Source organism: Thermobia domestica, chromosome 5 (genome assembly GCF_964235325.1).
Source record: "Thermobia domestica chromosome 5, izTheDome1.hap1.1, whole genome shotgun sequence".
NCBI lineage: Eukaryota > Metazoa > Arthropoda > Insecta > Zygentoma > Lepismatidae > Thermobia > Thermobia domestica.
In genome coordinates, this window is record NC_137458.1 from 26,979,525 (window position 1) to 27,051,613 (window position 72,089).

The 72,089-nt window shown below is 35.0% G+C and overlaps 1 protein-coding gene across 4 annotated transcripts; it reads right to left on the reverse strand.

Moving 5' to 3' along the window:
* Window positions 1-30,344: 30,344 nt before the first annotated feature.
* LOC145685807 (uncharacterized) lies at window positions 30,345-54,588 on the reverse strand. 4 transcript variants are annotated; one of them, XM_081758365.1, is made up of 3 exons: window positions 54,392-54,588; window positions 45,113-45,662; window positions 30,345-33,329 (listed from the first exon to the last, which is right to left on the reverse strand). In XM_081758365.1, exons 2-3 carry the CDS (start codon window positions 45,586-45,588, stop codon window positions 33,191-33,193), a joined length of 615 nt encoding a protein of 204 aa, XP_081614491.1. In that variant the 5' UTR covers window positions 45,589-45,662; window positions 54,392-54,588; the 3' UTR covers window positions 30,345-33,190. The 4 variants fall into 4 exon arrangements, with proteins under 4 accessions (XP_081614491.1, XP_081614492.1, XP_081614490.1 ...); XM_081758366.1 differs by having other exon boundaries at window positions 54,285-54,397; XM_081758364.1 differs by lacking the exon at window positions 54,392-54,588 and adding an exon at window positions 54,204-54,342.
* Window positions 54,589-72,089: the final 17,501 nt, after the last annotated feature.

Sequence of the window (72,089 nt, forward strand, 5' to 3'; positions counted from 1 at the left end):
TAATAATAATAGCTTTTCTTCTTTGGAGTAATGAGCAGTTGCTAGTTGGGAGTAGTTCCCCTTTAGTAACGCCTATGCTCTTCCTGCTGGTCTAAAAACTTAGAGCTCGCTCCTTTGATGGAGGTGGTCCCGCGACGATTTTCGGTGGAAGAGGTTGAAGGCATTACGATGGTTTAGATCCTATCTTAGACTGTTGATCTACATCTCCTGTAGCCTGAGTGCTACACCAGAAGGATGTCAGTGTAGCTCGGTGAACACTTCTATCGAACAAACAAGCAAATAATAATAATAATAATAACAATAATAATAAAGAAGAAGAAGAAATGAAATGAAATCTTTCAGTTTTATCTCTCACGGTTATGCTGGCTAATGGGGCGTTTACACTTAGTCGATTTAGTCGCACGACTAAATCGACTCGCTGCATTTGCCACTAAATCGAAGCAACTAGGCCGAATCAGATTGATGGATGTGTTCAATTATTTCAACCAAAGAAAATAGAACGTCTTTTAATTCAGTTGCCAGTCGATTAGTCGCCTTCTATCAACAAGCGATTAAGTTGAAGTCCCGTTTACACGGTCGATTAAGTTGAAAGTGACGTCAATTCAACTGAATCGAACGCAAATCGACTAAGTGTAAACGCCCCATTAAGGAGACCATCATGATGGTGAGAAATGCATGAAATGGTGGAATGAAGAAAGTGGGGGAAAACGGGACAACCCCGAGAAAACCCACGTACACGGTGTTTGTCCACCACAAAGTTCACTTGGCGTGAGCGGAGATCGAACCAGGGACCCCATACACCAGAAGTGAACGCTCTGCAACTGAACCACCGCGGCCTCTTATAAGAGAAAGAGTACAGATGAAGTGTAAGATCAAATTTTCATGCTACATCAATCATTTCCATGTTGAACAAATATAGTTTTGTTGAGAAAGTGTACAAATATATGTAGAGTTAGGATCTTTTGAGGGGGGTCCAGACCCGTTGGACCCCGTTGGTGTGTCACTGTGTGCGACTTATAAAGAACGCTGAAATAGGCGATTAGCAACAAAGGAGCCCAGTCTACAAGAGCCTTGGCAACGTAACGTAAATAACGAAATAAGTAATTATAACTACGTCGACTATCAGAAAATACTGTAAAACACAAAATTTGCACTGAGTTGACGCAAACCGCTACGGAACGAAGCTCAAGATGTCCGACACAGTTCCCAAAACTCCCAAAATCCGTTGTCATTGTCGTATAACTTTATGTTACCTTCGCCCACGCCCAAAAGTGAATGCTCTGTCACTGAGCCACGCGGTCCTTTGTCGTTGAACAGGATCGTGTGAAAATACATCATGGAGAACGCATAAATGCTATTGGTATTTTGTTCAAGAGTTCAAGTTAAAATATTCTTCATATCTAGCCGCGAAATACAAACAGTGTATTTGCTCCATAAGTGGTGAATGAAAACACTATATGGTATTGGTTTGTAAACTTTCGTGCCAGTGAAAATATTGAAAAATAAACCCCGCGTCTACCGACCAACAGCACGTTCTGATGGGCTCTTTAGGATGACTGTGAAAGCAGATTTTCGGAAAAGTATTCCTAAAATTGTAAACGAATTTGATACAGATCATGACACTATTGTTCGAGGTTCCACACAATCAGCAAGTAGATAAAGTTGGATTAATGGCTACATGAGTTGACATCGGCTAATATCGCCGTTAAAAGGTATGCCATTCTTTGTGTGTATGGAGTAACCGAGAAGTACTGCATTAGATTGTAAAAAAATAGATCTGAAATTGTAAACAATCAGGACTTTAGACAACAATCGAAAACGGTCAGGACAGCAGTTGGATCGTGATCACTTCAGGAACATATTTTCCAATACCACCACCCACCCGCAGAAGGTGCTGATATCATAATGTTTTATGGTAGAGGTGATCCATCATGTCTTTCTGTGTCGAGGAGAAATTATCACTGCGGATCGTTCAACGGCAAGAAAGTGGAAAGAAACGGGAGAATTCACGCACGCGAGGCTTGTTCACTACAAAAGCCCACTTGGAGCGAGCTTGGATTGAACTGAAGATCACACGAACCAGGGGTGAATGCTCCATCATTGAGCCACCACAGCCCCCTGTCATTGAACAGAATCGTGAAGGTGCACCACGGAAGGCGCATCGGCTAATAGATATGGAGGATCTTATACCTTTTACCACTGATATCTCAGTCCTCATAAGATAACGTAAATTTTACTTCATAAATATGTAATGAAGTATGGTACTCAAGAACTAAAAATGCTCCAAATGTACACAGAAAAGCAATAGAAGTTGGATGATTGTTTCAATTTTACGCTTAATTTTAGATCAAGAGTAACGAACATTTTTTGGTAACATTGATGGTTGTCGGCTTCAATTTGATCGTTGCGAACAGATGTGCTGCTCATAAGCAATCTCTCTCCCCCTTTTAAGACCTTTTCCAATTCATTCTGGTTCTGCCTCCAGCACTTTGTAGAGAATATTTTCAATGATCTTACCTCGAACCACTATGTCATTTCTAAAAGAATTGAAAATAATTTAAAATACTGCTGCTAGCCCAACATTATCTAAAAAAGTATAAAATAAACGTAATTCGTGCTCTACTTCCACTAAACACCAACTGGTATTTCTACAAGTATTACAAATCTTTATTGAGATTCTAAATTCTGCGGAACCAAATATTAGTTCTTGCCCTTCCAGGGAAACTTCCCAAATTACGGCGCTGTCATCTTTATAGCTATATACTGTTGGTAGCCATACACTCAGCAATTATATACAGCCTGTGGAAGAAAAATACACAGCAGGGGTGCCCATCCCCCCCAAAGCTGATGGCGCACTCCCCCCCAAAACTAATAATCTCTTCCCTCCTCAAAACTCAAGTCCTCTAAAAACAATTGCCCAGTGTAGCAGTATTTTTTTAGTACTACTTCTATTGTTATTTTTGTTGTTGTTTTTATTTCCTGTAGTAGTATTATAGAATGTTTGTAGTAGTAGTAGGGGCAGTAGTAATTATAAAAATGGCATTACTTTTATTAGAACGGGTACGGGGGTTCACCCCGGCAAATTTTTGAAAATTAGCTTCTCAAAATCGTGTTTTAATGATATTCCGACAGTAAAATTGCTAGTTCGAAAGTAGAGTAAAATCCCCCCCAAAATTTTTCTCAATGGCGCAGCTTGCGCCATACATCTTCCCTGTGTGCGGCCCTGTACACAAGTATGCAATGTACTTCATTATAGCATAGGAGACAAACTTTCTAATAAACACGAGTCGTAAAACACCTTTCTTCAAAGCAAAAATGACACCTATACTGAGACGAACAATACTGTCTCGAGATGCGGCTGAGACTCGATGTGTCGAGACGAGACAGAGATAAATTTATAATTCGAGACGATACCAACCCAGTCCAGCCCAAGAATACTATTGCAAGGAGTGAGTGTTCTGTATAAATCGATGTAGTTTAGTAACCTTAGAAAATAATGTAGAATTTCATTTTTCTAGAAACAACGGGCATAAAGTAAAATCTCGGAGATACCCTAGTATAATAATAGTGGATATAAATTGGCTCCGTATCTGTCAAGATTCTACTATACTGTAAATAGAGTAACAGAAATTTTACTTTTTACATTTTTGCTACATTCGGTGTAAAATTCATAAAACTGAAACCTAGATAATATAAAATATTTACATGATTTTCCTCGGTTAGAGATGCAAGGGCTCGGAAAAAAACCGGCTTTTTTGAAAAAAAAACTCGGTTTTTTCTGCTTCGCTTTTTTGCTTGGGACATTTTGGGCTTTTTTGAAAATTCTGCTTTAAATTGATAAACCAGATTTTGTTTCGTTTCTCTACAACACAAAAAGTCATTTAATTAGTGGTTGATGCCGATAATAATATAAAACCTCGAAAATAAACCATGAATTTCGAAAAGATATTTCAAACAGTTTTACTTCTCAACATATTTACATTATGAATTCCAAAGGATTAACCAATGTATATAATAAGATTTTTTTTAACCACTTACATACAAAAGTAAGCAGGGTTGGCAAGAGCCATGGTTGTTTTTGAAAATGCCAAAAACCCGTTTTTTTTTGGGGGGGGGAGTTTAAACTAGGCTTTTTTTGTTTAAACCAGGTTTTTTGGGGTTTAGATATTTTGCTTTATGTATTTATATTACATATTGACAGAAATAAGTTTGTTTCGCCTTGGTGTTATTATGCAACAACGGGGTTATGCTGGAAGAGGTCACATAAACTTAAAGAAGTCCGGTCAGTAAATTTCTTAAATTGAGAAACTCCCGCCCTAGCCATCGGGAAAATCCCGTCATTACTCTAAATGTAAAACAATAACGAAAAAAATCCTGTTATTGCTTTGCATGTAAAATTTAAAGGTCAACGTATCATAATCAGTACGCTAAAACTGAAGTATTAAATTACAAATTTAGTGCGTACATATCATTGAAAGTACAATCCAAGCTAATGTTGGAAGCTACGTAGACAATCGATAAATTTTGTCAATTTATATCAGTATATTTAAGCAACCTTGGCTTCTTTATAAAACAACAGGCATTCAGGCATGCAGAAATATAAAATTGTTTCGTTTCGTATGTTCAGGCTTACATCCTTACGTAATACCGAGGTTATCAAGGAGAAGACTTTCTCTTAAAGTGACATCCGAACCGCTACTTTGTTTACGCATGAAAGAAGGGTTGTGGTTCAACCGAGAATTGAACATGGGACACCTTGATTAAAAGGTGAAAAGGAAATAAAACGAATGCAGATGGTTTGATGTATGAAAACGTCACCATGAAGTTCACACGATTCGCATTTTTCGTACCTTTTATTTTTTTTCGGTTTAAACCAGTTGTTTATTTAGAAAAAAAGAAGAAAAACAGCTGGTGTAAACCAGCCAATCCTAAAAGTAAATACTTCTTTAAAAAATACTCAAATAAGTAGCAAAATTCTATGTAGTATTTTTACTTCAAAATATTCCATACCCTCTTTTTGGAACAAAATAAAATTAAAATAAAACATAAGAAAAATACTTAGATTTATATGATACACTTAAAGGCTGCACACCTAGAGCTTTTGGTTTTGTATATTCTTGAAATTCTACAGTTGTATATAAGCATCATCACTGTTTGTTTAGTCCTCAAGTTTTCTGTATTTTTAACAAGAGGGATTGAACATGAAGGGTGTGAGATAAGAACATGGTAACCCATAATTTTACTATTTTAAAAAATTAGAAATTTTCTGCTGCACAATCCATTTTGAAAGTCGGAAAGCTGATTTTTCACATAAGTCTATACATGAGGGATTAAACGAAGCGGTACGCGTTGCTGCCTATCTGATGCTGCGTAACTCAGCAATTGAAAATTTGTTAGTTACCATGTTCTTGGCTCACACCCTTCATATCATTATGGAACTCTCCCCACCCCACCAACACACACAAAAAAAAAGGACTACGGAATATATTTAAGTTAAGATAAATACAACTGCACAACAAACATGATTGACTGGAGCTTTTGCGCTTCTATCGAGAAGTCCGGAATTCAACTCAGCATTCGACCATTCTGACAAAACTTTTCTTCATTCCATCTATGAAGTAGAAATAGTGCGTGTACTGTGAGTTGGCTGACTTCATTTCTTATTGTTTTTAAATCGTTATTATTACTAATTACCAGCAGTGACGGTTTTGCGAGGGTTAGGGGGGGCGGTCTTTCGGACTGAAGCCTGTTCCCCAAAATTACGGAATGTCTAAAACAAACGAAATATCTATTAGTTATGCCTTTACTCATAAACTTTAAGCTGCCGTCAAATAAAAATTAAGAATGTTTAGAAAAACTAAACATTAGTAAGAAAAAAAAAACAAAATACTTTTCTAAATCCGCCACTGATTCTCAGTATAAAATGATCTTCAAGGTTGTATCCGGAAGATTATCGCTAAATACATAAACGAAACGAAATACAGTATTATTATGCCTGTACTCATAAACTTCAAGCTCCTTCCAAATAAAATTAGGAGATTTTAGAAAATGAAACAATCAGAGAAACCCGTTCCAAAGTACGTTTCTAAATCCGCTACTGATTATTTGTATAAATTAGTATTCAAGGTTGTATCCGGAAAATTATTGCTGAATCGTTGCACAGCTACAGTATAACAGAAATGTGGAAGTACGGTTAGACGGATATATTGAAAAACGTACGCTTTGACGGATATATAGAAAAACGTAAGTTTAACTTCTGCGTTAGAAGCTAGAGTACCAAGCTCTTAGAAATGAAACAGACGACAAACTGAAATGATATCGAGAAGAAAAAATATCGATAACTCAAAAGTTAAAATAAAGTTAAATAGCCTCTAAAATTGCCCTCAAATATTACTACATTCTTCATGTTAGCTTTAACTCGTAAAACATGTGCTCCATCCATCTTGATGATGAATTTTAGAGCGAAATATGGCATTTAGGTAATGGAATTCTTATCTAAGTATAGAATATACTATAAGAAAGCTATTTAGATAGAAAAATCATGAAAATGAAAAAAGCCAAAATTTCCAAAATTCTCGTTTTTTTCCCAAAAAAGCCGGCTTTTTATGTGAAAAAACCATCGATTAAAAAAAAGCCGGCTTTTTTGCATCTCTATCCCCGGTGAATTCTGAACTTCTGGGGTATTTTCCATCAGCCTAACCTCTGAATTCATTCCTGTTCAGCTGTTGTACGAAGTTGCAAGTTAATGGTTTATATTGATATGACGTATTCGACAATCTCTGCTTAATAATTCGAAGGGGACAATGCCACTTACCAAAATGTTTAGAGGTATATCTCCTTTCACGGGTTTCCGCAGGAAAGGTAAAAGCTTTCATATTTTATGGCTAGTATATATACTCTGTTGCATGTCTATAAATATGTTGTTTTAGGAATAATTTGATAACGAAATCGCCCGGTATCTCTTATAATGTTTTCATGTGTATAATCGGCAGAGACATGTATGTGGCAAATTTCATGTCAAAAGAGCAGTAAATAATAACGATAAAACGAAAATAAAACTTTCTTCTCCATTTAGCAAGATTTTGTTTTATTCATTCTAATTTTCGTATTTATAATTCTTTTCCTATGAAATTTACCACAAATATACATTTCCCGATTATACACATAGTATCAGTATTAAAACTATCCTGAAAAATCTTTATTAAATTATATTCTTACAAGAAGACAGTTATAGATATGCGACAATCATTTTGGACGTGAGTGTACGTATATACAAGTTCAAATGAGTTGGACGTTTTTTACCTTTTCTCGCACTGGCATTGAAAGACAAACTTCATATTTTCTTATTTTTTCGTTGTAATGTACGTATAAAAGAAGCTACAACTGAATTAATCATATTGATCTATTTTCGGATTTAGCTGCAAGATATTTCGAGAGGGGCCATTAGCTCTTTATATCAGTTTTCACAGAAAAGGAAAATGAACGTCCCTTATTCATTGTTGCGATGTTTGCACTAAGTTTCAAGTAAATTGGATGTGGTTTTCTATATTATTTAAAACTGGCTCCAAAAACTTCCGGAAGGGCTTTTGCCCCCTTAATCTGATTTTTGAGAGAAAGGAGAAAAGCGCACTCCCTTATTTTGTGTATATTATTTGCATGATACAAATTTTCGCTGACAAGTGAGATCATGCACGTATGTGTATACTTTTAATCTTTTCTGGTGCTCATGTTTTGCATTGATGAACATTTTCTTTTGGCCCAATAACAAAATGATTGGAGGGACTTTTCTCCCCTCAGACGAGAGTTACCACAGAACACATAATATTATATATATATATAGTTTATGTGTTTGTCTGTGTGCCGCCTGAGGTCTCAAAGGGGAAGGCGTTTACCGAGACATGTAAAAAATAGTAGAAAATAACAAAGTGTCAAATTCATATTTTTCGCGGCCGCTGAGATGAATGGTGATACTCGCAAAGGCATTTGCTTCCAAATACAGCCCCCATCGGCTGGAGGCCAGAGGCGGTTTTTTAAAATTAGGACCAAGGGGTATCAGGAGGGGTTTAAGGGATATGTAAAAGTAGTAGAAAATGATCGATATTTTTCTTTCGTTGTTCAGTTTGTATACATAGGTATTTTATCTGATCCATGCGAACTATGGATATTTCAGCTAGTAATTTATGTATTAACCTGGTGAGAGTGAGAAAAGTTTACTCGGTTTAAATCGAAGTGGTGGAAATGATCGTGAAGAATTAAGGAAAATATGACATATTACACTAAAATTGAACAGTTGTAACGGAAATTACCGAAAAAAGATTTTTTAAATCGAGAGGAAGAGAGTAATCCATACTACATGAAAGAGTTAAATTCAACGCTCGTTCTTGAGTAATTTTAATCCCAAGCCATGGGGATGACGAAAAAGAGTCAAAGAAAATGTACAGCATATTGTATCAAAACCGAATGAATTGTAGAAAATTTATGGTTAAACTCTAAAAGAAATGCAGGGGGCTAGGAGGGTAAAACCACGAACTTATTTCCTACTGATGTTAACTCACTGCATAGGAAATAATCGGGAAGCCTACAATGTCATAAAGAAAATATACACCAAATTTTGTCATAAAAATTTTATATTGAAATATTGTTTTTCATGTATATGTGTAAACTTTAAACATGAGATTGATTTTACCAACTCCCGCTTCCCTTTTATGCTTGATGAATTGCAACCCCAAAGAACAGCATTATTCCTGCAAGTAAAAGGAAGGCGCATAGTACGTAACCGGACTCCCCTAGTTTACCGTAAGCTTTTCCATTGCCTCCAGATACTGAGTCAACACCGAAAAATACTTTCGCTCCGACTGGGAATTAAAACCAGGACCTACATGGGGATCCACCGGATTCAGATTCCTCCCCACAAAACTTCGTAACTCGACGAACATTTGTAAACTTGTTTAACATAAGTGTACTTGTTTAACATCGAAATGATTGATATAGACTAAAAATTTTATGTAATATCTCTAGCTCTACCATTTTAATAGGAGGCACTATTTAACAATTACTTATCGTCTTTTCGGGTGTTAAATAATACAGGTTTAATACTACATGTACAATACAATACCCCGGTACATCAACTATTTATTGATTTTAGAAAGGCGTACGACTCGGTTAGGAGAGAAACATTATCCCTTTGGGGATCCTATGGTGCAATTTTGTACCATACGCGTCTTTCATTGTACATTGCGTTATTTCTCTTCTATTTGAGCTTTTTCGTCCGTTTTTTTTTTTGTTTTCCAAGTCCAGAGGCCTTGTAGAAGACATTACGTATGGTTTCAGACCGTCCTGCGTCCAGACATAGGAGGTGATGACGTCATAAGTCAAAAATTTCTTTTCTCATTTTCTAAGCCTATGTTTAATATTTTTTGGCGGGCTTATTTTTCTACGTAGAAGATTGAAATTTTGCACAAACATTCAGTCTACCTAGTAGTATTTACCAGATTTTTTGTTCCGATGTCAGTTCTAAAACAGGGGGGGGGACCAGAGGGGCAAAGGGTAAAAAAAAGGGATTTTTTACCCCCAAAATCCCGTTTTTCGTCATTTTCCCGCCTTACATACATGATGGGGACACGCGAGTCATACCGTCTGAAAGGCAGTTCCATTCTGAAGAGAACGACGGTCGAATTATTATTCTAGGGTAATTAGGGCCGTCTCAGTGAATTTTTATCCAAATATACTTCTGTATAGGGTAAAAGTGGGGCATGATAGGGAAATTTTTTCTGGCGGGCCTATTTTTGCACTATAAGATTGCAATTTTGCACAAACATTCAGTCCACCGAGTAGTATTTACCAGAAGTTTCTTTCCGATTTCTGCGTAAAAACAGGGGGGTCCAGAAGGGCAAAAGTTGAAAAAAGGGATTTTTAGACCCAAAAAATACTTTTTTCGGGATTTTCCTCCTTTACATACATGATAGAGACACGTGAGTCATACCGTATGAAAGGCAATTCTGTTCTGAAGAGAATGATGGGCGAAACATGACCCTAGGGTAATTAGGGATGTCTCAGGAAATTTTTCCCTGAGATCATGGTGTTTTGGGGTTGTTTTGGGCATGGTGGGAATTCCTGATAAAATTTCTCCCGCCCTTACTATTCAAGATAGAAACTTGAAATTTGGTACACCCATTTAGTTTACCAAGTACTATTCATCAGAATTTTTGGAGGTCTCTACGTTCACACAGGGGGGGCAGGGGGCCCAAAGTTGGACAAAAAATTTCCCCATCAAAATTTTCCCTTTGACATCAATTTTCCCTCTCCTGGTATATGGCATGGGCATGGAAGTGATACCATTTCAAAGCCTGCTCTATTCTGAAGAGAATGAGGTATGAACCATGATCCTAGGATAAATAGTGACGATACAGTACCTGCTTGACTGAAAGTCTAAAAAATAGCCCAAAAAGCCAGGATCCGGAAAGGGTTATACAACGTAGGAAAATTTTTGTCCACGAGCTTTCACGTCGAAAATGGCCTGAAACAAGGAGATGCGTTGTCGACATTATTATTTAACTTCGTTTTGGAATACGCTATAAGGAAAATTAAAGATAGCAACCAGGGCCTAGAGTTGAACGGTATTCACCAGGTTATAGCATATGCTAATGATGTAAATTTAATAGGTGATGATAGAAGAACAATAGAAAGAAATGCAGAGATCTTATTAAACGCTTGCAGGGACATGGGTTTAGAAGTAAATGCAGATAAAACTAAATACATGGAAGTGCGTCGGGACCGGCATACAGCAAATTATGGATGCATTAAAAAATTAAATAATAATTTTATAAAGTGGATAGTTTCAAATATCTAGGATCAATATTAACAGAGGAAAATCATATTCACGAAGAAATTAAATGCCGACTAAAAGCAGGGAATTCGTGCTACTATTCGGTTCAAAATCTCTTGTCGTCGCGAATTTCGTCGAGGAATTTGAAGCTTAAAATATACAAAACGGTAATTATGCCTGTTGTTTTGTATGGCTGCGAAACATGGCCACTTACTCTGAGGGAAGAGCGTAGACTGAAAGTATTTGAGAACAAGATCCTGAGACGAATATTCGGACCCAAGAGGAACGGGAATGGGGAATGGCGGAAACTTCATAACGAGGAACTACATAATTTATATGGTTTACCCAACATTGTCAGGGTCGTGAAGTCTAGGAGGCTTAGGTGGGCGGGTCATGCAGCTAAAATGGAAAAAAGTAGAAACGCTTTCAAAGTCTTGACTGGAAGACCAATCGGAAAACGACCATTAGGAAGACCTAGGCGCAGATGGGAGGACAATATTAAGATGGATCTCGCAGAGATAGGAATACAAAGTAGAAACTGGATGCAGTTCGCTAAGGATAGAAGTGAGTGGAGAGCTTTTGTGAACGCGGCATTGAACCTCCGGGTTCCATAGGCCATAGAGTTAGTTAGTTAATACTACATGTACGTATTAGACCCGCAAAAATCTTCGGATCCCTCCAAACAAAACAATTCTTGGTGCGTGCTGGCGTACTCTAAACATTCAATTATTTGCGTGATAATATTTCAAATGCAGCCTCTAAGCCCAAGTTACAACAGAATATTTTAACATCAATAATGGAAAGAAGAAAATAAGGCAGGATTTATGCTTGAAGATAACATCTCTACATTAACCTTATCGAACTGCGAAAAAACTGGTGAAACTGGTCAAGGTAGCAGGCCACAAACTTTGCACCCAGAATCTCCCTTTTGCGAAGGAAGAACGCTAACCACTACCCTACGCTCGCTGGACATAATAATAAAAATAATAATAATCAGCAAACAACGGTGAAATATTACAAAAATAATGCATACTGATAGCCAATGACGTGGCCATACATCACGCAATTTCCAAGCTATTTTGTGGGCTTTGTTTTAATAATAATATGATTTTCACAGGCTTGCGCCCACCAATCGCTGAACAGTTCTTACATCAACTAATCCTACTCTTGTTGTGGACAGCAAAGAGCGCTATGGAAACATAGCAAGATGAAGAATCAAAGACATTGTCTATTTTCTCTCCCCCTTGCTACTTTTGTCTCACTCTGTGCTTCCCCCCGACACTACTAACCCTTCCACCTGCCTTTTTTCTTGTATGTGACTGATTTTCTCCTATGATATTCACTTTTCACCTTGTCTCTACTTTAGATTTGCAATAACAACATATGAAAGTGAAATTTCGTTCTGCTTTACCACCTAAAGAACGAAATTCAGTGTCACCTTCTGAAGAACAATACAATTGATACCATGTCCGAGGAGCTTTCCTAAGATCTGGTAAGATCTGTATCTGATGAACACAATACCTTTACCAAACCTGTCTGTTCATCTATGTTATTCGTGTGGCAAATAGTATTTGTAACAAAGTAGCTTCTGCTTTGCTCATATTCGTTCCATTAGATACCCGCAGAGGAAAGAATCTCATTCTGCTGGTACCAGTTGTCGATTTTCTCCCACCAAGCGTGACAAGAAATATCCGAAACAGATTTGTTCTTTCAATTAGTTACGGTACAATAATGTTACATGCTCGAATAACATTACGGCGTCGTAACGAGAATTGGTGTTATATCCTGTACCTACCTACATTAAATAACCAATAATTTTGTTACAGAGAGCTTTTTCCGTTACGTTACAGTTACGTTAAGTTATCCCTCCCTGCCAGGTTCTTTTATAGCGAGGAGAACTAGTAATTCCAGGGGGCGGTATACATGTCTCACAAAAGACCACAGAAAGAAAATGGTAAAAAGTAATATTTGCTGAGAAACTAAAAGAATTTTTAAAAAAAATTGATTTCGAGTCCTTGAAGTAAAATAAACGAATCCAGCATAGGAGAGCCAGAAAATCCCTACATTTCAGACGCTTTACGAGAAACTTCCCACAATCCCTTAGAACGTCAAAAATCCCTACGCCATGGGATTAATCCCTCAACATGGCAACAGACTCATCTCTAATTCAAGTAGCGCGCAGGGAATGCTGGTACTTTTGATAAACAAATGACGGTTGTTGTAGCGATGCTAATTTGCAACCACACATAGCATTTTCGCCGATCCCAAGAGGTTCACCCAAAACTTGGCTGAAGTAGCATTCTTTTTGGCCACGTATTGATGACGTCACCTATTATTATTACTACTGCTACTACTACTACTACTTTTGCTATACTTTGGGTCATACTTAGAGAGACATACTCTTTTCCCAAGAATTCTGAAAACCCTGTCCACCCCTCTAAACTTTCCGCTAACTAGTCTGCAGGACACGTGGTAGAGATTTATGACCCCTTCTGGCTAAAAATCAATGTTGCCTCGATGAATTTTCCTTCTTTCATTTCTCATAGTTGAAATATATTTGTTAACTGAAAATCGGAAGGAAAGCTTTCTCCTTATTTTGTCGGACTTTAACTACGCAAGTGGATCGGAGGTACCCAACACTGAGAGCAGTGACAGCTTACACGCTGGCGAGGACTAACCGAGATTTGTGGGGGTGAAAAGAAGTATTGGTTGGGGAAAGAGCCCTTTAAGGCTGTCTCGATGTATATGGAAATTAAAGAAGTTTAATGGAAATTTTAAAAAAATCGTTAAATCACTTTGGATCTGTATAGTACAAGGGCAAACTTATTTTAATGAAAGAAGTTTAATGAAAATTTTAAAATATAATTGTTAAATCACTTTCTGAATATTATTTTTAATATTATTTTAACAAAAGAAGTGTTATAAAAGACTTTAAAAATAATAAAAAGACTTTCCTAAGGTAGGAGGCAGTGATTGAACCCACGCCAAAAAAGATTTTCCTTACTAGCATGTTGCACTAACTCACTCTTCCACGAGGGCCGACAACAGCTGGCGTTTACTTTGTGCTATATGTATGTCATGAATCGGGATGTCATATCTGTACCGGCCAATCAGATCAGCTGGTATCTGAACTCTTGGGATCCGCGAAAGTACCCACGCATAGATGTCTATATTATGTCACACAGGATAACATAATTTTCAGATTTTTAACAAAATATATTTGTTTGATGTTGCTACAATTAGTACAATGATTGCTAATATGTTACTACGATCTTCTCGTGATACAATTTATGACGTACACTTGAGGATACCGCAGGGACGTCTTAGATATGTACCATTTGTTGTCTTGGAAAAAAAAACATTAAGATTTTGTAACGATCCCGTTACCATGTGTTGGGAAAGAAGAATAAAAAAAGTGTAGAAAAGAAATGATGTTAATAATTCTATATATTTTCTCTAATTTGTAAAAATAATAAGGTTCTGTAGCATTCCTTGTTGTTGCGTATGCTTGGATGGCCATAACGAACAAAAAATGTAAATAATGGAGTATTTATTGACACACAATCATAGTCATACGTCTTGCAAAAACCAGAAAAATAAACACACTGCTGAACAAGACTGCACTTATTTAATATAAAAACACATTTACACGTGACGTTTCGATCTTCTAGCCAAGATCCTCATCAGAGTGTACGTCTGATGAGAATCTTGGCTAGAAAATCGAAACGTCACGTGCAAATGAGTTTTTATATTAAATAAGTGGTCTTGTTCAGCAGTGTGTTTATTTTTTGGAGTATTTATTGTTTAAGAATTTGTAGTTGTTATTTTAATCCACTACTTGGTTAATGAGTTTGATATGTTAACAGACAATAAAGCCTAGTCATGGATACTTAATAATAGTAAGAGACTCCTAAAGTACGGTCCTTTCGTGAAAACTGTTTGTCAGTTTAATTTCAAAATAGGACATATAAAATCAACGGAGAATATAGCCGCAGATTTCTTGACGCGAATCTTTGATCCTTTTGAATTCAGTATATTGGATGGCCCAGTAGGGTTAGCAGCGTTTAGAAGGAATATGAATATAATGCATCTCTGGAACTTACCTTTAATTAAGGATCCCATCGATAAATTACAACGAGAAGATCCAGATTTGGATAATATCATCAGAAGAATTGAGAATGGTGATGTTCAAGGGTATCCTCTTAATAAAAATATTCTACTAAAAAGAACTAATTCGGCTATTAATCCATATAAAATTGTAATCCCGAAAGATCTGAGGAAGGTGCTTATTGAGTATTACCATGAAGACGCGCTGATTGGAGGTTATGCTGGTGTGTCAAAGACATTAGCTAAACTGATGAAGAAGTTTACCTGGGAAGAATTGAAAGATGTGGAGAATTTCGTTAGTACATGTGATATATGCCAGAAAGTTAAGGAGTCAAACCAGAAGAAAATGGGATATTTAATTTCGGATTTCAGCAAAAGAGTCAATTCTCATTGGATGTTTGACATTGTAGGTGCTTTGCCGAATTCAAATGGATTTAAATTTACACTCATCGGAGTTAATAATGCCAGCTGATTTGTGTTTTCGGAACGTTTGAGAAGCATAAGTTCCATTGTTGTAACCAACAAAATGATGGAAATATTCAATCGATTGGGTTTTCCAGAGACCCTGTCCACTGACAACGTTTCAATTTTCGTTTCCGAACACTTTAAGAAATTCCTGTTTGGTTTGGGTACCAAGTACATAAGGCTGAGTCCTTATCATCCTGGTGGAAATGCGGCAGAAAGATTTGTAAAGACCTTGAAGGCATCCCTTAGAGCTTACATCCCGACGAAACAACATCTGTGGTCAACTCTTTTGCCAGAACTCCAATTCACCTTAAACATAAGCGAGCATTCAGGATTAAAGATGTCACACATCGAAGTTTACTTTGGGCGTCCATATAATACACTGTTAGGAAACTTACGGAGCATCAATAATTCTGATTTTGGTGGAAAATCATCTGCTGACATGTGGATAGAAGCTATTAATAATATGGAAAGAAGTTGGGTCACAAGACGTAAGTTGATATTGCGAAAGAGAAATCCCGTCAATTTAGACATAGGAGAAAGGGTCCTGTTAAAGGCACACGTTAAATCATCACTTAAAACAAAGTTGAAAAATCTCTAAGTGACAAGTGGTTTGATTCCATTTGTGATTAGGAAATTTTTAACTCCGAATACCGTTTTCGTTTCTGATGAGAATGACAGGCCAGATTCATATCGCCCTTCGCATGTCTCAGAATTGAAGGTTTATAGAACTGGGAGAGTTTAAAATAATCGGAACCTAGCTAGCCTGGTCTTGAAAACTAGTTAATTTCTATATGTTCACGTAGTTCCTTCATAAATATTTTAATTAAATTAGTTGTGACACTCATTGGATATTTGTCCCTTATGATATTAATATTGAACTTTGCTAAATGATTAATTGTTCATTATGGCCATAACGAAAAAAATGTAAATAATGGAGTATTTATTGTTTAAGAATTTGTAGTTGGTATTTCAATTCAGTATTTTATTATTGATTGTTTTCGTGTTAATATAAATTTCATTTATTATATTTGTATATTCCGTAGCTATCCAGTGCTAGATTTAGCGAAAGATTTCTTGGTGGAGAATTTTTCTTTTTTCAACGATTGCCAGCCTGTAACAATCCCGTTACCATGTGTTAGGAAAGAAGAATAAAAAACAAAAAAGAGTAGAAAAGAAATTATGTTAATAATGCTATATATTTTCTCTAATTTGTAAAAATAATAAGGTTTTGTAGCTTTCCTTGGTTGTTGCTTCTTTTTTTAAAAAAGAAAGAAATTTACTCTGACTGTAGAGTGGGAGAGTCAGAGAAATGTATTCCTTTGCTGGTTGTTTAGCTCAAGGTCGCTTGCGCGATTGGGGACGTGCCTTGCCGCGATCGTAGCGCCGTTAGACTTCAAGGGAACTCGCAGCCTTCACGGCCGCGAACTGACCCTTGAGTTTGAATGGAAGGCGGATGTATCTCCTGGCTTCGAGCAGACCGATGAAATATTGTGGATGTCGGATAATGAGCCGCGTGTCTTGTTTCTTTTGCTTGGTTTTGTAGTATCGGCGACCTCGTGTGTTAAGTTATAGTTGGAAGGTATTGAATAACAAGAATAAAGGTGCAAGCTGTGCGTGTTTTTGTGACAATTTTTTCTAAAAAGAAATATAGTGATACGAGTGTTGCAGAAATGGAAGATTGGTCTTTGACCATATGGGAGAGTACAATCTAAGTAAGATTGAAACTAGGATTTTGCTCAATGGCTTTCCCCAGTATCACGAAGAAAATTGGAAATATAAGTTAATCTGTGGTTGCTAAATTTTCTATTGTCTTTGTGCATGCCTGGCAAGTTGATTGTCATATACCATAGACCAGGGTCATTTGATAGTGGCATTCTGTGGCTAATATATCTGTATAGTTGGCCTAAGTCTTGGTCGATCGATCGCTGTCTCATTTCGGTGACAAGGCGATTGTATTTTTGGAGAGTGATCAAATGGTGGAATGTCCATGTGGGACATTCAAGTGGAAGTAGTGGTTGATTTCCCGCCGAATATAGCTAGCCCTATTCTTGGACATTATCTTTCAAATTAACTTGAAATCAGTGTTGTAACACTCGTTATACCCAGAACTCGATATGCATGGTATTATTTATAATTTGCATTGTCTTTCTGCTTTAATTAGTGTTGATAAAGATTGATTTTAATCCAGACCGGTTTTGAACTCTTTGAGATTTAGACATTTTATCAGTTATTGTAGGCGAACGCTGTGGTGAAGCACGGCATTCAGAATTTGTTGAAATAATTGATTTCCTTGTTAATTAATTATTTATTATTGCTGACAACCTTTATCATTAGGATCTCTTCTTATTTGAGATCCCCCCAAATTTTTTCCTTGTCGGATATTGGGTTTTTGACAATATTTGATTACCTTAATTCGGAGATTTGAAACCAATTAAAGGAAAATTTTCTCTTCTCTCCAATCGAGTAATTGAAGTTGACAAAATTCATATTAATTATTATTCAATGAATTTGTATTTTGTCTTGATACGTAATTGTTACTGGATAGGGTTATTAATCTGATGAGAGTTGGACTAATTTTTACAATAATTTAGTGAATCATGTCAAATAATCCTGCCTACCTGTAGACTACGTAGGAAAAAAGAAATTTTTTGCTGGATTTTTCAATATCATATTGTTTTTTTTTTATTATAATAAATTATATTTACTCGAGTTGTTGTTGTTCTTATTTATTGACTAAATATATTTATACGTATTTATATCTTATGATTGGTATCAAATATTTAATTATTTTTGTTTATGCTGAATTATCTATCTGTCAGCTGCCGATTGTCGAGAGGTTGCGTCTGTCTTCGTAGATCCCTCTGTGGTTGGACTTAGGGTGGTGTGACACGTCAACATTTCTTCAGTTTTTGGTATCCATGAATGTTGCCCTTTTAACATCAGCTCATGTTCCGACAGCGGATGGGAACGCTACAATTTCTCAGGGACGCTCAAGGATCTGTCCCATTGAGATGTAAATGGGCTATGGTGGGACATTCCCAGAAAGTCGCATCTATTAGGGTTTGCAGCTGTCGGCGGCTGGCCAACTTCTTTACTACTATTGTGCCGCCATTCTCCCTAGTCGAAAAATGCCCTCATATCGACCGCCTTTGACTCACTTTTGAGTTTCATATAAATGTCATTCGACTCACTTTCGATGTCAATCGATGTGTGTGTGTGTGTGTGTGTATTTCGAAAGAAAACATTAAAAAATCTCCAAAATATTATCTAAGGACAGTTTTCGAAGTAAAACAAGCAGAGGCGTATGTTTTATCATGATTTTGACTCGACATACCGGCTATCTAATTGTTGAAACTTTCGATTGACGTGGAAAGTTGAAATTTGGCATGATTGTAGCTTTCTGGGACTAACCGACAGAAAAATTGCCAAACAATAATATTTTTAATTTTTAGGGTGTCTAAAAAGGGGATGAAGAATTTCCCCGTGTTATTTAAATGGACTTTTTCTTTTGACTTGCACTTGGAATTGGAATAAAAACTTAAAATTCGGTATGTTTTTTTTTCGTTTTCGTTAGCATTATATAACTAAATCACCAAAAATAAAATTTTCCAACTTTGGAGTGGTTTAAGAGGGATCTGAAAAATCTTTCCCATGTTATTTATATGGAATATCTTTTACATCCCAAAATTATTGGGCAGTTCTTGCAGGGCTACAATGATTAAATTTGATATGATTGTAGCTTTTCAGAGAGAAAAATTGGAAAAAGTGAATATTTTTAATTTTTAGGGGTCTAAAGGGGAGATGAAAAATAGCCCCATGTTATTTAACACGTTAGCCGCCAAGTCATATTTCGGAGTATTATGCACCCCACTATTTGTGCATGAGAATTATGCACATGGCGGCCAGTGCTTCTTTTTGGACCTATAATCTCATATTTTAGGTAGGCCTACTTGGAATTGCAATACAAACTTGAAATGCTGTATACTTGCATGTTTTCGTAAGCGTTGCCTAAGTAAATCACTAAAAATAAAAATGTCCAATTTTAGAGTCGGCTTATGGGAAACTGAAAAATATTTCCCAAGTTATGTATACGGGACGTTTTCTACACCGCAAAATGTTTAGGCACTTCCAGAAGGATTAGAATGATGGAATTTGGCATGATTGTAGCCTTCCGAGACTAACCGACATGAAAATAGCTAAAAGTGAATATTTTTATTTTTAAAAAGATTTAAAAGAGGATGAAAAATTTCCATGTTATTTAAATGGTCGTTTTCTTCGGATACAAAATCTTATCTTTTCGATAATTGAAATAGAAAAAGAAACTTGAAGTTGGCAAGAATTCCGGGTTTAAGAGGTGCGAGGCCACAGGCCGAGCGGGAGTGTGGGAGCGAAGCCCCCCGCTGGGCACATCAAGGGACTATGAAAATCAAATGCACGAAATTCACTGTTGGTGTAAAGGCTGATACATAAGAGGTGCGAGACCGCAGGCCAAGCAAAAGTGGGGTTTGGGGGTGGATCCCCCGGCTGGACAAAGGCTAGTCAAACTATATATCTAGATGAACTTCTTTGAAGACATCTCATTTTATAAACAAAAGATAGAAAAAATAACAAAAATGTTGGTGTTATCAACTTAGGAATTATTTCTACATAAATAAAATCTCTTTACGTGCAAAGCTGTTTGCCAATTACTGTGTATAAAAATGGATTTATTAAAGATATTTAGCATCTACTCTCCAATGACGGTATGTGTTGATCTCTGAAATACCAGAGGCGGTATGCCATCACTGAAAAACCAGAGGCGGTATGTCATACCACCGCATACCGTCTCACTTCGACCGCTATCTAAGAATATGCAATAATTTAAATTAGTAAAGTGTTTCAGAAACATTTCTGGTAAAAATCATTTTAGGTATTATGTACATTTTTGTAACTGAAGATGATATTATGAGAATATTGTAAAAATATTACTTTAATATATCAGAAAATATTAGCTAAAAGCAAAAACTATATTTCATAAACACGATGGTCAACAATTTATATTCATTTTTAATATCTGTTTTATTTTTTTATTCTACATTCTAAATATTCTGGAAATAATATTCTGGAAATAATTCTAAAATATTGTATGAAAATACTTCATTTAAGTTAGCATAGAAGGTAACAAAAACATTTCCATACAAAATGAATAGCAGTTTTTAAAATATTTCTTATATTACGAACGATTTATTTTTAAAATATTCGAAACATTTTAAAAATTATTTTTCATATGTTTTCTCGTAACAATAGAAAAGATTGCAAATAATATGTTGGAAAACATTTGCAAAATATATGGAATATATTTCCTATTCTGTCTTTTTTTATCATGTACGTAAGACATTTTTAGTATTACTTCGAAAACATTTTCTCTCTCAACATTGGAAACATATTACATTACATTTAACACAATAGGCATTATGCAGAGGCGTTTTGACGTATGGTTAGCGTCATACTAAAGACCTGACTACTGCAGGAATCATATGTTAGTCAAACTCTTTAGTATGGCACTAATCATGCGTCAGAACGTCTCTGCGTAATGCCCAATATTTCTAGCACAAATTGTGAAAATTTTCATTACATTATTTTTCTGCTAACGTTCTAAAAATGTACTTCCTGTACTTAATAAAATGTTTTCCAAACATTTTTTAAAAAAGCATTTCCGGTAAACAGTTGGAATACTTCTCAGATATAACAAGGAATATGTTTTCTCCAGTAACGGAAGAGTATATTCTGAAAATAATGTAAAAATGTTTCCATAATATATCTCAAAATGTTGTTCACTAAAAACACAAAATATTTTCCAAAACAGAACAGAAAACTTTTTCTATTCATTTTTAACATGTTTTCTTTTTCCTGTTTTAAAGTTTTATATTCAAAATTGGATAAAATAATCTGGAAATAATACTAAAATATTGTACGAAATTATTTCTTTTCAGTTATAAGAGAACATTACTAAAATACTCTCGTAAAAAGTAAGTAAACTTTTTAAAAAAATTGTGAAAAATGTTTCTTATATTACGAAAAAATTTATTTTTAAAATATTCTTTTTTAAAATATATATTGAATATGTTTTCTCGTAAAAACAGAAAATATTGCAAATATCGTATTGGAAAACATTTTTTGAATATTTCGTTCATTGTTTTCCATATCATATATGAAGAACCTTTTTGTATCATTTCGAAAACATTTTCCTTCTCAACAGTGAAAACATATTACATTACATCCAATATAATATTTCTAAAATATTTTGTTAATATTTTCCTGAATTTACTTTCCGGCAAGCATTCTCAAATTGTACTTTGGGTAATTTCTAAAATGTTTTCCAAATATTTTTTGGAAAATATTTTCGAGAAATATTCGGAATACAATGAGCAAACAAGCATGGAAATCTCCAGAGAAGGAAAACATTTTAGAAAACAAAAAAAAACTTTCTTTTCGTTGAGGAAATATTCCTTGCTCTGTGGGTCTGCGTAGTCAAATTACAATCTTTCAGAACCTGCAAACATTATCCACAGATGCAGCTTATTTAATATTTAATATTAGAGATCAAAAAGAGTTCCACCAAGGATCGCAAACTATTTCGTTTCGTGGCAACCTAGATATCAAGTAGATTCTTTTTTTATTAAATTAGATATTTCTGCAGAGTCCTTGGTCAGTGTATCAAGAATCAAGTTAACATACGCGTCCTTGGCAAATGCGAAAAAAATTTATCACTACACGAAAGTCAGAACGTAGATCTACCAAGTATGTGGTATCAGTTGGTTTGGTTTAAATTTTAAAAATAAGGGAACAGTAGTTATAATAAACAACTTCTTGTGTCCAGAATATTAATTACGAATTTATAATTGTATAACGAAATAATTCAAGGAGTCTATTGACACGTAACAAGAAGCACAAGTGAATAGTGGCACAAAGTCTGATTTGAACTGAACTAGTTCAGCAGCAATGATTGTGGGACAGAAACGTGGAGAAAAATGAACTCTCTGGAAGTTCAACTGTTCGGCATTAAGTTCGAGTAATTAAAAACGAACAAGAATCTGTGTGCGAATTCAATATTTTCCTCATGTAGGATGAATTCACATATATACGCCCAGTCATCACATCTATTTATGCCATCACAAACCACCTCTTCGCGTGATATACACGTGATCCTACAGCTCATAACGTATAGTTCTACTGACTTTGACAGCTAAACATACACCTATATATTACGACACGTGTACAACGCGTGAATAAATGGTTTATGTGCCGCGATACTTTTTCAATTAATAATGAAACCGGAAGTGGTATTAGAGTTGAGTTGAATATGAAATGAAATGAAATTTTTGAGTTTTACATCCCATTGTTATGCCGGTTAGGCTAAAGGAGAAGGTGATGATGAGAGATGAATGAAATGGTGGAATGAAGAAAGCGGGAGGAAACGGGAGAACCCCGAGAAAACACACAAAACGGCGTTTGTCCACCACAAAGTTAACTTGGCAGAGTCAGGGATAGAACCCAAGCGGCAGAGGTGAACGCTCTACCACTGAGCCACCGCGGCCACTAGAGTTGAGTTGATTTTGAGTTTAACGTCCTTTTCAGCAGCGAGATTATATGAGACGAGACCTACGGATTAATATGGAATCCGAACCACATGAGCTCCTTCCGGAAATCGAACTCGGGTCTCCCACGCCAAAGCCGCGTACGCTAACCGCTTAGCCACGAAAGAGCTTAAATGGTAGTAGATTTCTACCACTTCGGTTGTAGTAGCAAGATTAGAGTGAAGACGGGATAAATACTCTTGGGACGTTTCACTGCTCACAGAAAATATCTTCTTGTTATCTGACTGCTTTTACTCTATAGTGATGACTGTTAAGACCGGAAGTGGACTATTTTCTCAAACAGGAAACCGCTTTTTGCTCTCTACTACTGGTTTTAATTCCATAGCGAACAACGTTAAATCCGAAAATGGTTTATATCCAGTGGTGCTATTCTGATTTCTAACAACCAATTCTCTCTCTCTCTCTGAATATATATATATGAGAGAAAGATAGTTGTCGGAGAGTTAACAAATATAATGATCTTATGAATCAAACTACACAAGAGAGACAAAGGTGGATAGATTTTTACTAGATACCACAAATGACTAGTAGCGACTACAGAGTATCGTAATACAAGGTGGTGTGTCGAAATTAAGTAGCAATGTGAATATCTTCTAAACAAGTTGCCCAAGATAAATTGTTTCAAAAAGTATTGGAAAGATCTTAATCCAGCAATGGATCAACCATTGTCGATAATGATGTTTCAAATATAAATAACCGTCACTATTTCACTCATATGATTCGAGTTCCCATTCTTGATATGGGAGCATTATTCTTGATATCTCATGTGTGCGTGTGCGTTAATGTTTGGGTATAGCAAACGATTCTGCGACATGAAAATATTTTGCAATCGGTTCTAGAGAACTGGCTGAAAAGCCCCACTGTTTATATCTGAAACCGCAGGTTTGAATAGGGTTAAGATTGAAGATATTTTCCATTGTTAGAACACTACGTCGATTTTTAACCTATAACTATGGAGGTAAATTCTTTAACCTTTAAACTTCGGAGGTAATTTATTTGACCTTTAAACTATATTTAAAGCGTTTTCGTAAGAGTTTACAAAGAAGTCCATTTCTTTACTCCTATTTATCGAAGACACATGAAACAAAGTGTTACAAACGTTATTGTAGTACCATTTCGAAATCGAAATATCCGTAGTTAAGACAAGCAACAGGGTATTTCGGAAACGAAATATCCCGTAGTTCATAGGTTAAATAAAAAGCTTATAGCTGTCTCTTACCAGGTTTGGCCTATGTAGAGCAATACTGAAACCGAAAGTTGTAATTGACTCTTACTGCTTCGGCTTTAGTACAAAATAAAGAATATAGATGATATGTTCTCTTGGGATGTTTAACCGATACAGAAAACCACTTCTCCATACGCATGTCACCGTGTTCTCTCTATAGCGATCAACGTAAAACATAGTAATTGTTCATTTTTATAACCGGTTTGATTATTGCCTAGGTAATCGAACTAGATTCCAAACTGAGGGTGCGGTGGCTCAGTGGTAGAGCGTTCACCTCCGTTGCTTGGAGTCCTTGGTTCGATCTCAGCTCGCACCTTGGGGACTTTGTGGTAGACAAACACCGTGATCGTGAGTTTTCCTGGTGTTCTCCCGTTTTCTTCATTCCACAATTTCATCCATCTGTCATCATCACCGTCTCCTTTAGCCTAACCGGCATAAACGTGGGAAATAAAACTTAAAGATTTCATTACATTTTCAGTTTCATTCTTTTCGATTCCAAACTTTTAACTCACTATTTACTGAATAAACTTTGTGGTGTTTATCAAGTAATCCTTAAGATGTTTATGGCTTGCGGAATGACGAACTGTGTAGGTATATAACGGAGTTTTAACAACCCAATCTCAAATAGATTTTTTCCTCATTGTAACACTTTAGCCTACAAATTAAAATTGTTCCTTGTTTCTTTTCTCCTCAAGATTCTAAAACATTGTAGTAGGGGAAACGTTACTGTGCCAGGGATGAAAAGTTTCGTCTTCGAACACACATTTTTGTGAGTGTGAAATCCATTTCCCCCGTCAGTGCGAACACTGGGAAGAATAAATGCTTTAACTTATTTTAGTAGCATCTATGTAACTTAAAAAAAGAAAAGTTGCTCAGATTATTCGTTTCTTTGTTTCTGAAACCCTTGGATACAAGCGGTAATTCGTTAGCGGCTTTCTAATGTATGACTTCTGCTGAAGGAAAAAAGAAGGAAGTTAACCTAGAGCCAAAAACTGTAAACTAAGAAGAGCAGAAAAGTTTGTTAAAGCAAATAAATGAAAGCCCCCCGTGGGACTCGAACCAGGTTCAAAGATATGAATTCCAATAGAAACAAGCAACGCACATGAATGTCGAAACACACTGTAGCAGCGGCGCATATCTGTCTTCAACATTAATGGGGCGGGTAAGACCGTTTCCATAATGTTTTTTAAGCGATGTTCAAAATATTGAATTTGAAACACAATGCTATGGAAGATCAGATATCTTCAACATTGGGAGGCGGGCAGATTTGGGGCTTATTCTGGGGGGCATAACAATTTTATCTCACTTTTCTTTGTGGCAATCGAACACAAATCATCGCATTTCTCCCCAGAAAACAAATTTAAAATCGGATTGTTCTGGCACATCTTACAAAGAACTTGTCTTCTTCATACCGCCAGAGAAGGAAAGCGAGGAACAGGAAGAACACAAGTGATCGATGATTTGAAAAATAGAAGAAAGTATGGGAGTTAAAAGAGGAAGCTGAAATCGAGGAACATGGAAAAAACATTTTCTGGTCCAAACTGAAAATTAAGAAGGAAAGAAATAAAAGAAAAACCTCACTAATCCCAGGACCTGCAAAAAAGCAGAATAGTTAATAATAATAATAATACTGTAGTGCTTATCAAAAGGGGTTGTAACATTTTAAGATTAACCAATTAATTATTCAAGTTGATTTCCACATAAAATATAACCGGAAAATGGAACCCTATGATCCCGTTATGTAACTCACCGTATACAAAAACTACAGTCCACATTAACCTTTTTATCATAAGTAAAGTCTCTTCGCACTTTAACTATTATAGTACCATTACCGACTGGAAGGTAGTGTAGGATCAAGTACATCTTTCGGAAAGACGACTTGTCTTCCTTTTTCTTTTTATTTTAACATGCTAGACTAATAACATGTTACACAAAATTGGTTCCTGGCGTCCTAATGCCGGACTGCTTGAATATATCTGTCTCAAGCTTTCTTGAATGTGCGAGGAGGGAAAGACAGAGAGAGAATGAATCTCAAATGTTGCTAGTTTAACCTACAATTCGCTACCATGGGACGTTAAATAACCGGAAAGTGTTGTTGGTTTTAGACCTGGCTATGATTTGCTCAAATCACAGCCGGGTTAACACTATGTCGGAAAACCTAACTGTCATTAGCCATTGCAACATAAGCCAGAATTTAAAAACTGTATTTTTAAAACACCGAAAAAGAACGGATATGTTAATATTTCTCTTTCGGCGTGATTGAGCTTGAAGACTGTTGAACACTACGGTGCCTGCACAGAAATCTCCTCTGCTCTCTCTAAGCGCGTGCCAAAGTGGCCTCTGTTGAAAAACAGAAGCTGAAGGCCATGCGTAGGTCGCCAAGTGCTAAACAATAACGTGCATGACTTTGAATTTTGTCGCCAGTCACTTCGAAACCTGATGTCGAACAGATCAGAAGTAATGGGCAGTCACTGCCAGCTGAGCACATTTTGCAAAAATGAATTTGTAAGTTAGAACTTAGCAGTTGGAGGGTTGAATGATAAACTGTTGAGCGTACCGATGATTAGAAAGAAGCAAGCAGTAACCCGTAAACAATTGTCATGCCCTACGGTAGTATGAACTTCTTTCCCGTCTACGTTTTACTTTTATAAACTTAGTCTGACGATAGAGACTTTTCAAGTAACTTACGTTTTTGCTTCCTGATAGAGATCTTGTATTCTAGTAGCTCATACGTATAGTCAGTTAAGTTGGAGTTGATTTCACAGAAAGTTAGAACCTATCGCTTGTATCTCACACCATGTAAGCCTCTTGAAATTTCCATGTAATTTTCCATTTTTCTTCATTGTTATAAAATTAATTGCTAGAAGTTGTTTCTTTGCTTCAACCAATATAGAACCTCAAGCTACTCACCAGCTTAACTCAAGTTATAAGAACTTGGTTCCATAAATACCTGATACAAATCTTGGTGTATTCTCTCAGCTGAGATTCAAGGTCCCTTAAAGAGACTTGCCCTCTTATATTTCCGAACTAGTGTGCAGATGGCGCCTGATGTCTTAGGTTAAAATGTAACTTTCGTATCTCCGAAGTTGGTTCCTAGTTGGAAGAGATGAAGAAGCTAAAACGTAAGATCCGTAGGGTAACTGTCCCAGAAATTGACAGTGTACCAATAATTGACACTGTCGTCTTTTTCTCGCCATAGCAAGATTGCGGCGCTAGGTACGTGCAAATGCTGTCATCTTTTAATCCTTTGTAGTGTTGTCAATCCTACACTACTGCTAATATTTGCCGCTCGGTAATAGTACTTCAAAGGTAGCAGAACATCGATGGACAGTGAGAAGTGAATTGTTTTTTCAGACTTCTAGTAACGGTTTTCTTAAGGTAGGTTTTTTTTTGTATCCGGTGCATATCAAGTAGATCATAATAAAAACTGACAAGTTAAAGATGTTTTTAGGTAATCTAAGGACTAATAGATAAGACTAAACAAATAAATATAGGTTTTTGAAAATAAAACCAAGTTTACAGTGGGTGCCAATTATTGGTCACAGGTTATCTGCAAAAAACAGTGATTGACATCCCTTGTGAATTATTAGTGATTTGCCTGAGCTCAATAAACATCAGTAGAAGTTTGTATACAGTGTATTTCCTTGCAGTTAAGTTGACTGATAAAGTTAAAACCAAAATTTCTTATAAAATCCCAGTAGTTGACAGGGGGTGTCAATTACTAGGCTACTACTGTAGAAGAATTGTACAAACAATTTACCAAGGCACATGTGAATTGTTAGTGTTATTTTGTTATAATTCGAAAGGTCCTCGGTTGACACCTTTGTGATTAACGTAGAACCAACCTTGCTTTTTATTGTTTTTTTTCTTAAAGTGGTAAATACCTCTTGGTACAGGACTAAGTACTCCTACGCCTTTTTCTTTGAGTGTTAAGTGTGAATTTTAAGCAAGTGCCTTCACTTAATCTGCAGTACTCTTACTTGGCACGTTGCCACGGGTAGAGTAGCTTACAGTAGCCAATTAGTTGAAAAAAAGATATCTTTTTGCATACTGTGAGTTCTTTACACTGATTAACCTAAAAAATGTTTCTACTTTGTAAATCCATCAAACGTACTTCCCATGTAAATCGAAACCTTTCTTCGAGTACTCAAGATGCAATGTCGAGGGCAATCGAAACAGTGAGAGTAGAATGTCATGTTCAAGTGCAAGCTAATAGTTCTGAAGTTCCAGAAAAACCTTAATAATACAAGTGTTTAGGAAGGAGTCCAAAGGGTAGGAAGATGAGGCAACAAACAGTATTTACTGAGACCGAAGAATACCGTATTGTTGATTGAGTACTCTCGGTTGCAAAGCGTGGTTTCCTATTAATGACAGATGATGTTCTAGTTACAGCTCAGAAAATTTTCTTGAACTCTAACCGTCAAAATCCATTCACCGAAACCTGGCTGTCATTGGCATGAATCATTCATGGGCGTCACCCCGAATTAGCTGATTGAAAACCTGAGCAGCTCACAAGCCAGCTTGCGAATGTTTCCTAACAGCGAATTCGTAACTGGTTTAATGAAATACAATCATAAACAGAACACAAAATGCTTATTGAAGTTCTTCATGGTTCCTGTTGTGTTTTTAACTGCGACGAGACCGCATTCCAGTTGAATCCAATAATTAATAATAAAGTGATTGGACAACGATGAGAAAAAAACATTTATAACATAATTTAAGGTTCAGATAAAGAATCCATCACCGTATCTTTGACTGTGTGTGCCATGGTACTCCTGCCATTTATTGTGTTCCCGTATGCTCGCATTCCTGGTGAGGTTGTGCAAAATGTGACTGACTGGTGAATAAAAAAAGCTTCGTAGGGATGAATAACTGGAGAACCCTTTTATGAATATATAACCAATGTTCCTCTATTGATCCACAAACCCTGCGACGTGTGTAGCTGGACTTGCAAAATAGACGCCAATTGTATATCCAGCGCAATGGAGGTCATATTGAGCATAAGCTGTAATGTCGACTCTGACGAGTGTCCCAAATTTTAAGTCATAACTCCTACACAAACAAAAACATCTTGAAATGGATGGGACAGTTGTATTCCCCAGAAAATGAGTGTAAAATGATATGCTACATAACCCCCTTTCTATTTCGAAACACTAATCTATGTCCAAGATGGCCGGCGCTGTCGGCACAGCCCCTATATGTATTGGTCCCATCTATAGACACCCTATGCCAAACGACATTGTGATTCCTTATAGAGTGTATCTAGACTTTGGCTCACCCTGTATTTTACCCATGGCTTCTTAGTCATAAAGTGAATTTACCACTGAACATTCTTTTACTTTACTATGAATATTTGTGTAATATCAGTATTAACATCCTATGAATACAAAAATACTGTAAAAGCTCCATTTGAGAAAGAAATAAACATATGTTAATGTAAGTAAATACTTATAAATCAGCTTGGAAAGTTAGTAGAAAATTATATAGTCCATTGGAATGATATTAAGATACGTCAATTACTGAGTCACGATGTGTCTATTACTGGTGATTATCTCATATCATAGTGTCAATTTCTGGGACAATGATCAATCTTATGTATACATATTTAAAAAATAATACCATAATTATCAGTGTATATTTTTATGATGGTGTGTATGAAGGAAGAATGCCTTCGTAACCATACGAGAGAACAGTACATCAAGCTTATTTAAAGGGTGAAAAAACATATAATTTGTCAAATACTTGTCTTATACTGTCAATTATTGGGAGTTACCCTATAGGAGAGTTTACTAGAATATGCTGTTCTAAGCGGAACAGTACGGTCACTCATAACACGGCTTCATACTGACTGGTTTCTATCACACGTTGAAGTGAGACAGGACGTCACACAAACACATCAACACACTCACGTTTAAAAGGAAACACACATACACAATGCACATAGCAGACGCGGGTAGGGTTAGCCGTCCACACAAATAACTCAGATAATACACACACACACACACACACACATTCGAGTCAAACGCCTCACGTCTACTTATGCCGGAAGCTAAAGAACTGGCATAGAATTAGGATTGCAATGTAAGCAGAATACTTTTATTTCTACTGCATTGAAAAGGAGACGTGAATCATGTAGGGATTCAGTAGGTACGAAACTGTTATGCATCTTCAAACTTCTCTCACTTCTTACTTGTTACATTGCTTGTTCTAACCAGTTGTAAACGACTATATTTAAAAAATGATAATGTTATAATATTGGTATGGGACTATAAAAGCATCGAAGATTAAAAGCGTTGTTTCTACTTAAGCTTGCATTACTATGAGTGCACCACGCTAAATACGTTGAATTAATTTCTTACCTTTTACTATAAATGCATATTTTCGAGAAATATCTCTTCCCTTCAATTATTAGAAGAGATCCTTCCATTTCTATGTTTCCGCCCAAAATTTACAGGACTGAGTATGAACTTGCGTAAAATCGTATGTTATAAATCAAGAAATAAATAGTTGCCGGGGTTACGAACTACTAACGAGCAACCAGCATTTCGGTCAATAAATTTTAACACATTTTCCTAGTAATTGAATTAAAGATTTTTCTGTACAAAGTATAAGCCTTGCACATATTATATATATATAAAGTGCTTATTTAAAATTACATTATCCAATGGTAGGTTCGATTTTGTCTATTGTGAGATAGCATGTGCATGTCAATATGCATGCTACCAACGTTGGCCTTCGAATAAAATTCTTTGTATTCTTTTAGTACAAGGTTTTTAATTTTTCCTGTACGACGTGTCCTGGTAAATGAGTTTTTCAATGAATCATCCGGCAATATTGGAAATTGTAAGGTTTTACACCAGTATGTGTGAACATGCCTTGCCAAATTAGATTTTCTACTTAATCCTTTTTTACACTCTTGGCATATGTAGCATTTTTCCGATATGTGTGAACATGTGTTTTGCCAAATCTGATTCTTCAATAAGTGTCTCACCACAGTAATAACACTTCTGAGCTTTCTTACCTCTATGTGTGAGCATGTCTTGCCAATCCTGATTTCCCAATAAATCCCCTTCCACACTCTTAGCACTATTGAATACTTTCACCTTTATGAGACAACATATGACTCTGTAAATCTATTAATTAAATCCACTTTCTCACTCTTGACACTTGAAAGGCTTTTCACCTTTGTGAAAACATTTCTCGTTCCAAATCAGACTTTTAATAAATTCATTTCCACACTCTTGGTAGGTGTGAAATTTTTACCAGTATGTGTGAACATGTTTTGATAATCTTGATTCCCTAATTTGTCCCTTCCAATACTCTTCGCAGTTGTGGGATTTTTCACCTGTATGTGAACCCATATCTCGTCTCAAATCCTAATTTTAATAAATTCCTTTTCACACTCTTGATATCTGTGAGATTCTTCACCTGTATGGAACATGTGTTTTGCTAATCCTGATTTCCCAATAAATTCCTTTCCACACTCTTGCCATTCTCAAATTTCTCATCTGTATGTGAGAACATGTGTCTTGTCAAATATGAATTTCTAATAAATCCCTTTGCACCTTCATATTACCTGTGAGGCTTTACATCCGTATGCGTGAACATGTGTCTTGCCAAATCTGATTTGCGAAGAAATCCCTTTGAACACACATGGCACTTGTTAGATTTTTCACCTGTATGTGTGAGCATGTGTTTTGCCAATCCTGATTTGATAATAACACCTGTACCGCACTGCTGGCATTTGTGAGGTTTTACATCTGCATGTGTGAATATGTGATTTGCCAAATCTGATTTTCCAATGAATCCTTTTCCACACTCAGAACATTTGTGAGGTTTTTCATCTCTGTGTGTGAACATGTGTCTTGCCAAATCTGGCTTGCGAATAAATCCCTTTCCACACTCATGGCATTTGTGAGGTTCTTCACCTTTGTGTGTGAGCCTGTGTTTTTCCAATCCTGATTTCTTACTAATAGCTTGACCGCACTCTTGGCATTTGTAAGGTTTTACACCTGAATGTGAGAACATATGCCTTGCTAGATCTGATTTATTAACAAATCCGTGTCCACACTCCGGGCATTTGTGAGGTTTTCCATTTGTATGTGTGAACATGTGATTTGCCAAATATGATTTCTCATTGAATCCCTTACCACACTCTAGGCATCTCTGACGCTTTTCACCTGTATGTGTGAACATGTGTTTTGCCAAACATGATTTCCCACTGAATCCGTTACCACACTCTAGGCATCTTTGAGGTTTTTCACCTGTACGTGTGAACATGTGTCTTGCCAAATCTGGTTTTACAATAAATCCCTTACCACACTCTTGGCACTTGTGAGGCTTTTCATCTAAATGTGTAAGCATATGTCTTGTTAACAGTGGTTTATCAATAAATCCCTTTCCACACGCTCGACACGTGTGAGGTTTTCTATCTGTATGTATTAAAATGTGTCTTGTCAAATATGAACTGCGTGAAAATCCTTTTTCGCAGAAACGGCACTTGTGAGGCTTCTCACCTGTATGTGTGAGCATGTGCATTGCCAGTTCTGATTTAGTAACAAATCCTTTTCCACACTCAGAGTACCTATGAGGTTTTTCGCCTGTATGTCTGAACATGTGTCTTGCCAATTCTGGCTTGCTAATAAATACTTTTCCACACACATGGCACTGGTGAGATTTTTCACCTGTATGTTTGAACATGTGGTTTGCCAAACCTGATTTTCTAATGAATACTGCACCACATTCTACGCACTTGTGAGGTTCTTCACCTGAATGTGTGAACATGTGACTTGCCAAATATGATTTCTCAATGAATACCTTATCACACTCATGGCACTTGTGTGGTTTTTCACCTGTATGTGTGAACATGTGTCTTGCCAAATCTGACTTTTTAATGAATCCCTTACCACACTCTAGGCAGCTATGAGGTTAATAACCTGTATGTGTGAACATTTGTCTTACCAAATCTCTTTTATCAGTAAATCCGTTTCCACATTCTCTGCACGTATGAGGTTTCGTAGCTGAATGGGAATTTTTTTGCTTTCTTTTAATAAATCCATTTTCTCTTCTGGAAAGAACGTTAAATAATTAAAAAAAAATCGAACAAGAATTGGAAGTACATAAAATGAAACTCTAGGAAAATGCGACCGCTTGTATAAAAAATACACTAATAAATAGATACTTATTTGTACTATTTAAAATATGAGGGGTTCCCAGGCAATCGGACATTATATTTCGTGAGAAAATGAAGTTTCATAGTATTGAACTATTGCATGACTATTAGTACTACATGTCAAGGAACATTTGTTGTAGTAATGAACGAACACGATATTATTGGTGAATATGGAGGCAGGAAGTCAATCAATATGTTTACGATATATATTGTTAATATATATCAGAAAATTTAGTAAATGCGAAACTTGCTACAATTACAAATACCAGATACTGTTACAATAACGAGTAGGAAAAAGAGGAAGGATAAACCAAATTTTAAGGATTTTGCACAAAATGTGAATTGAAGCACTATAACAATAACTGGTGCTCTTTTTAATATCCTCGGATTGCTTTGATATATTAAATTTTAATCAAAATTACGATCTTCATGTCCATTAATATATATCTACGTGATAAATTTGATACATACCTAGATGCTTTTTTCACATAAAACCTTTCAAGAAACGTCGACCTTTCAATTTCTGGTACCTTTTAACCTATTCATAAGAAACGTGATTGTAATTGTAGAATTTCACGCTAGGATAAAGTATAAACTGTGCCCCGGTCCTCTCAATGCGGTTACTAGTATTAGAAGCTTTCAGCTCATAGGTTATAAAACTGCAACGTCCTTATCTTGCAACCCAGAAAGACAAGTGTGCTATTCTTCTAAATTCCAAGTAACACGTAGATTTATAATTTGTAATAGCCTCATGTAATGACTTTGGACGAAACAAATAGTATATTTGATTTGCAACGCTCATATTGCAAGGTGTGTCAAATAACGTCTCCTGGGTATTATTTGAATTGCGAAAAACTTCAGTGTTTATTGTTGTTACTTTAAAAGCTAAAAGAGCAGGTCCAGATAAATAGTCGACTCTACATTAAAAAAAAAAATGAAAGAAACGTGTTATACATTACATTATAAAAAGTATCTCTTCTTACATACAGAGAACTTGGTGCACATGATTATCAATCAAAATAAATGAGTCGCGCACAAGTGTTAAGGAAAATATTGCCGCCCCCCCCCAAAAAAAAAGAGAAAAAGATTTCTGTGTTACTTCTTAGTTCGTATATTTCCCATCTACCTTCTCTTATTAGCTCAGGAAAGGAGAAAACCGTTTGAAATTAAATTTTATACAGAAGTTGCCACTGTCTCCGTCTCGAATGAAGATTCTATATGTAAATGAACGTATGTAAATATAGTCTAAACTAGGGATTTTTACGAGTGGCTTATGTCAGGATGATGAAATCTGCTATATTAAATCTTTAATAGAAACCAATGAGCTAGTATTCTACGTTTTAAGCGCTGACAGGACTATTTGTGTGGTTTTCAATTATATATACGACATTGCCAATTTGGAGTATGATATAAAATTATTATATTACGTACATACATCTATCGCACATCATCTAATACAGTTCACTGGCCACAGTTTTGTCAGCACAGAGGAAATTTTAGGAAAACTAGGTCTCCAAGTGGATGTCATCAAATATTATTAAGATGCGAACCCATACATCTTAAAAACAATATATATTCTTCTTTTGAAATTTTAATATTTGCAACGCCTTACACTGCAGAGGTTCTTGTGGCATAACACTTCAGAAATTTCTTCAAGCAAACGAAGTATTATCAAAATTTATCTTCTAAATTACGCAATTTTCCAGTTCCTAACGTATCGCTTTACTTATACTTGAGAAAACCATGTTTAGTAATCACACTTTCTTTCTGCATTACTCACAGACATATTACGTATTCCATTCAGGAGTTATTAGACAAAAATCTTGACGGGTCAACACATTGTCAACTCTCTTCACTAATTATATTTACGTAATTTTAAGGGGTTCGTACATTTTATGACTTATTTAAATAATTGCTTGAGGCACTGAAGCATATATGACACTATATACCTAATGTTGTGATGAATACAAACAGTAATAAGGACGAAAATAGAAAAAGAATTGATATTTAAAATAATGTTTTAAAAAATATATTCTTTTCTCGTCTTTATCATATAACAATATGGACAGACATAAAAATTTAAATCACCCTCGTATTTCCCAACGTCAATTTTTAGAAGTAAAACGCAACCAGCTAACATTTGGACAAGAAAGAAGCGCAGGAATTTAATCACCCAAAAGGTGCCTCACTTTCCAGACAGTCCTCCGTCCTCCCGTCAGACCAAATTAGGTGAGGAATTCCGCAACTCTCATGCTGAACGCCCACGCAGTATAGACTCATTCAGTGACAACAGATTTTACGTGATAATGCAAAATTTACCTATAATCATTGATTTCACATTTTGTTGGGATTATCAGTGTCTTCAATATGATTTTAATTAACTTATGGATCATCCATTATGTATTATGAGTAAAACAATGAAGCAAAACTTAATGTTCTATGTGGACTATATTTCAGTTTGGTAGTGTATTCTTACGCTGCTCAACTGGCAACTGTGTGACGCATTAAGAGGGCATCAGAGTGTGTTTATATCCTTCTTGTGAGTTCGGCGTATACAGCATACCCTCTCAACAAAACAATCGAAGTGCATAGGATTTTAGTGTTTAAAATATAAAACAAATTTTATCCATCAGTAAATGATGTTAAACAGCAAGGAAATGTGAGGGAAACAATACGATATTCCTTATCGTTCTACGCATCCTAATGGAAGTGAAATATCCAGAGTGAACTTTTATCTTCGTGCGAATCACCGCATCCGCCGATGGCGAATATCGTGCGCGTCAACGATATCGTTTCATAAGATAAATGGGCCAGTGTAATTAAAAGTGAAAATTTACATAATAATTTAAAGGTGTTCTTGTGTTGATGCTTATTTTTAAATGTTTTATTTTCATGAAAGCTAAATTCAAAATATAAATGTTATGCTAAATATTTCCTTTTCTTTTCTAATATTCGTTGAAAGTAATATTTAATAGCATTAAAGTGTGGGATTTTACATTTTTTCTTTCTTAGTGAATGAAGGATAGTAAATTCTAAATATGTGTGCAGCTTAAAGTAAGACGTCACGAGGTAATGTATTTTTGGGGCAGTAAAGTGCAAATGTTTACACTCGTCTCCAGCTACTCGTCCGGTGTTAATTATGCATGTCTGTTCCACCTTGTATTCTCTTACTGGTAATAAGTAGTTTACATTTAGGTTGACGCAAATGTGGCGATGGGTACAAGACATATGCCTCTGGTATTCATAACACCCGAATCCTAAGACCGTGATAGTGGAGTTATTTGTTTTGTTACCAGTTCCTTACTGGATCTCATTAATTTTTTTTGCAATTGAATGATGCTATAAAGAAGATTTCTAAATAGATCCAAGGTTGGGATCCCCATAATGTCATAGGTGGTCTCGTAAACTGGAACAGGTAAAATTTGAACCTCACCATCCCATCGTAAAAATGGCATCCCGAACAGAAATGGATGAGAATTGAACCCCGTCGGGTCATAGTCAATGCATTCTAAAAAAAACAGTACACATTTCATTCATATCATCTCACCTAAGGTCTCCATTTCTTCGCAAAAATGCGTCCTGAAAGTGGTCAATTTTCACTCCCGTAAAAAGATCGAGAACCTGTACAAGTCCGGAACCGGGGATAACGTGCATAGCTTACCCTGGTTGTTTTTACTGAACAATTTGTAAAATTGAAAAGTTGAAGTAATGCTTTGGTTTTCAAGACACTCTGTGATCACACTAGTATTTATTGTGATCACGTTTTGGAAAGTATGAATGAAGACCGAAAAGAATTTAATATCTGCAACAGACCTGACCTTCATTTGAAGTTTTGATAATAATTAATAGTATTCTATTAAACTTTAGCGACAAATGTTAAACCCAGAAGATAATAGAATATACCCTTCATTAAACTTCAGTACACGTTCGGTAATATACGAAAACAATTCGCTTTGTGATTCACCTAAACGGAACGCATATAGAGCCAGAAATAAAACCTTTTCACTGGATGTCATCTTGGATTAAACCAACACAACCTGGGTTCATATCACTCACTTCCATCTCGTTGTATACTGTCATATCGTTTTTCGACTTACATAACCGGCTGTATAGCATTTTCTTTAACAGGAATCCTACGTAACCGCTGTACATTACTGATTGAAGCGACATGACCTACCTATCTTAGGCATTTTGATTTCATTGTTCGTGTAATAATATATGAATTCTTTCTATCAAGTATACTTGGAGTGACGTAAATTTTCTTTCAATTCAGCTCACACTACTGTGATTCACTTCACTCGCCCGAAGTTTTGTTCCCAAAATTCGTAAGTATTATTTTCTCCAAGTTAATAACTAATAAATATAATATGATAGTCTGGATTTATTACAATATTTTGTAATTTAACATAATTCAAGGCGAGATAGATAGAAAAATCATCATTTTCACAATGGTAGTGTTCCATGTGAATTGTTTGCATTTGAGAAGATATCTTGTGATCTTAACGAAGAGTTTCTCTTTCATACCCGATGGCAACGATTATTGAAAGATCTTACATGAGAAAATACAACTGTAGGTGCCTGAGAGGCCTATTTCAATATATACATTTATTGCCATGATTACAGCAAGAAATATCACTGACATAAATTATTAGAAACCATCCGTCACATGGTATGTAAGCCGAATAGTAGTTTCACAAAAATCCTTCAGTACTACTCAATTACAGTGTGGTTCGAAGCCCACAACAATAGTAGAGTTCAGTACCTTGTTGATGTATAAGCAAAAGTAGTCAATTACATGATAAAACACAAATGGCTTAGTGCTCTAATGGAGGATATATATATATATAAAGCAGAAATTAGTACGAAATTTCTAACAACTAAGTATAATAAAAATTCGGGTATCCAGCAGTACGCGGACAACCGAGATTAAGAAAGAATAAACAATGTCTTATTGATTAAATAGGAAGCTTTAATCAATTAAGTGGTGACTTGGATTCCAACTGCAAAAAGTTATATCATAAGATATATGACTAGATTTTTGTAATTAGAGCCAAGAATTGTTACTAATTGCTGCAGTAACGAATAATGTAAGATAATCGGAGGCATATCTAAGTAAGAGGCGAACATCTCACTAAATTTGACTAAAATTTATCTGAAATATATAGACCAGCCTGCAGATGAAATGTTCTATTGTCTGTAATGATACAATACCAATAATAAGAGAGAAATAGGAAGATGTGTGAAAATACACAAGGAATAAAGATAACCTACGAGAATTTGTCTGTACGTACCATATAGGATTTGTTTTTCGTTAAGAACTAAGTGTAACGAACAGTGCTATTCAAGAACAGAGGAAAGAACGGTAAACTCTCACATGTGCATCTTTGAAAATTAATTATTCTAAATATAAGCATTAACATATAAGAATATAAGAGAAATCTACTTCATTAAAATTTGTACGTATATGTTTCGTTTCAGTGTACAGTTGGCATAAAATGAACAGCACCACAATTGGTATGTATGATGTTTAAATTACTTTTTTAGTGTACGCCAGATGCTGAAATAAACTTATTCTTAAACACATATAATTATTAAATTCATCCATAACAAATCACGCCAAACATGTTCACTACTCATGCATGGACATTATTAGATAATTATAGGTATTTGAACTTGTGATACTAAACAAATTTTACTAGTGTATTAATAGAGTTGTTACAACGAAGTGAAACGAATATTAAAATATAGAAATTCTTACCAGATATATACACTACTACTTAAAAAAATGATCGTGGTATCGAAATAGAAGCAAACAGAAAATTACAACTTGTAACATTCTTTTCACACAATCATTTCTTTTTTGTACGAATCTTATCCAAAGGAAACCAAGAGGTCATATAGTACTATAGATTAACTGACTGTTATTTCTCTCAGGGAGGTGTGATGTTTGTATTTTTGCCTAATGTCGGAAAAGGTATATTTGAAAATGTGATTCAAGTCACTGCGGAACGAATTCAGATGGTGTGAAAAAGTATTACCACTGAATGAATTGACTTGTCGAAAAGATACACATACTTACGACTACAATAACACACACAAGCACTGCTTAGCATAGACGAAAATTATACCTGAATGCTGATCGTAAAACTGAACGAAAGACGTAAACCACAAGCCATTGGTTTCAAATCTCTAAAGCATATCACTTTATTATATTATTGATTCATTTGAATAAGAGTTATATTGAACACGTTAATTATCATTTGCCTTTCGAGCCCCCACTTACACTACGTACGCGGCATTGGCTTGGAAGACCGCGCTTTAATTTCCAGCGGAAGGTTATGTGGTTCGGATACCAGGTTAGACTATAGATCAACGTCTCTTATAGCCTCTTCATATTATAGAAATAACAGTACTTCAGCTGCTTTTGTTCTCGAATACTTTACATTTATATGCAGACGAGTACACCCAACAGATGATCAAACACGTTTCATTAAAATTATCGCATTGTTTGTCCGTATATTAAGCACGAATATCTGCAAAGCACTTCTGACCTCCTCGAAAACGGATTAGAAATTCTTTAAAAGTGAAAATGCGTCCTTTAGTAATAATTTAAAATTATGTAGATTTCCGTTTTATGTGAAGGATGTTCTGAGATTACTACATGTAAAAGCCTGCAATTCACGTAGAGAATCACAAATGAAACAGCAATGGAAGATAAATTCATCACAAATTGAATTTTTGCCAATATTCCAACATACATCCACACTTTATTGTTGACAGTATGCCAATTACTGATGAACTATTATGCAGCATGTGACCAACCGTTTATAATACAGTGTATGTACTCTATTATGAGTAATCACTTACCTTATGGTGAACCTTAAACGTGAATAATGTCACGCCTTGATAAGCAGTAGGTAATGACGCGTTTGTTACTAATCTCATATGACTGAAGTAAAGATTATGTCTATGAATGACTACTTCTTATGCATTTAATATGAACAATACAAACATATGTAATGACCTTATCTTTATGTTCTTTACTGGCTGTTATAACTACCGAATTTTCATACAAGTGTTGAAATATTTGTTTTACTTACATTTCTGCACTTGTTCATTGTAATATCACATAGATGACTGAAAAACTGAGTACATACTCAAGACTGTAGAGCAATATTAGTAAATTCAGAATCCGCAGATATATACGTGACTATCATATTCTAACTTCAGGATAACTAGGTATATATATATATATATATATATATATATATATATATATATATATATATATATGGATAGATAGACAGATAGATCGGGTACTCTAAAAATGTCGCCAACGGACAACACAGCAACATTTTCCAGGACAAATAAAAAAAAATATGTTGGTCTCTGATGACGCGATTTCCACTATGTGGCTACATCGCATTGCACATAAAGGAACACACAGTTAATCTAACATTTCATCTAATAACTACATCGATTCTTTCCAGATAGCAGCTAAAGCCGATAGACGTTGGTATCAGCACAATCTATTAGCGTCGGTACACAAATAAGCACAATTCACTTGCAAACAGAAGAGCAAATACCAAGTTAAGCCAAATTGTTTCTACAAAAATACCTATATTCGTGCTAAATCGCTTTAATTTTATTGTTTGAAATGAATCGATAATAATCAATTGTTTAAAAAGAGAATGACTCAGATCTAAATACTTGGTAAATTCAAATAAGTTCTGCTTCATTGTTTAGATGTTTTTATAATACATCACCGTAATCTAATGAGATCTCAAACTATACTTTTATAAATAAGCTTTTAATATTCTTTCTAAAAAAAAGCACAATTAAATGGTATAGATAATTGAAATTAATACATTAATTATACAATTAGATCCTAGGAGGAAAAACAAAAAGTGCAACACAGTGGGATTTGAACCAGGTAAAAATAAATCTCTCAAATTTACAAAATAATTGTCAAAGAGATATGCCTTAGCAAGCTCGCCTACCGAGCCAACTGCAAAATCTGATGTTGTTACAAATATTCTACATAAACTATACCACTATCTTGAGACTGAATTTCATAACCAAAGTATTATTTTGTTCTCTGTCACCAAAGATAAAATAATATTTCGAAAAAAATTTAAACATTTTATATAATAACAAAAAATTTGACATTCCAAACTATGAAGTAGTGTAATCTTTTTGGCGTAGTTGAAACATACTTTAAAATTTATAAAAGTAAATGAGTTTTTTTTTTTTTTTTTTTTTTTTAGATAACACTACCTTGTTTCGAAACTATAATCCCCATAATTTATGAGCTAATGCATTGACAATAGGTAACATTTATTGTGGGGTACGTTTTGTGAAAGAATAACACGCAATTTTTATTGTTAAGTGTAGAAACTCACACTAAATTTCAACTTGTATCTATTTATTCGTTCTTGATCACTGCTTAAGTTCCATGGTGTACAGTTTTACGAGCTGCTATCTACTTTAGGATATTGTTGCATTTCATATTCCTTTCCTAAAATAATACCTTAATCAAGTCTAGTGTTACTATCTTGGTTTATGTCTAAATAAATATACAAACCAGTATGGTTGCCAACTGATACACTTTGGAAACAATATTGATGCGCAAAACATGCACAAACTGTACAATATTTGTGTATATATATTCTCCTTAAGGGGACAGACTACTAAATATTTTTGAAAAGTGTACAATTTTTCTTTTGTCCAGTTCTCGTAAGTGAAAAAAGATAATGAAATGTAACTTAACACAATAATAGATAATGTTATTCTACACCTGAAAATACGAATCAGAATAATTATAAGTGTTGCCATCCATTAAAGTTACAGTGTGTCTAAAATTTGAACTACTCAAAAATCTATCTTAAGGCAGCGACTAAAAAAGTGAACTAAAAGGCAGTTGATAACTTATCGTGTTGTCTTGGTTCTTTGTTAACTACTTTTTAAATAATAATTGTATTTATTTTGTAATAACTCAAATAAGTTATTACAAAGTAAATAAGTTATTACAAAACAAATACAAACATTATTTGAAAAGTAGTTAACCATAAACCAAAACAACACAATAAGTAATCAACTACCGTTGAGTTCGTTTTTCTAGTCGCTGCCTTAACGTATATTTTTCATTAATTCAAATTTTGGACGCACTATAAAATCTATGGATGTCAACACTGATAATTCTACCGAGTCATATTTCCGGTGCAGAATAACATTATCTATTATTGTGGTAAGTTACATTTCATTATGTCTTTTCACTTATGAAAAACGGACAAAAGAATAATTGATAGCTTTTCAAAAATATTTAGTAGTGTACACCCTTAAAGCTGGACGAAACTTGCGGGCCTGGTCCCGTAGGAAGCAAGCGAGAAGTGATGGCGGGTATAAACATTAAATGAAATATGCTTTTGTAACTACAGTAACTACTCATAACTTAAAATCACTAACCTCTCTACTAAAACCGGAAAATTTAAAAATCTACCATTTCCGGTTTGAATATTAATTGAGAAAATACATAACTCAATATAAACAAACTTGTTCACGAGATATACACTTGACGCTGTTACTTGGTTTTACGCATAGCCTATTACATTATTGTCTTCTGTAGTCTGTCTTACGTAAGCGTAACTGTAACTTAGATTCTCAGTATGAGTTACAGAATTTTTTTCGTTAACCTAGCATTTCGAGGCAATTAGACATATACTGAAGTTAAACCCATAAGACTTAGCTACAGTCTAAAACTTTAGAAACAACGGCAAAAAAATATATCCTGATTATATATAATCCAGTTAAATCCTGTCGATCGGGATATTTTTTACAATGTACATTTTATAATACGATCTCTGGACCTTTTTTTCTACCTTCATCATAAAGGAAATTTACTATACTTTAATGCTTGTTACTATAATATCACCTCTTAGTATATTCAGTATATATTTCCCTTACATAATCATTGCCTTACTAACTAACGTGTGCAAACAAGCAGTGTTGATGCAATAGGTATTTCACTACGAGTCTACGATTTACTTTATAGTAATAGGGTTAATCAGCCCCAGGGCATTATTCCTTTCTCCGTGACACCCAATTTTTTGTGCATAAACATATCTTTGTTATGGTTATCGAATGGACTAGGTTTGATTTGGATGCCCGGATGTCACGTGCATGTTCGTTCCTTGTAAGATCGGGAGTTAGTTATCCCTTGCCTATCAACTATACTCTTATCTAAGAATTCATACTTCCCTCTATGGAAAAAAGAAGAAACACGAAAAACTATTCATTCAAAAACACATAAAACTGCATTGCAAAAATACTTAAAATTGCATTGCTTATTTCCAGAATTATCTGGGAAAACACTGCTACCTATCAATAAAAGTAAAGAAAAAATCTAAAGTTATAACTTAATATTTTGTTATTTAACAGGTATTGCTCTCCATACCTAAGTAAAATGAAGTATCAAACAATCGATTCGTTTGAAAACATCGAAAGAGAATTGTTAATTATTCATAATTTCCTTCTGTTAGTAATGTTATCAAATCCTATCGATTATATATGAATTTTAATCCTCTTAGATTCTCTTACCTTGAGCAAATTAGCTGTCAACATTTATTTGTAGAATGCTTAAGTTTAATATCGAATATTTAAGAATCCAGGCTAAGGGAGAAGTAGCGCATGAGAATAGTGGAATGAGAACAGTGGGAAGCATGTGAGATTTCCAAGAAACCCAAGGAAACTATCGTGATTTGGGACAGAACCAGTAGCCCCAATGGCACAGGTATTCACCCTTCCAGTGAGTAACCTTGACCCCATAACATGGTTAGTGTTCAAAGAACACACGAAAGCGTTCTTCAAGAGAACACATTATTTTGCCTGGAAATGTCATACAAAAGTAGAAAGAAAAACCTATTATAAATAAGCTTTGCCCGTGGTAGAAGTGGATATGATAAGACACTTTATCTTAAGATATAATTTTCTGAGACGTGAACTTCTACCGAAGAAATTTAATGAATCCATATAATAAAATAAGCTACTTGCAAATGAGGAGAAGATTAATTTCTCTTTAGTGTACTAAGAGTTCGTTCGTGATGCGACACACATCAATATTAGAGCAATCACAATATGGGAAAGGGTTCCATAACGTTAACAACCTTTTTTTTAAAAAAAAAAAACTTGATAATTCGTTTGTCATATCCGTATTTGCCATTTTTAATTACTAAGGTGTTTTGTATACAAAATCATGTTACAGTTTCAGAACCGATAAATAAGTGAATACTAAATATGATTTTTATATTATGAAAATGTTTTCAGTGAGAGGGGAAAGATATAAATAATTTGACCAGACACAGTTTCCTACACTAAGTAACATATTACCAGATATTGACATTACTTAGAAGCGCGTCAGTATTCAATCCTAACACTCAAGGCCCGCTGTAACGAAGATGTTTATAACAATTTACGTCATCTTTCCAATCTGATACTTATTAAACTGCCAAACTGTCTCACCTCTTGCAACGCTACGCATTAGGTTACATTTTTTATGTGTTCAAATGTTGGTGATTCCAATACCACAGTTTAAGGTGAAAGAAAAAAAGAATATTTAACGAAGTATTGCAAGTGTTGCAAAGAAATATTTATACAAAACATACAAATGTATTTAGACGTACCTCAGGGTTTGCGCATTGCTAACAACTTCTCGATTATTATTTTCTTGAACATCCTCTCCGTCATCGTTCTTGTCTCCAATAGTGGCACACATGTCACTCCTTGACCCTTTGGTAATGTTTCTAAGATCGGATGATCTTGACCTGATGTTACTATGAAAACGTTCGGTCTTCACAAGTACACCTATTGGTAAACGCTCCACCAAACATACTGCTTTCGAAGTTAGTTTCCTATCTGATATTGATTCATCCTCATTCCTTTCTAAATCGATAATCACTACTTTCGTTGCAAATTCTCTTTCCTTGTATTCCAAAGCTATAGCAAGAGGATCTTTACGATCATTAATGTTACCAGTACATAGTTTATAATTACATTCTTCAAAGGACTCGTGTTCTGGTTTCATTTCGACTTTAATAGAAGCATTTTCTGTTTTCATTTCAACTTTATTACAAGCAAAGTTGAAATAATGTAAAGGCATTTCGATCACACAACACTGTTCAAGTTCGAAATTTGAAACCTTCAGCAGTTGATGTTCAAAACAAACCAATAGATCTGAAAGCAATAAGAAAAATATTATTCGTTTTAACAAAATTTATGAGCGAGCCACAAGAGGACTATGATAATTGCCGCTACAGGTGAAATTGAGTTACTGGATGAAATGGTTTGGGATCAGACTAGGGAGGTAAAAAGTAATGAAAGCAGTACTTTAAAAATTCGAAATTTTGCAACATCTCATACTAAGATATCGATATACCTAAATCCCGAAAATACAGAAATATATAACTACTGACCAATATCCGATTTTCTACAATCTTCTCTCTTCTCAAAGAAAAAAAATAATTTTTCTTCTACTTACATACGAGATAATATAGTAAACCAGTCAATTTAGGATTTTATGTAAAATTAATTCATAATTAGCTTAAAATTTCAGGAACAGTTCCTCTTTACCTGCAGAACGAATCCTGAGAAGTCACCTAATTTTACGTGTCCGCTTCCATCCAAAATGGCGGATTCAAGATGGCCGCCAAGCACTTTTGCCTTGTATGATATTTTTCCACGTATCTAAGTTAAACACATTTCAATTTTGAAAAAGCTATATATTCTAGACGAATTACTACTTCAATGTATTCCATAAAATGACCAATAAAACAATTCCATGTGTGTACGTATTAATTTCATTTATGCCGAAAAGCAACATTTTTGAGCTGTTCAGTTTTACCTGAACTTATAATTTGGATACATTGATAAATCAAGAAAAATGTTATTAAATGTTTCTTGTAGGGCTTTGCTAGATTATACACGAAATATATTGGCCAATCATTTAATACCATTATCACTGTCATCGAAACCGTAAGAGGGAAGAGCTGAATTTTTATAGATCTCTCATAACCACGAGGTACAAAACTTGGAACACTGAATGTCTGCCTTTTGCATCGGTATGATTCGTCACAGTCCGTTCTTCATGTTATTTTGCAGTCTCAAGATATTAGTTCTAAAAGTTTTTTTTCTGAAGCTGCGAAAAAGGTTTGAAGATACTGAGATCAATCTAACATCATGAGACGTTCCCATTCACTAGGGTTCACGTTGATCCCTAGCCACTGCTGGACTTGATGATAAATCTGAAGTGAATGTTGTGAAGCTGATGCTCTTTCTGGATCAGAAATGAGTTGGTTTTGAGTTTAACACCCATTTTAGCAGCGATGCTACATGAGACGGGACCTACTGATTAACGTGGAATCCGAAAGCTCCCACAGCGAATCGAACCTGGGTCTCCCAAGCCAATGTTTCAGAAATGTTTATCCAATTTCAAATACCTTTTGGTGATCAGGTTGAGGAACGTTGAAAAGTGAAATGAAAGAACGCAATTCGTCCTTTTGCTTCATCAACTTGAAAGCTGCAGATTCCCGTTTCTGTATTTTGCGGACTAGTGTCACATCCAGTGGCTGTGCGCAGGAAGAGAAAAATGTCCTTCATCGGCCCCAAGCTATTAGTGATTTTGTTATGCCATAGTTGGGTAGGATTTTAAAAGGTAATGTTCCAGGATACCTCGTACAATTACAATTGTAAGCATATTTGTATTAGTACCTATTACTGCAAGTGATCTGGCATTGATCAGACTTTCATTTATCGGCGCTGAGCAGATTAATGATTTTGCACCTCGATCCAATTGCTTCACAATTATTCTTTCAGACTGGAAATAACCCATCATCATTGAATAAGCCTTGATTTGTTCTAAGCATTTCGCAAAGGAATAGCTTGTTTAGTCTTTGTCACCATGTTTTCGTCACAGGCAATAGTCGCAAACATTTTTGGCATCACCCTTCTTTGCCTTTCCACAATTTTAGTTGACAAAGCGCAGGTATATCCATCATAAACCACTCCCTCACATGGAGAGAAACGTCTCTGCACAAATCTAACATATTTCGGGCATATATCTCATTCTAAGCCAATGCGTGAGGATTAAATCCTCCCCCTACAATAGACGAGTAGGTTGATGGAGCCTTTACACATGGCTGAACTGACTCAATAATAGCTGCTAAAGCTGATTTTACATTCTTCCTCAAGAAAACATCATCAAAGAGCGTGGGTGATAGAGCAGCTAGTTCATATTTGAGATAATCTCGTAAATTTTCATTTGATTTTAGCACAGCAGTAATCCTGCTAAACAACTCATGCTGATTGAATACTACACTTTCATTTCTGGTCAGCAATGCATTGCTCGTGGCAGATATTTTCATAACTCTGTTTTTCCTCTCAAATTTAACTTTTTTAAAGGAATCTTCTGCAATAGAAGATAGTAGTTTTTCAGCAACTTCATTTGCACTGTCACAATTCGTTTTATCGTCAGCAACCAACCAGGTAACTATAATTATCAATAAATGCTTAGGACAATTGTTGAAAAGATTGTGAAGCGTAGCGAATAGGGTAGCTTTCTCAGATCACAGTCATCTCGTGACTGTCTAAATGGCCGATATTCAGCGTTTTCAGGATGCAAAACGTTTTCCACAAGCCTTCCAAAACTTCTGATACTTTCCTGTTTAAGAGCATGAGGAAACCCATCTTGATAAAGTAGAATCACCCCCTCCTCGACCTTGTGTTACTCCCCCACTTACTTTCATGGATTTCAACAGACACTGTTCTATTATTATTTCGGGCAATCTCCACTCCATATTTTATCTTTTCTTCAAATTGTAAAATTTTCTGAATTCAGCGTTGTCCATATATTCATTCAACTCTTCCACTTACTGTACATATAAATGGGCACATTTGATTTAAAAATGTGAAACTGCTGCGTGAAAATAAGACATCATTGATCTAATACAATACAAATGTAGTTTCCAATCTCTAACTCGATCTGCTTAAATGTAGAGAAGGATAAGTTTGACCTGTTTCATATACCGTAACCACAATCTAGCAGTTTTCGAGAAGTTTCCATTTTCTACAGACTTTTCAATAATGTCGATTACTTGTTTGATGCTGATGTTCCCTTCAAGATATTCAATATTTTTTGAATTTGTAGCCATGAGTTCACGAATGGTTTCTCAAATAGCATTTTTGCTTTCTCCATTAAACTCTATTAGAGAATGTACAGGAAGTGTCACATACAGAATAATAAATATCAGAAAATGAACTCTTAGTGCTTTGGAGTAAGAATGACCATTCGACATTTTTCCCAACTGTATTATTCGAATACAACACCCCCTCTTCCGCCGGCCACCAAACAAACACGCACACACAGCTCATCGATTCCACTGCCTAACATTAGGTGCCCAATAGTGCCTAGGTAAGACATTACCAAGTGAAACCCAGCAAACTGAACAATTTTTGACAGATCAGTCCCTGGCTCGTGCACTATAAGTATTAAAATACACTACAATTTATCGCCCAATTTTCACTTCAGTATAAACTAATAATTATACACTGTTTACAACTAATGTTATTATTATAAGGAATTAAAATAAATTTTTGCTTAATGTTCAGTCACAGTTTGATCAAACTTGAAATTTTCACTGGAATATACACGGAACATTCATAAATGTAATTCCCACATTACAGACACACAGAATGCTTCGAAAGCACCTAAAATTCTTAATATTGCGGAGCACTTTTTGAACGAATACATAATGGCGCCTGTTTCACTAGAATAGATAGCACGATGTAAACTGACGGAACTGCAATGTGGGCGGGAGGAGGTTTCAATATTTATAGAATTTTATTTATGTTGTTTAGGAAGCCACTTCAATGAGAATTGACACATGGAAATATAACGCAGAAACATTCACAGTTATCTACCAAGTACTTAATTGTACACTAAAAGTTCAACTTTGAGGTCACAATGACCGTTTTGCGCTAAGATTTAAATATGTCAGCCATTTATCTCCCGAGCTTCACTTTCCAACTTCTCGTGGGAAAACAAAAACACAGAGAACTTTCGGATAACTTCTCACGAATCGAAAGTTGTTTCAAAGTTATAAGGCTAAACAGATTAATATTAAGTTGTAAACCAGAAAAAAATTCGCATTTTCACCTTAAATATCAATCTAAACTAGACTTACACCTACTAGCTACAATTCTTCCATTCAATAAATCTAGGTTTAAATAACAATAGTCACTCTTCAGGAGTACACAACGTTTTACACAATCGAAAAATGTTTTTTGACTGAGATATGAAGGAAAACATCTCCTGGGATGTGTAGAGCTTGGCGGCCATCTTTGATCCGCCATTTTGGATGGAAGTGGACGTTGAAAATTAGGAAACTTCTCACGATTTGTTCAACATACATGTAAGAGCTAACTCTGCAAATTTCAGCTAATTATGAATTTGTTACATATCCATCCCATTTTTGGCCTAAATTTACTGGGCTATACGCCTATATTTTCTTTCCTCAATATCATTATAATTTTCTTATACATTATCACATTTTGTCGTGAAGGTACTTGATTTTTTTCTCTTTTCCTACAAATAAATTTACCAATACTCAACGTACGATCAGTGTTGTATGAGTACAGAAAACGCCAAAACTAAAATATCTTCTACTATATTTAGCAATATGGTAGAAGATATTTTAATTATATTTGTTAAATGAAACACGACAGCAATGCTATGCAAATTTTCCACTTGAAAATGGATAATATTTTCAAGACGTACTGTAATATTTTGTACGGATTTGCTTGTTCTAGGATATAGAAAAAGGTCATTTTCTCCCTGCGGTATAGCTTTCGAGCACATCTTGAAGATTTACAGGTAAAATTGAATACTTTGCATAGAAAGGAATGAAAAGATAAATTTTAAGGAACAAATTTCTGTATGCGCCAAAATTTAATACAGCTGTATATTAGGTTTACAAATGTAGGGGTACTACCGTAATCACTACAAGTGCCTTGCGACGGATAAAATAAGCAAATGCCTATTGAAAATAGCTGAATTAGATGCTGCTTTCCACCGTCGGTGTATTTCTGTAGAGTGTACAGAAGCTATATTCTATCTTTACAAGTGTAGCGTTAATAGTATCAAACCATTGGAAATACTATTGAAACATATATTAACCCACTTCTTTTTACTAACTCTCCTTACGCTTATAACCACCTACGCTGACACGCCTGCTCCCTTTTGACAAAGCCCTGACTGCCCTGACTCGAATAGATACAATTTGTGTTTTTAGTGGCCGCTTAGCACAGGTTGGTGATTTTGGTGGCAATAGCAAATCCTTCAGGAGACAATAAGAAGGAAATTAGTGAAACAATTTTGTTTTCAACAACTATTTCCAGTAGTGCGCCTAAAGCAAACCTGCACGATTTTCTCTAGTTACAAACAAACAACCTTATATTACCTTTCTCGTTTTACAAATATTGGTTTGAGTCAAACGTGACTCCGGGTTAAGTTTAGAGTTGCCCCTCAGTTTTTTATAAAAATTAGGGAAATTTTCAGGAGAATTGGCATAACAAATGATGATCTGGAGTTCTTACGTGATGTTTAAGTATCAAAGTTTGCCAGTAAAGTTATGTTTAATACGAGAAAAGATATGTAGAAGTGGGTACTATTTGCAAGACGCGGAAGGTTACGATGACTGAACAGCATGGTAGTCGTATAGGATGGGGAATCGGTGCGTCGAATATGATATTTCCGCATTGAGTTTTACAGTATTATATAAGAATAATAAAGAAGATCTATTAGATTTTCATGAGAAGCACGGATTATTGAATTTAAATTATACTTGAGGCATATAAGAACCTGCTCCAATCACTGTTCTAGTCTAAGTAAACTCTTATCACGTAACCTAAATTAACCAAACCTGACTTAAACTAACCTTATCTAACATAACTAGTTAACCTAACATAACCTAACAATTTTTGGACAATATTTAGCAGAAGTAGTCCAGCTATTTTTTTCTGACAAATGTTACAATTTCGGTACTATCCGTTCATATTAGGTTAGTTTAGGTTACTTTATATTAGATTATATTACTAAGGATTCAGCACAATTTCCGAAAAAAAAGATAAGATTTCGCTTATTTCTAGTTAGTTCAGGTTAGTATAAGTTAGTTTAATTTAGGTTAGATTATGTTAGGTCGAATACTTGCATCTTCTATTTCTTCTGTAAATTTTGTATTTTTAAGTACTTCTGACCCCGTCTGCTAAACATTTACCCAATTTTTAATGTTTTAACTGAATTTTTGTAGAGTGGAAACTGGAGGGGCAACTCTAAACTTAAGCCGTAACTTCGACTACTGTATATGATAGTCACCACATAATCTTCTTCTAAAGTTTATTTTTCCACGACAGTGAATAGCTTCTCCCGGAGCTACAAATTTCCCCCGGAGGATTCTTACGATCGAACTGAAGTACGTTTACAAGTGCTTCCGCAATATTTCTTTCAATCTGTGAGAAATCTTCTAACTCATCACTACTACAACTAATTCTCGAAAGAAAATACAACAAATTCTCGAAACTATCAGTAAATACAAAACATACTGAGACTGCTCTCACATAAAGACGTGGTTGGAATCAAAATTTTTGTTCTCCTTCGTACTTGCACGAAGTTGGTAATCTTAAATTACACCCTGGATTCCATAGATCGTAATTTCATTAGTAGACTTACTCTTATATTGGCGTTGGTAAGTCTTTACTTTGACTCCAACTGTGACTTTATTCGGTTCTTATAGGTTCAGTTACTTCTTGGAACTATTTGTGCGTGAGTCACTTGTTGGAACTGTTCGTGCCTTTGGTGTGACGTCTTAGTTCATATTTTTCCCACTAGGTGTCTGTGTAGTCATATGGTAGTTTGTTAATGTGATGTCACATGTTCTGTGTTCATGTATGTGTGTGCTACTGTTTGTGGCATGCGGGAAGCGCGTAATTGAATTGGTTGAATTGAGTTAGAGAAAACCTATCATAGTTGTAGTCTAAAGCTGAAGATATTTTCGACGTATTGTAAAAGTGGATGTTTATTGGTTTCTTGTTTGTAATAATAGCAAGTGTACTCGGTTTAATAAAACGACGTGTATGCGGAAAGGAACATTATTCAGTAATGTTGAGTATTGTGCATGTGTTCTTGGTATTTTATTTTTTTCGTGTGTGGAATCAGCAGTTATGAGTTCATTATCAATGGGTGTTCTCCTATGGCGAAATGGTGAGTGTTTTCTTTTTTTAATTCATATTATTTTTATTCTTGATTTGTTTTGCATTTGAGTATTAGGCAAAGTATTTGGTTTGCTGCTGCTTGCCCTATTGTCTTGTTGAGATGTAATTTTTTTTTCTTTGTCATGCACTGATTTATGAGTAGAGACGAGTGTTTTTTTTTTTAATTTTTCTCTTCTTATCTTAGCTTTATAGTAGTGGTGTGATTATTTATTATTATTTTAGATGTTTTTATGGAACTTGAGCGGGGGGTTTGGGGGGCGGTAGCCCCCCATTTAGATCTGAAAATTCATATTCACCGCTTTACCTGAATTGATGTTTAGTAACATTGTGGCCCTTGTACTTATAGTATAATTCTTTTTAACATCGTATAGTAACATTGTGGCCCTTGTACTTATAGTATAATTCTTAACATCGTACATTACTTTCACTGTGTTAGTAATTGTAATCGATTCATGTGATCCGGGTCCGGGAGCAGTTTAGGAATGATTCCTAAACTGCTCCCGGAATCGGATCACATGAATCGGTTGAAGTCACTGTTTGGCTCAAAGTAAAAATTTGCCTTGGCGTTCTTACCCGATAGCGATGTGTATCTCGTCTTAGAACAAAACTGGCGAGAAAATATATCTGATAATGTCATATGTATAAATTTGGGAAAAGGAATTTAGTGAACGTGCCGACAATCTTTTTCCTGCAGAGGTAGTTCACACGTATCAATTGTTTTCGTCAAATTTTGAATACTGTACAACAACATTACCAGACAGAAATGACTCTCTTTTGATTTTTGAAATTTGCGAGTGATTGATTGTAGGAAGGAGGGGACCGCAGAAGGAATCTTTTCCACGTTATGCAATTACTAGTCTGATCTCAGGGCTCACATTCCAGCACCAGTTTCGCACTGCCTGAATCACATACACGGCAGTCTTGCTGTTTGGTGGTGACTTGGCAGAAATTGGTTTGTTTTTAATTGTATGTTTCTTTTCTCTATAGAAACCATGAAAAAATTTATCTTGTAAACAAGTCTTCGTGCAATTTTACTATATGCACCCGTAGTATAAGTAATAATAGGTGTAGTAGTGTAAGAACATGTTAGAAGCTCCGTAGAGATTGGTTGGGTTCTCTTCTCGACATAAAATGGATAAATTTAAGAATTGCCTAAATTTTCTGTGCATTTTAGGATTTGTAGATTCCTACAGTAAAGTTTAACCTAATTAGCTCTGGTGGAACTCGCGAACTCTATCTATGCTAAGTTCGGATTTTGTGATGAGAGCGATAAATTGTGGAGGACAATGCACGTTTCACCCTCGCATCGATAAGTAAGACCACGTATCTATAGAAGTGTAACATAGAGATAATTGGGTAGGGGTACGAACGGGATAGCTTAAGGTTAGGAAGGTTTTGACCCATTTTCTTAAACTTAATAGGTTCTTTTTGTTTGTTTCTGAGTAAATTTACCAGCTGAAGCGCAATTCACGTTTTTATATTTTCTTCTATAAAAACAATAACTGTTTAAAAAAAATAAGTGGTCAGGCATACATCATATAGCTCACAGACGTAAAATTGTTTTATATATGCTTCATAAAAAGATATTGAAATTAAAACTATATTTTCCACGCGCTAGCGGTTTCCGTAATTGCACTCACCACCCGTATTTTCTATGTACTTAGTCGATCCTTCTTCTTTTTCTTCTTCTTCATGGATATCTTTAAACAAAGCAGAAGTGGAAATGGAGCGAAATAAGCGTAAGAAGGATGATGTTTTTTTTATGTAAATGTTGATAATGGGAGATCAAACGTAAAGAAGAGTCTAAGACCATCCGAGATATTCGGCAGAGGGACGACGAGGAAGGGTAATACCAGTAAAGGTAAGGGAGGGTACGGCGGGAGTGTTTGTGTGGGTATAAACGAAAAAGGATGTTTTGTTCCAATTTATTTTTAAGCCGTGATAAGAACACCAGGTGGAAAAGGTACTGAGGGCAGAAATAAGTGAAGGGAGGAAGAAGGAATATCGTAGGCTAAATCATTACAATAAGAAAGAACCCGTACTGTGTTACTGGTTTGGCGAAGAATAAAAGCCAAAAAGAGATTAAATAAGAGGAGATAATACACAACATTGAGAAGTGATACGACCATCAGAGAGTTCAGAACCGAGGCGAAGATACAAGGTACGTTGGACCAGAAAATTGTATATAATACGCAGATATTTCCAAGGGATGCCTTGTTGCCAAAGCACATCTTATTACAGTAAGTGTTTCGTGTCCTACAGATCTCTAGGTCGGCTTGGGCATTTACTGTGGTTCGCGATTCGATCCTCTACGATTTAGACGTCTCCTTTAGACTTTGATAACAATTTGGATCTTTAGTCAAAGCCGACCATATAGCCACTGGAAAACACGATCAGAGTTCGGGTCAGAACGTTCTGGGAAATTGAGATAAAAGTTGACTCTAATTGTACTCTCAATGCTGATGCGACTTAATAATATGAAAATTGTTACGTTGCATGGGCATTGGTTACGTGTGCTGAAAGGAAAAGTAGAATAGATTATTTCTTAAAACTAGCAAATGTAAATTTATGCCATGATGATTATTTTGGTAAGGGGTATGTAAGATTTCACTTTTCACTTTAATTAACAACACTAAAACATCACGAACATATATTACATTACATTTACGCACTTTAATTTGAATGATTGAATATGATAATAGAATTTAACACTCGGCCCATTAATTATTGCTGTAAGCGCGGAAGACGCGGTAGTGGCGGGTTACTGGTTGTATTTCGCTACATTATTATTTTCCACAATTTCACGCTATCACTTTTCACTCACTTTGATGCTGAAGGAAAATTATTTTTGGTGGTTCCAGGGGAGATGTCCTGAAGGTTGCGGGGTGAATTCCCTTTTTATCCCATTTCGCCTTCTTAGGTAGATGGGAAACTGTACGCTGCTGTACTGCTCCTCGTCGTCAAGATGACGTTAAAATTAACAATCATGTGCAAATGTTTTAAGGTTTCAAATTATCTTCTTAAGACAACATTTTTATAATTATCAACGTACTTTTAACGTGTTGCAGCACTGTATTTTATAACGTAACTAAGATATAATAATACACGCAGTGTTATGTGTTTTTACTCGTCCAGAACAGCCTCCATAGTAACTATTAGCTGTTGTCACGCCAGGCACAATTGTCAGACTAACTTAGTTTTTCTCCCCGTCTCCTCGCGTTTCTACGCAGTGGACAAGCTGTCGATGCAGCCTGGTGATGTCAAAGCTAAAAATAGCTATGACAACCAATAGACAGGAATTTTTAGAGACGAAGTTTGTTCTCTGTGCTGAATATTAGGTTCTCTGTGCTGAATATTAGCACCTTATTTGGGGAGATGAGATCACCAAGATTTCCAGCGCAGACGCGACGCACACATACATATATGCATATTCGTCTGTTTGCTGAGAGGAAAGCTTCTACGAGTGCTTTTATACAAGGTTCACTTAAAAGTTAAATTTTTCTTCATTAATATTCAATGTGCTGAACCATATGGTTACATAGGAGCTCGACAAGTCTTTGTTTTCAGGGGACTGAAAGACAAACATAACCCTGCAACACTGATCACTATTGTCACCAAATTTCTTCTACTGGTCTTCAAAGGGTTAACATTAGTTCAGTCTTCTTGCCATGGAACGGTGAAAAATTTTTAAAGTCCATTCGGAAATACGGTAACGAACACGTGGGCCATACAAGATGAATTTCGGATTACGGTTGGGCCATAATTTTAATAAAGTTTATTAATGTCTTATTATATTAATATTTGTCGTTTTAAAATAGTTAAGTGCCACAATTGGAAGCACATCAAAATATAAACAAAATTATTATCATTTTCTTTCAAAATAGTATATTTGAGGATTTAAATAACTAATTACTGGCGTTGTTTAGCATTAAACATATATTATGTTTATAAGTATACTAAATATTGTAACCTAAAATATTTACTAGTGTAGTGTCTTGTACTCTTTAAGTTTCGCATGAATTATTTGTATTCCTCCTATCTTAAGAAAGCGTTCATATTCAATATTTACTTTCATTAAAAACAACTTCCAATAGATTGGAAAACTAACACAATAAATGTATATTTGTTTTCATCATTTTCTTATTAGTAGCAGTATTATTTTAATTATCATTACTACTATGAAACAAATATATAGCACACAAGTTAAATTCAAGTAAAAGTAAACGTAAAAAAATTTAAAATATTAGTTGCAATATCAAAAATTTTACTTAAATCTACAACAACAGTGATTAATCATGATAATTTATTACATTCTGGTTAAGAATTGACCAAGAATGGACTGAGCAGTGGATTGTTTGTCAGACCGTTACACTTTTTATAGTGTCTGCCTTCCTAAATTTAGAAGATACCCCCCCACATTATTATTATTATTATCCGTTTCCAACCATGAGATGTGGGTTAATAATAAAGTAAAAAGGTTGAAATTTAAAAGAATAAAGAAGGGAATAATACAAAAATTGCCTACGCCGGATGTTACATAAATATTATGTTACCCAAAAGTGGGAGGGAACCTCATCTCATGCCTTGGTGAGCCACTTTTGGCATATTTTTCCTTCTTCAATAAAAAGGCTTCGGCCGTCCGGAGGTCACATAGTGGGTCGCGGACGCCTACTGATGCCGATACATACCATGCAAGTACTACAAATCATGGCAGAGTAATTATATTGCTACATATTTTTTTTTTTTTTTTTTGAAATACCAAAAATCATTGCAAGTGTCAATTTCATAAAATACAAGCAGTCCGGCTCAAACGAGATTTTTGTTTACCCTACACCTACTCGCGGCATTTTTAACACAAAAGCAATTTTGAAGGGTTTAATTTGCCAACAAACAACTAATGTAAATGTATAAACTACTATGTGGTTTTCACCAATTCTGGTTGCTTTAAGAACACAGAGAGTTGGTTCCTCAATGATTATGATAACTGCATTACACAAGACATTTACTAACTTTTTACTGCTTGACTTGCGATTACTTTTCTTTTGTGATGTTTCTCTATGCATATCAATTTCACTGTATTCAGATAGAACATTAGATTGCCTTTCTCGTTTCACTAGGTTTTTCCATTTACCTGTATGCTTTACTTTTGTTACTACATCACGATCAGCTGACAGCACATTACTGATAGTAGTTGGTGATTGACATTTAATTTTATGGTTACATTTATTTTCAAATCGCTTAGACGTAAGGGGTTTATTCACCCAATTACCACATTCTTCCTGAAAAGGTTTGTGATTTTTGATAACTGCAGGTGATGCGTGGTCAGCACCTGACCCCTTTACTAAGTTATTAATTGCTAAGTTGCTAGTATGATTCGATTTAAGATTTTGGTCACCTCTTTCAAGAATACGTGTAGAGTATTGGTTATCATGGTGCGACAAAACAACTTTACGTTTACGACTACTTGTTGGTGCATTGTATTGACTATGACATTTATTTTTCAAAGAACATTTACGAACAAACTTGGAAAATTTAGAAAAAAAATACAACATACGTTTAACTTTTTAATTTCCGTCTGACATTATGTACTTTCTTTTTATGTTGCCGCTGCCTTTTGCTACAACGAACTTGCAAATTATGTTTCTTTACAATATGACGAACAACATTTCGTAACCTACTGAAGTTTTCTTGACAGGTTTTTAATTCCTTTTCCCATGTTACTGAGTTATGGTTGCTATCATAAGGCCTACAAGGCATAAAGCCATTTTTACTATCTTCCAAATACACAATTTGAGTGCAAATAACTACGCAGAAGTAACGCAATCTCATTTGTCTTATCTGTATTTCTTTAACTTTCAACTCACAACTTAAAAAATTACACTTCTCTTGACGCATCTCAACAACCTTAACAGACACAAAAAATAAACAAGTTTTCTGAAATGGAACCCATTCTAATTTACTGGTTAGCAAGGTGCCAGGGAAGCAATTTTGCTTTAACAAACATAATACACTACAAGGATGTGTGAATGGGGTACTCTTGCCTTCATTTTCAACGCTATTTATTACCACTTTCGTAAACCTTTTCGTAGTGAAGCACGCAATGCAGGATAGAATGCTTTTCGTTCCTTTAGAAAACAAACAAACAATAGCGGAAACAGCTGTCTGCTGACTCATACGAGCATAGTGTTGCCACGAGACTCGTCTCATGTCTCGTCTCGCAAAAATGTGCTCGTCTCGTCTCGAGAGGTTCTGTCCCGTCTCGTCTCGTTTGTCTCGTAAAAATATAGCAGCATATCATGGGAACGAAAGTAAAATGTAGCAGTCTGCACCATGCTAATCAAGATACAACTAAGATATTATCCAGAACACAAAGACAAGAAATGTCACGGTAGTTACACCGTGAAGAATTCACCTCTGGTGTGTGGTAGTCGGTTCGATCTCGGTCAGTGCCATGTGAGCTTTGTGGTAGACAAACATCGAGTGTGTGTGTTTTCTCTAAGTTGAATTGTATCCTACCACTTTCTTCACTCCACTAATTTTCCCATCATCATCTATTCGGAGTGGGCCAAAGTTTCCTAAAGGTCTTAAAAAATAAATTCCAATAAGCTCACAATGCAAGGACAAATAGTTTACAAGATGATATATCTCTGCTCTTAGTTGCCTAAGGCTTCTCGACCCTGGCTTTTTTTTTACATTCTCAAACATTGAAATTTGTTTCACCAGTTTCAACACACGAATATACAGTAAAGTGCTCATAGGTACGTCGAAGATGAAGACACTAATGTCAAATAATGTTTACATGACAATCAAAGTTCGATGTAAAGGTGTCACCATCCCTGACACTACCGTATACTATCAGCCCACTTGCTTTATAGTGTCGGTATATATTTATATATATATATATATATATATATATATATATATATATATATAGATAGATAGATAGATAGATAGATAGAGATAGATAGATAGATAGAGATAGATAGATAGATAGATAGATAGATAGATAGATAGATAGATAGATAGATAGATAGATAGATAGATAGATAGATAGATGCATGAGGTTTATTCATGCCAAAAAGGTCCTGCTAAGACCGGTTTTGCCAAGCACTCAAATACCTATGAGGTCTATGCCGAACTTCACTGGTCTATTTCGGTCCTCGTGAGGTCTAACGCGGTCCTCGCGAGGTCTAAGTAGGTCCTTTGAGGTCTAAATATGACTTCAGGGCTGCCAACATACTTTAAAACAACTTCAAGAATCAAAATAAAGATATTGTGTAAAATGCAACATATTAAATTATTTTGCATTTTACACAAACAAAAATCGCTGAAATTTCGTACCATGGAAATATTAACAGGGAGATATTGTTTGATGTATTATTTAGTGCAACAAAATTAACAGTGTTGCCATCCCAATAACAAGATTTTTCAAATAACACTAAGCAATGTTTTTCTATATTTCAAATTTGCATGTTAAACGAAAACTTACTGCCTTTATTGTTTAATGCTGCAAACCGAAGGCGTTGCAGTATCGAAAACATTCAAATTTCAAAGGTCTCTACTACAATAATATAGCAAGTGAATTGCAAGGGAAAATGCATATTGGAAGTACCTTAGTATCGAATACTGCGATGACAATACGAAGAAATGGAAACAATGATACATCAAATTCTTTATTTTGAAAAAGGTACTAACTATAACAACCAAGCGCATAATAGTTTTCAATAGACACACAGATTATAATGCCGTTTACAACAATTTGATAAATCAATCCGTACTTACATATGAAAGAACGTTGTTAAAGATTGTTGTATTGCATAAAATGGCGTATCTGTAGGAACCTTTTAAAACATTGTTGGTTTCCTTTGCTTCCATGACATTATATCGATTGTTTTTGAAAATTGTATTTATAACAAATTGAGCAAGAAGATGATGGTCGCCAGATTAGTACACGAGCTTAAAAAACTCTTAGTTTTTAAAGATTTTTATAGTTTCTACTAACTATTTCAATTTTAGATTATTTTTACTTTGGTATGATCTTTATGTTATTTAGAAAAAAATCAATTTATCTGGCGTCATCGGCAAAGTTTATTTAAAACAATTTCTTATTTTAAACTTAAGACCAAGCTATTCGGATTCATGTCTAGGCAATTTTGTTAACAGTTTATGTTGTAGCTATTGTATCTCTTATATTATAAGCAATTACATCATAACAATCTTAGTGATAAAGTGTACTTGGCTATAAGGCTTCGACTATTATTATTATTAGGCCTATTATTATTATTATTATTATTATTATTATTATTATTATTATTATTATTATTATAACACGAATTGGTTAAAAGGAACTACAGAAAATTTTCGGAATTACATAACTCTTAGCATTGTTGCAAGCTTATCTCCATTATTTATCACATCTCCGGAACAATTTGAGATATCAAATTGCTCTATACTACATTATGATCTTTATATCCATTTAAAAAATATATGATTGAACGTAGTATTTTCCAAAGCGGCTATAAGAAATAAAACATGTTTGATATAATATCGTACAATACTGTACTTTGAACATGAATTCCCTTCATTTAATAGTTTTAACGCATTAATGAAACGATACCGCAATTCGTAATTTTCCATCGACTTCATTTTCTACGTCGTAAACAAAATAAACATTTCAATTATTGGTTGAAACCAGCATTCGATCCAGTTCTTCCAAAACATCGATGTTAGAAAAAAAGTTACAAGTCACAAACACATTTAATACAAACTGCAAAAACTTTCTTGTATTTTCATGTAGCATAGGCTTCAAGAACAAAATGAAATGTAGGAAGAGACAGATGAAATCAACACTTGGAGAATATATTATCTATTCTTGTAAAGTCGTGCATTTTTTTAAAATTAATGTGCCTTTCTTTTACCCTTCCTTGTAACTTGTTTTTATTTTAGAGTTGACTGCGTGATAAGAGTTAAAGCTATCTCGTCTCTAGAAGGTGTTGTGGAAAGGATGTCTTGTTTCGGAAAAGGTACTATTTCCATTTGGAGGAGTGCTGTCTCGTCTCGTATCACGTCACGAATACTCTGTATCGTCCCGTCTCGTGAGAAACCCTATTTGCATGAAGATACAAGTTAAAAGGTGTTAACACATACGTAACTGAGTATTCCAGCACAAACCTAAAATTTTGTATATTCAACCAAAGTTAGTAACGAGGCCCTTAATGGTAGGTGGTAGAGCGCTCACTTCCGGTGTATGAGATTCCAAGTTCGATCCTAGCTCCTACCCAAGTGGGAATTGTGGAGGGAAAGTTTTGTGTATGAGTTTTCTCGGTATTCTTCCGTTTTCTGCTAATTTCTTCATTTCACAAGTTTGTTCGGTCTCGTCACTAGTGTCTCCTTTAGACTTGTCTGGGACGTTCAAGCCAGAAAGAAGGAAAAGAACTTCAAAGATGCTGCGGCATTCAAGACATATATCATAATAATACTTAGGAGACATCACTATTTTTGCTCAACGATTGAAGTTGAGCATCCTATTCAACAGCGAGCCTGTTTGAGACGGAGACCTACCGTTTAACGTAGACTCTGAACCTCAAGAGCTTTCGCCGGGGCTTTTCCGTCCCAAAGACGCGTATGCTAACTATGTACCACAAGGGAGCTCGTTCGTTGTTATATACAATGTTTGAATTCGTTTTTCGACATTGTGGGTGTGGGTGTGGGTGTGTGGGTGTGTGTGTACTATAACGTCCCGTCTAGACCTCATGTGGGTATATATATATATATATATATATATATATATATATATATATATATATATATATATATATATATAGATATGTGTGTGTGTGTGTGTGTGTGTGTACATGAAGCGAGAGAAAAACTTTTACCTCCTGATGTTATGCGAGTAATTATAAGCTGTACAAGATAGTGAAAAGAAAAGTGATTTAGAAAGTGTAAATAAACGTTAGTTTTTTAAGGAAGTTTAGGCACATATAATGTAACCATATACGTAATTGCGCAGTCTGGTATCAAACTAACACTTTCAGGCCCAAGAAGTCAAAAAATATGTAGAACTCTTGATATTACGAATAGAGTAATATAATATCTACAGGTACATTCTCAAACACGTATGAAAACAATCCATTTATCATGTGGACCGAAAGCGTTCAATTAAAAATTGACATATATGGTTCACCCCAGAAAGTGGGCATTAAAGAAATAACGATCATGTCAATAGTGTAAAATACCCACGTTTGGAAAAATTTCTAATTATGTTTTCCAATTATGCTATTTTTTAAAAAATAAATGTAAAAAATACCTCCAGTTCTCTATAGACCTCATGGTATTTGAATGCCTTGGAAAAGAGGTCGAAATGGGCCTATAACGTCCCGTCTAGACCTCATGTGGGTATTCATCTACATCTATTTACGAACCAGACTTAAAATTTGACATTTTTCGTTACCCATAAACCTTTAGTTGAGGGCAGGGATACACCCACGGGGACAAATTGGGGCTCGACCTCCCACATGACTTCCTGTTTCCCAAATGAAGTTCGACTGTTAGATCTTTACTTCAACATGTTTATTAAAGCAAAATAATGCATATAATAGAACAAATAGAAGTGCCAATTCTTCACATGGGAAGAATAAGGTTTAAACGAACATAAAAGTGGAAATTTGAATGTTATAGACACTACCCCACTATAGAAACTGCCGAAGTTTTGGAAGGGCTGAAATACGTTTTTGGTTAATTTCAATTAAAAGCTTATGTACCAGACTTCTTACCTCTAACTTAACAAATACTCACATAAAGCTTTATTAATAAAAAATTGGAAATTTGAATATTATAGAAATTATTCCCTTTCCCCAATGTAACCTGAACACTCGAAACATGTATTCTCCTATTTTCGATTAAAAGTTTAAATATCTAATCCCTCTCCTCTATCTCACATTTAGCAGTTTCACAATAAAGAGTCGAAGTTCGTAAAATAGAATTTACCCTACTTTCGCTATTTCAGAGCGGAATTTTCTGAAAGAACGGAAATTCAACTTCAGTTAATTTTAATGGAGAGCTCAAATGCCAGGTTTTGTTTTTCCTAATGTCAGATTCTTCATTCTTTGAAAAAGATTTGAACCCCTTATATACATATTTTTAAAAATGCCTTCTTATGATTTGTTTTCGTGATGGAGTCACGTGTCCAAATTTTGTTTCTACCTATAAGTATTCCTTTATGTTAATGAGTGAATTACTTATACTATCGTATTTAATAATATTGATCTGAAGGAAAAACATCTAAACAACGTCAACTCATAACAATTATGAATTTCCCAAATTCAATAATTAGTACAATACTGATCAGTGGCATAGCCATAAATATACTATACCAAAGATAGTACTAATTATTGCATAACGAAAAAAAAACGCTTACACACACACACACACACGTACACGTACACATATAGCAACATTATGTGACGCTATCGGTTCAAATGTGGGACAATGGTCAGCCAGAGTGCTTCATGGGCTTTTGTGACACGAATTTTAGTATTGTATTTCATCATATAGAGGTGAGGTGAATTTCAGGTGAGACAGATAAGAAAGAAGTTAAATTGTTTCCAGTTTTCTGTAGTTACACAGTGTTGAAATGCTGATGAACTTTGGTAAATAATAAATTAAACTTCCTGACGCTACAGCCATGAAAGACTATGACTAGCCACATGGCTCACATTCAACTGGGTGAGGAGTGACAGTACATCGGTTCCTAGGCGCCATTATTTGTGGCTTTCTAGATCACAGTTCGCCATCTCTTAATTCACTAACAATGAGGTTAAACTAGATCTAAATAATATTATTTTTAAAGAAAAATAAACACCCACCTTCTTTTTAAGTGATGCAGACAATTTACTATCGCATAACTATACGAGACTGATCTTATCCTTTTCTTCGGTTCTTCTCCATTTTTACTTACAAGTGTCGATAGGAGAAAAGAAAGTATGGTGATCGTAAAACAACTAAGATTTTGTTTATATGGCATTTATAACTCTACAATGTTGTACTAATCACTCGTTAGGAAAATGTTTAACAGGGTTCCTATTTATTGTTAATATTTACTATATCGTCAAATATGACTCATGCGATTTTACTGACATTACATTAACAAATTCCATAAATAACTCTACTACTTGCTAATCATTTGTAATTACATAGTCTACATACGGTAGTCTGATTTGAGGCTGTTTTCTTCGAACAAAGTTTTGATAAAGAAAAGAAAGAAAGAAAAGGAAAGAAAGAAATGTAAGGAAAGAAAGAAAGAATTTTTCACAAATGTTTCAATAATACCGGTAGCATATTTTTGTTTAAGAAATCAGAGCGAAAAAGTTCAGTGCGGTAGTCCGTAAGCAGTAAATATATACCATGGGGGTGATTGGGTGTAAATAAAGAAAACTAAAGCTTTCCTTTGGTGTAAATAACTTGTATTACACTTAAAAACTAACAGTTTTATGTGGCTTAGAAAAAAATATACCTTTGTTTACGCAAAATAAGAAGTAACTTATTTCTAAATCTCAATGATATTTGAATGCCTTTTCAAGCCTTCCCGTTATTGTTTATAGCACAGCAGATTGTCCTGTGAATTTAATCCAAAATGTATCACATACGAAAAAACTATAAGTGGTCAAAACTTTAGCCGAAAATGTAAAAAAATAAAATAAAATAAAATAAATAGAAAAGCCAAGAGATCAGGCCCTGATATTCAAACAAACATAGGAGAAGGTAATAAGACTAACACTAAATAACTATAAACTATTGCAATAGAACAAGTGTTGGAACTCTGGATAGATAAACAGATCCTATTTACAGCATCAGCACTATTGGCATACTCAACGGCCACTAGAGGCTTAAGTTGAACAAAATAGCTTAATAAACACAATGCACTATGAAACAAAAGTGTACACCATAAAAGACAAAGATAGCACAGCATTTAAATGAATTCTAAGCAAAAAATGTTCACTTAAGGCATTCCTCCCATTTGCCCCCGCACCATGCGCCCAATTAACCCCGTGGAGGTATTTGGAAGGAACAAATTTTAACAAAATTTTAACTGTCTCACAGTGAGGATTCAAGATTTATGCTCTTCACGGCACCATCCTTAGGAAGTTTTTAAGCAGCAGGAAAAATTCTGGCTCAAAACATTAATAGATGAGCGATTTATTGTAACTCAAACCAAAACACATACACACCTGAAACTCGGTTCCAAATATGTCATTTCTCAACAAATCAGTTTTTGGTTTTTTGTCATTATTACACCCTCTCAAAATTCAAATAAGCTTTTTTTTTCAATCAACATCTACCTACCCAAAATTTGTGTCATTAAATTCCATAGAAATATACTGAAATGCAAAATATTTATATAAATTATTAAAAAGTTTTCCGCCCAATTACCCCCTTCTACTCTCTCTCCAAAATATATACCAAAATGATTATTAATGTTTAAAAATATGTTTTAGTGTACCATTGTACAAAAATGAGATATACCTAACTAGTTATATGTATGCATCAATATAATGCATTGAGCTGAACAAAACCACATGTTTGAAGGTAAATTCTTATGCGTAGTATCTAGAAAATCGAGAAAAATGCTCTTGTAGTGATGAAAACTATGCGGTTCTTTAACCAAAATGACAGTGTTTAATTTTACTGAAAGAGATAGTTCTTGGCTTGCGTAATGTATGAGTAGTTTAATGCACTGTCAACTAGCAAATTGTAGATCTTCGTATTTTTCGAAGTGACACACACACTCTTTTACACACATAGAATTACTACTTATAACTTAACCTTACAATTCAACTATGCCATATGCTTTTATTTTCTATTATACTTGCTCATTCTTTAGGTCATAATCCAGTTCTCAAAAACGATACTAGGATACTAGTTTCTGATATTCTTTCTAATGTGTTGATTTTAGCCAATCTGAATCAAGGACGTGCATCTTTTAATGAGTTGAGTTGATTTTAGTTTAGCGTCCCTTTCAGCAGCGAGGCTATATGAGAGGTGGACCTACTGATTAACGTGGAATCCGATCCACATGAGCTCCCGCCGGGAAGAGAAGTGCATCTTTTAAATTCCAGACAAGACGAAACAGTTGTCTCCCAAACAGAGAAAATAAAATAATGGCATCTCCAATCAATCAATAGGCGTGGGAGATTCGAGTTCGATCTCCGGTGGGGGGCTGCGATGGCTCAGTGGTAGAGCGTTCACCTCTGGTGCATGGGGTCACGGGTTCAAATTCTGCTCCCGCTAAGTGAACTTTGTGGTGGACAAACACCGTGTGCATGTGTTTTCTCAGGGTTCTTCCGTTTCCTCCTACTTTCTTTATTCCACCATTTCATTCATTTCTCACAATCACCGTCCCCTTTTGCCTAACCGGCATAACTGTGGGACGTAAAACTCAAAAATTTCATTTTTTTTTCGATCCCCGGTGGAAGTTCATGCGGTTTGGATCCCACAATAAGTTCACGTTTTATGTAGCCTCAATACTCAAAGAGACGCTAAACACAAACCAAATCAATAATAGCAGTATCGCGTTTCCTCTAAAATAAGATCGAACCTATTTTTAGGTAACCAAAGGACGCATTCCGGTTTTTATCAATTTATACAAATATCGAGGCTTTTATATACCCAAAAGATAAATTCGGGTTTTATCTATTTATACAAATATAAATATAGTATCTTTCTACATGTATTATGAGTAAATCAACCATTTTGAGTTCTGCAACTACTGGGCCAGAGTATGACTTAGCGTGTTTGCACACGATACCGACAAAATCGGAGGAAGCCCCGATAATATCGGTGTCGGAGTCGGCGTACTTTGCATACGTCGCCGACAATATCGGTGGAAGCCCCGACAATATCGTTGCCGGTGATGAGTGAAGTAAGCGACACACACAATATATTTTGCACTGCTTCTAAAAATCTTCTCCAAATGTGAAAACAAATAAAAGTAATAATAATCGGGAAAAATATTTTTTTAAAACAAGGATTACAGAAACTGTTCTGAAGAAGTGTGGAGAACGGTACAAAACAGAAAAAATAGGCCTATGCCTAAACATGTTTAGATTTAACAGTGCCGTTTTAAATATATGTCGTAAACATACTATTTTTGTTTCGATGAGAATTGATGCTGCGGTACATTGCAAACTATATTAGTTTTTAATTTTTGTTGAAACACTGTTACATATTGTGTGTATGTATATTATTTTGTTTTCCATGCAATTAACACTAATGTCATAGTAGATTAAATTATAAGATTCGAATTAGTGATTTTGTTTTACATTGCTCCATACATAGTGGCGCAAATCCCGGGGGGATGAAGGAAACGTGTCCCCTCCAATCTTGGAACTGGGGAGATTGCCCCCCCAATAATCCGATTAGAAATGTGTTTTTTGAGGGAGAAATTTGATTATTTGTGTCCGGTCGCCAGAAAGGAAAGTGAGATGAAATTAATGTCCACTCAGAATAAGCCTCAAAAGTGCCCGCCTCCCAATGTTGAAGACAACTCTGCTCCCCTGATCCTTCACGGCATTGTTTCTCGACTGATCTTACTCGTCCCCCTCCCCAATGTTGAAGACAGATTTGCGCTGTTGCATACATACCTGCCGTTTCTCGTTTCCTTTTGTCCATGAACTCAAAATCCTGGGCAAGGCTTGCATAAACTTCTCGCCATGCTTTTTGTTTTTCAATTCTGTCCTTGAAAGAGTATGTTATCTTATCCCATATGCAAGGTCTACATTACACAAATTTAATGTGGGTTAAAATATGGAATGGAAAAATTCTTGCCATCTCTAAAAATCTAAGCAAATCTAGAAAGGTAAGAATGCAATAATACACAACCTTTTAATCCAGTCACTGTAGCTAAACTGCAGAACTCTATGAGGGGGTTGATCCCGGTGCAAAGGAGAGTGGATACATAGTTTTGGTCTTTGTTTTCAATTGCCATTCCACAAATTCTTTTAAAAAATTACAACGAGATACTTTGTATTGGTTGATAATTACCTGTATCTTGGGCAGAAAGTGCTTCTACACAAGCACTCTATACCTGATATAATGCTAATTAAAAATAACAAAAGAAGAATTTTTAATATATGTAAGAAATATACATTATTGTATAGTTGGTTGCTATGTAGTTGTTTATGGATACCTAATCAACATGTCTGATTGCAAGACAGTTTGTGTGAATATACGTTAAAAGAGAATCAACGAATAAATTATTTAATACTCATCATCGACTTGTAATTTCAGTAGAAAAGGTGATAATACTAGTGGATATAATTACTGAAGATATTTTAAGGTGTAAACAATTATTGCCACTAAAAATTTTACTTATATTATTAGCCGAACCAGGGTTGACGACTACCTCTGGTGAGTCGTTGTAAAATTTTTGGTTTACCCCACCCGGGAATCTTGTAAATTCATATCCCGAAGTCTAAAGTAAGGGTGAATTTACCTCAGTAAGAAGGTTCATGAATACGAACTCAACTATACTTAGAAGTGGTAGAATAATCACAAGAAAAATTATGATCGGTGAGATAGTAGAGAATGAAACTGTTGACAGTGTTAACAACGAGCAAAACATAGCTCCCATTACACCCGAAATGTTGACATTAGAAGACAAAATTTTAATGGCATTACAGCGACAGGAACAAAGCCGAAAAGACGATTTAGAAGCCATGAAGCAAAATTTGGCTCAGATGTCCAATGAATTAAAGCAAACGGTCCAGCAGAAATCCGAAGAATCAAGTAGGCAATATGAAGAATTAAGTAGACGATTGGAGCAAATAGAACAAAAATCAGAAGAGACGAAACAATCTGTTATCCAGGCGGTGAGAGACATCACATTACAGTTTGATGAAAAGCTAAAAAGATTATCTGAAGATTGCCAGGATAATTACAACCATGTAATCCAAGAAGTCAATTGTGTAAAAAAGGATTTGGAAGTAATAGAATCTTCTGTTCGTCAGCAAAAGATTCAGGTCACAGATAATTCTAACCAAATACGTGCAAATACTCAATTGATATCTACCTTACAAGAGGAAATTAGGACGTTACAGATTAAGGACAACGCATACCACAACAACATGGTTAATGATCGTTTGAAGTTCCCTTGTTCACAAGAGATGCCCTTGCATTCACCCGCAGCAGATCAACGTGGACCTTACGTTATCTCTTCTTCAAGTAATCCATCCGATGAGGACATTATTTTGGAAAGAATTCATCCAAGGAATACAGATGGGCGGAAGAGAGATGGTGGAACCACGCATCACGCAATAGGTAGAAATTGTCACTCAACACGAACACGAAATGGTGAAAGGAATATAAAGTTAAGTGTAAAAATGAGCGAAATACGTGCTATGAGTAAGTTTAGTGGTAAATGTAATGAAAATGCTACTTCTTTCCTAGAAAAATTTCAGGATGAGTGCAGTATAATGTGTATAGATAAATCCCATTATATGAAACTAATCCCTCATTTATTACTCCCACCATGTTCTTTATGGTTTAAAGCAGTACGGGATCACGTCAATACATATGAGGAATTCAAAGCAGCGCTGATTGCAAATTACGAAAATGACTTTTTACTTGCAAACAGAGATGCCACGATTAGAAACCAACCTTTTAATCCTCGCTTGCACAAATCTGTTGTTGATTTTGTTGTAAATACGTATAACGAATTAAAAGTCGTAAATCCACTGCAATCGGAATCTAGAGTGATTGCATCAATTCGAAATCTACTACCGTTTAAACTACAACAGATCCTGTTTTCTACGCAGTGCATGGGTTTTAATCACCTATTAATGCTTGTCCAATGTTATGAAACTCAATATCAGGCACTGAATCATCAAGCGGGAGTAGGTAAAATTAAAAACAATTCAGATCACCTTGTACCTGTTCGGAATCTAAATATCCGTAATGCAGACAATACGGAACATAACTTAATTCGATCAAATTTAAACAATCAGAACGAACAAAATAGGCAAAGATATGTTGGGAATCCACCTAACCTAATTAATCGTGACAATCCTTATGTCAGACCATATAACCAAAGTAGATTCAAAAATAGACGAAATACATGGCGAAATTCTAGAAATGCTATAAATCCTATGGATAGACATAACCGTAATTCAAGAGATGGCACTTCGTATCAAAATCAGTCATGACGCAATTCAAGTACAAAATAATGCGGAACATAATCATGATTGTGCGGTACAATGTACTTTATTAGAATCATATGCAAGTACGAATTTAAACTGACTGCAGTTGATGAAGTAAAGTTAAACCCATATCAGCTATAGATTCTTATGAACATTTATCTTCAAATTTATGTGTTAATATTAATAATGAAAACAACCCTTATGACTTTTAGATACTTTATCACGTTTGTTTCAACAAATGATAATTTTCAGATGATTTTAATTCTTTCTTGTTAATGTGAAGAATTATAATTCGATTCATAATTGATTAAAAGCAAAGGTTATTTATATTATATTGATCTGTGTTGAAACTTTGTTGTCAAAGATTATGTTAAGTATAAGGTTCATTCTATTAAGCTAATTATCCGACGACTGTCTTCATGCGCTACCTTATATGTTACTCGAATAAGATTCTTCTGTATTCTGACGCCTTATTGATACGATGTATACATTAAAAATATCATCTAACGTAGTTATTATATAATGCGCCCTGGAAAGATCAAACATTTTTTTTTTAACATCACCGTTTTTAATGATGATTGAAACTGTTGATCATTGTGATTTATGTTTTAAAATGTAACTGTCTCTTACGTTTTTGACTTCGCACCCTTCGTTGATTATATTAGTAAGCGACGACGTTTTTATAATAAAAGATAAATATTAATGGAATAAAAGACTTATTATAAATGTATCTATATGAAGGAAACTTAAAGAAGTTATATACGAGGGGCGATCAAAATGTAAAGGACATAATTAATGTAATATCATTATTATAAACGGACCAGTGGTTCTTAAATATAAAAGTCAAGGTCCCTTGTAACTTTTATATTTAGTCCCATTATCGGGCGACATTTTATACAACGAGATACTTTGTATTGGTTGATAATTACCTGTATCTTGGGCAGAAAGTGCTTCTACACAAGCACTATACCTGATATAATGCTAATTAAAAATAACAAAAGAAGAATTTTTTAATATATGTAAGAAATATACATTATTGTATAGTTGGTTGCTATGTAGTTGTTTATGGATACCTAATCAACATGTCTGATTGCAAGACAGTTTGTGTGAATATACGTTAAAAGAGAATCAACAAATAAATTAT

Bases quoted from the DNA above. Each gene is read 5' to 3' on its own strand.
- LOC145685807 (XM_081758364.1), bottom strand. From the start codon at position 54,282: ATGCCTGACCACTTATTTTTTTTAAACAGTTATTGTTTTTATAGAAGA. The intron at 45,663-54,203 runs GTAAATTTACTC...TATTGCTTTCAG, and splicing joins CGTGAATTGCGCTTCAGCTG to ATCTATTGGTTTGTTTTGAA. The intron at 33,330-45,112 runs GTACGTCTAAAT...CGTTCTTTCCAG, and splicing joins AGCAATGCGCAAACCCTGAG to AAGAGAAAATGGATTTATTA.